At 51.6% G+C, this 69,278-nt stretch overlaps 2 protein-coding genes and 2 long non-coding RNA genes across 7 annotated transcripts; 2 read left to right on the forward strand and 2 right to left on the reverse strand.

Moving 5' to 3' along the window:
- The first annotated feature begins 25,049 nt into the window (after window positions 1–25,049).
- LOC116454345 lies at window positions 25,050–27,623 on the forward strand. The gene is made up of 3 exons (XR_004244072.1): window positions 25,050–25,197; window positions 25,473–25,574; window positions 26,902–27,623. It is a non-coding gene; the product is annotated as an uncharacterized LOC116454345 (long non-coding RNA).
- Window positions 27,624–27,931: 308 nt separating this feature from the next.
- Window positions 27,932–32,388, forward strand: LOC116454346. The gene is made up of 3 exons (XR_004244073.1): window positions 27,932–28,022; window positions 28,296–30,555; window positions 31,293–32,388. It is a non-coding gene; the product is annotated as an uncharacterized LOC116454346 (long non-coding RNA).
- On the reverse strand, window positions 28,222–42,791 carry TMEM268 (transmembrane protein 268). 4 transcript variants are annotated; one of them, XM_032130842.1, is made up of 9 exons: window positions 40,407–42,791; window positions 37,888–38,202; window positions 36,107–36,216; window positions 34,761–34,970; window positions 33,626–33,775; window positions 32,307–32,417; window positions 30,336–30,413; window positions 29,219–29,404; window positions 28,222–28,485 (listed from the first exon to the last, which is right to left on the reverse strand). In XM_032130842.1, exons 2-9 carry the CDS (start codon window positions 37,985–37,987, stop codon window positions 28,306–28,308), a joined length of 1,125 nt encoding a protein of 374 aa, XP_031986733.1. In that variant the 5' UTR covers window positions 37,988–38,202; window positions 40,407–42,791; the 3' UTR covers window positions 28,222–28,305. The 4 variants fall into 4 exon arrangements, with proteins under 4 accessions (XP_031986733.1, XP_031986735.1, XP_031986736.1 ...); XM_032130844.1 differs by having other exon boundaries at window positions 34,857–34,970; window positions 40,407–42,782; XM_032130845.1 differs by having other exon boundaries at window positions 34,863–34,970; window positions 40,407–42,778.
- Window positions 42,792–46,371: 3,580 nt separating this feature from the next.
- Window positions 46,372–49,953, reverse strand: ATP6V1G1 (ATPase H+ transporting V1 subunit G1). Its single transcript, XM_032131021.1, has 3 exons — window positions 49,798–49,953; window positions 47,960–48,060; window positions 46,372–47,110 (listed from the first exon to the last, which is right to left on the reverse strand). Exons 1-3 carry the CDS (start codon window positions 49,877–49,879, stop codon window positions 46,937–46,939), a joined length of 357 nt encoding a protein of 118 aa, XP_031986912.1. The 5' UTR covers window positions 49,880–49,953; the 3' UTR covers window positions 46,372–46,936.
- Between the last annotated feature and the right edge of the window lie 19,325 nt (window positions 49,954–69,278).

Here is a 69,278-nt window from a genome sequence, read left to right on the forward strand (position 1 = left end):
GAGGAGGTGAAGCTGAGCCACAGCCACCCTCACTGTGAGTGTCCTGGTCCTGGGGGAGGAAGAACAGCACAGCTGGAAGGGTGTGCAGCCAAGGAGGGGGTTAGTCCAGGACTGAGCTGGGTTTTACTGATCCGGTCCAACACGTGACGGAAATGTGGAAAATGTGGTGCCCTCACAGCCAGCACAGCAAAGGGGTCACTGCAGAGGTTCAGCAGGAGATGCAATCAGCCACCGGTCAGCTCGAGGGCTCAGGAAGCTGATGGAGGTGGACGTTCTGCAGACTAAGGAGAGCTAAATTAAGTCATCTTTTTGACATGTGGAATGACTTCCTGAGTTAGCAGGACAGGCTGGAGGTTCCAGCAGTGTAGATCTGGCCCAGGAGGAGTTGCTAGGAAGAGGAATCTGCCAGGAAAAGGCTGAGTAAAACCATCCCCAGGTCAGGCATTTTCAGGCAGTGGCTTCCCAGCTGGGCTATGGAATGTTGGAAATGCCAAGGGCAAGGGTGTTGCTCTCTCTATTAGTCACACCTCCAGGCAGGTGACAGAGCACAGGCACCCTCTTGGAAGGACCTCCATGGTTTCAAGGCAAAAACTGCCGGGAGAGCCACAGTGAAGTACTCTGGACCATATAAACCCTGGAGCCATTTATCTCCTTCCTCCCTGGATCGATCCTATAAATGCTGGAGCCTTTATACCCCTTTTCCTCTGGACCATATAAATCCTGGAGCCTTTTATATCCTTCCCTCTCTGGATCACATAAATCCTGGAATCTTTTATATCCTTCCCTCTCTGGATCATATAAATCCTGAAGCCTTTTATCTACTTCCTCCCTGGATCAATCCTATAAACCCTGGAGCCTTTTATATCCTTCCCTCTCTGGACCATATAAATCCTGGAGCCCTTTATTTACTCCCTCTCTGGATCATGTAAATCTTGGAACCTTTTATATCCCTTCCTCTCTGGATCCTATAAATCCTGGAACCTTTTATCTATCTCTATTTCTCTGGATCATATAAATCCTGGCAACCTTTCATATCCCTTTTTTTCTGGACCATATAAATCCTGGAGCCCTTTATCCCTCCCTCGCTCTTCCCAGACATTTGTGATGCTCCAGCCAAGCTCCCGGCTCATCGTGGGGCACATCCCTCACAGTTGGTGCAACACTTTATTTCATCTCCTCCCTGATTTAACACCAGCACAAACCTCTGAAACAACTCAGGTGGCCAGAGAAAAACAGAGGCTGCTGCAACTCCTTCTCCTACTCCTGATGCTCAGCTCATAAATTGGCTGCAATAATATTTTAGTTATAAAAAAGAAGTGAAAATAAAGCTTTGCCATCGATCCCAGCACTGTTTTTCTAAGCAGTGAACTGAGTTTTGCTCAAGCCTGCCACTGAGCAAAATGGGAAAAACAATCACAAGGCTGAAGCCTGGGCGAAGCTCCCGGTGTCAATATTTCTGATGAAGATAAATTCTGTTGGTAAAAAGCAAAGTTCCAGGCCTGAGAAAAAGGAGCCCCAAGCCATCAATATTGATAGAAATTGGGCCAGCAGCCCAATTCCTGCAAGGGAAGGGGGATTCAGGAGTGGGGAAGGATGGGAGGTGGAGAGGCTGGAAGTGAAGCTCCACAGGTCTGTAGGAGAAATGAAGAGAAAGGGGAGGAAAGGAGGGGGAAACAGTGTTCAAGGGAAGAATTTATGGGGATTCTGGGGGTCAGCCCCTCCTCAGGCACCTGAAAAAGGACTGAGAGAATTAAGGCAGTTGCCAAGGCTTGAAAATCAGCCCCTCTCTGGGTCAGTGAGGTGCAGGGGCTGAGCTTTTCCCCACGGGCTCCGAGGCCAGGTCACAGCCCAGCAGCAGGGAGAGACCGTGCTGAGAACCCGGACTCAGAGATGTTCCTGCCCTTTGGGAAAGAGCAAATCAAGCCAAGCTGTGCAATCCTGGTTCATCCCTACATTTGTGCACCCAGCACAGGAGATGATTTCAGCTCTCACTCCTGTGTGTCAGCCCACCACTCCTCCATGTGGTTCCCCTGCTCTGCCTCCTCACTGGATGGTTTTTGCTGCTGTTCCTGGGATTTCACCAATTAACACCAAGTGAAAACCTGTCCCGTGGCAGCCAGGCCTTGTTCATCCCATCTGCCTGGGGTGAGCCAGAGGATAACAGGGTTAAACTCCAGCAAGGAGATGCGAGCTGGGCATCGGAAAATGTGCTGGTGGTAAGCACAGGATGTCCCCAGAACTGGTTGATCGGGCAGGATGAATTCTCCTGCAGGCTGGCCCTGAGGTTTCTCACACCAAGGAACAGAGGATCCATTTGCTCTTCACTATTTTCCTCCCTCGCAAAACCACTTTGGGCACCCACCCATTGCTCTGCTCCCTGCCCTGCAAGGTCGGGCACTGGATCTTCCTCCAGATGGGATCCACTCCACCTGCTCCAAAACCAGCTCCCATCCCTGATGGCAGCAGGAGCATGGGGTCACTCCTGTCCCTGCCAGGACTATGCCAGGGTCCCCTCCTTTCCCTGCCCCTCTGGTTTAGCCAGAATTATAAAAATCCATGAGAAACCTCTGGATTTGCACAATTATTTTTCAGCTTTAGATAGCGGCACTGGGAAACAACTGCATTTGTCACTCACTGAATAAATTTCTATTTTCCACCCGTTGTAAAAATCAAACCCATTATAAACTTTTTTTTCCATCCTCAACACAGAGTAAAAAATTGGCAGGGGAAGGTTGTGGTGTCAAATTAAATCTTCTCATGGAGATTAAACTTTTTTTTTTTTTTTTTCCTTTTTTAATCAAAAGGTATCTAAATTTAACTTTAACTGGAGCCTCATTTTGAATTGTAACATTGAAACAGTCCACACTGGAAAAATGTTGACATGCAGCACTCCGGGCTTCAAAAAAGAAAAATGAGAAAAACAATGAAGAATTTGACAGATTGCTTTGGTTGTCCTATATTTGAAATTTCAATGGATAAGCTGTTGATAAAAATATCTTGTCCAGTTCTAATTAGCACTATCACCATGAGCCAGGGGCCATCACTACAGTCTTGGGTTCTGAATAAAATGTAAGAGTGAAATAACTGCTAATGCAAAGAACTTTACAGTCTCCTTGCCAGGATGTCACAGTTTCCATAATTCTCCATCGTTTTTTGCCTTCCCAGAGTAAGAGAAAAGGCTGCAGCAGCAAAGAGCAACCCAATTTTCCAGACTCGATGAAGACACAAGGAAGGACCCATGTGCTGAGGCTTTTCCCGTTTTACCCACGGAGGGAGGGAGCAGGATGAGAGCAGAGCCTCTGGAAAGGGGGCACTGGTTGTCAGCTGGAAAGTGCTCACAACACCCAGTGTGATGCTCACTCGTTGAATGTAATCAGTCTTGTGTCACTTAATTCAAGGAAATTTAGTTAAACCTCAACTAAATCGGTGAAAGCCAAGCAAGCCCTAGAAACAGGGTGGGGAGCTGACTCTGCTGAAAAATTGCTGATGTCTGGAACCACTCAGAGTTCATAAACTCATACATTTACACCTGTGAGGCTGCCTGTGGGGGCTGCTTAATGAACTTGACTAATTAAAACCAATTCACGTTCAGGAGGGATGTGCCAAGGGGGGCATCGTGGGAAGGCAGCACCAGCTCCTGAGAGAAACCCCTGTGGATTGGCAGGACAACAACGGGATCATCCCAACGAGGAGATTTTCCTTCCCAAAGCAAAGCTCTCCAGTTCCATCCTCTCTCTGAACTAATTAATCTGGACACAAATTAACAAATGGGGCTCTTATTGCCCAGATCCTTCTCACTGGTACTTGCTCTGGCTTCATGGGAGGTGAGGTGATTCAGCTCAGCCATGTGCCAGTCCCAAAAGTCCCTCCCTGGTTCTCCCCAGCTGCTCCCCACCTCCTGCAGCAACAGGAGCCCTCCAACCTCTGCATCTGCTCAGCCTCCTGAGAGAGGGTGAGCTCAGATCAAAGGCTCGTCCTCATCCCCAGGACATCTGGGAACAGATGGGCCATGAACCAGCTTGGATTTCCACCAGGAAAAAGTGCTGGAGATCCCAGGGAATGAAAGAGGAGAACCACACGCAGTCCTGGAAATATTTCCTTTCATTCCTCAAATGTCGGGAAATGCAGGGACCCGTCCCATCCACACTGCAGGCTGCTGAGGAGATGTGTGCAGACATGAGGGAGTGGTTCAGGTGAAGCATTCCTGAATTTTCACTCTCTGCAGATATTCCAGGCATGATCCCGTGCACGGATGTGCCAAGGGAAGGAAACCCCCAGCGCTCCTTGCCAACCATTCATGGCAAAGTGTTTCCCTGAATGACCTTTGGGCAATTTAGCTTTTGATTTCATATTTATTTATAATATAAATGAAAGAGGAAATGTCATAAAGGAGAATAACCTCAGCTAATTGGTATGTACTGCTGTGGGAGTAAATCCTTGTTCTCCATTATTGAAACTTCCATATCTTACTAGAAATTGAATATTTAATCTTGCCAATCCTAACAATATCTTCTCAGAGAGGTGGGCACACATCTCTCACACACCCACCTCAAAAATGTTTTGTTAAAAAAGAGTAAATCCATTATTTGCTCAGCTGTCCCATTCCCTGGTGGGAAAAACCCTTTTTTCTTAAACAATCAAACCAGTGTGGTTTGCAGTGCATTTTAAACAGTAAAAGTGTAAAAGGAAACCAGAATTTGGGGTGTAAAGTCCAGCCTGCAGACAAGGAACACCTGAAGTGCTGACTCAGGTGAGTCTCTCCCTGGGAAAACCTGCTTCACACCTGGGTTTTGTTCAAGCTGACAAAGCCAGACACTTAAAAATGAAAGAATTGCCTCTCACACTCGCTTTTGTGGGTGAGAAGGGAAAGCAGAGCTGGTCCTGTTCTCTGCAGTGGCTTTGGGAGTTTGTGCTCCAGCAGCTGCTGTCGTGTGAACGCTCCCACAGCTGCTCCCTCCTCACCACAGAGCAAAAATCCTCCGTGCAAGGAGCTCCCGAGCCGGCTGAGCCTGGCTGGATTTCCTGCTTCCTTCATCCCGATGGAGTGAGGAGCTGCTGGGGCACCCCGGGGGAAAACAGCTCTGCTCGAGCAGCAGCCTGGAGGGAGAAGCGGAGAAACCTCTGCGGAAACAGCTCCAGAAAGGGAGGCAAGATGCCAAAGGGGCGATGACAGAACAGAGACCCTGTCCTGAAGGGTTCCCTGTGCCTGCACAGCACCAGGGGACAGCGGGAGGACACTGCAGTGGCATCCCTGTCCCCATTTCACAGGTGGGTTTGTGGAAGTTAAACTTCTCCCTGTCACTCACTGAGGCTGAAAACACCTTGGGAAGACAGGCACCTGTGCAAAAGCAGTGTGAAACCCAAGCAGTGGAGCATTTCTGCTGCTGGGAGAGTTCTGCACTCGCTGCCTGCCAGAATCAGCCAGGGCAGATGGGCAAAGTGCTGAAATCAGGTTTAATTTTCCCTGTGGGGTTAAAAACTCACCTGCAAATATGTCTAGGGCTTGTGCTTTGTGTGGTGTGGACAGCTGTGTGAGCAAGAGCTTTTTCTCCCTGAAGAAAAGCCTGAAGCACATAAGAAAGCTGCTCTGAAACAGCTCCTTGTGCTAATATTTGTAAAGCATTTCCAGCCCGCAGGAGCTCCCAGAATCCATGTATCCCACCACAGGAAGAGGCTGTTTCCCTCTGGGACAGGGCAGGTAGAGTTTGTGCAGCTCAGGATTATTCCATGCTGTTTCTAGGCATGGAGAGGAGGCTGGTGTCCCCCCCCCAAAAAAACCACTTGGTGTTATTCTGTGTGGAAAAGTGCATTTTAAACAAATTTCCCTCCACCCTCCTGTTCTGCAGCTTGGGCATAGCCAAGTGTGAGCTCTCCAGTGCTGTTTGAGGGGTTCTCCTTCCTTCAGGAGAAAACTGGAAGCTGTATTTGCTTATATTCTAAAGAGGCAGAGCGCCCAGCAAGCGGAAACAATGAGACAGAACTAATTAAGTTTTAAGATTTATCAGGATGGGCTTTTTTCCTTGCATCCTGCTCTGCAGTACCACCTGCCCCAGCACAGCAAAAGCAGCAGTGGGATGTTCACCGAGGCAGCAAACCCCCCCTCCCAGACTGCAAAACCCCACAGCAGCCTTGCTGCTGTCCCCAGTGACATTTCACCACCCACAGCCTCAGGACAACCCTGCTCCCAAACAAAACCTTCCCTCAGGGATATCTGCACGGCCACTCGGATGAGACGAGTTCAGAGTCAAGTGAACAGTGGGTGCCTCTTGTAATGGAAAGGACATTTCTCTCACTGAGAGAGTTTCCTGGCTCTGACGTAACTGGGAGATGATTTCTCTGTGTGTCAGCTTTACTGTCAAGCCACAGCCCTGTGCTCACCATGAGGGCTCCCGTTTGCTGTGTCCACACCAGGTTTTTCCAGCTGGCATTTCACACCCGAGTGTGAAACCACTCCCTGAGTGCCCAGCACCTTCCCAATCCCAGGCTGTTCCTGCATCTCCATCACAGATGATGTAGCCAAAGGATGCAGGGACTGCAGGAAATGGGTTCTTTTCACTCCAGCCACCTCCATCCCAAATCCTCGGCCTTCCATCTCTGTTTGTTGGGGCTAAAGGTCAGCAGAGGTGATGGGAAGTGAGGAAGAGGTGCAAAGCACTCTGCGTGTTTACCTGAGCACCAGAATCTTCTGGAGTTTGCAAAACCAGGCCGGAAATTGCTCAATCACAAAATTTCTATTCTTTCTCCTTCCAGTCAGGCTAAAAATAAAATAAAACTCTTGTGCCAGGCTCATTTCTGCTGCAACCACACTCTCTCAGCTGAGTTAATGGGTGAGGATGGGCCTTTACCATGTTGTTTTTCAGTGGTGCAACTTCCAGTCACAGCCAGAGCAGGGAAACGGAAACCAGCGGTGAGTGAGCCAGCCCAGCACTGCTCCCCTGGGCTCCTCACCACCAGCAGCTCCCCAAAATCCACCTCACCTTCTCCTGCTCAGCACCAACACCGAGGTGTCTGCAAGGCAGCTTTTAGCTGGAGGGAATTAGGGCAAGATCCAGCTCAGTCTGATGCCTTCGGTTTTAACTTTTATATTTTTCAAATCCTGCACTGCCTGGTGTGTCACTCTGAAGTTTCTAGGAGCCTGTTCACGTCTGCTCTCTCGTGCTGGGCAGACATAACAAAGCCTCTCCAGGCCTGCTCTCCAAGGACACCCAGACCATCCCAGGCCCAAAAGTATAAACCAAAGAGCCTCTAAGGGGGGCAAGCTGAGGGGAAATTACGTCATTAAACTGAAGCTTTAATTGGAGAATTAACCCTGCTATGCCAATGAACCAAACCTATAAAAGAGTGAAGAACTCGTGACCTGGGGTCCATCCTGGCAGTGGCCTCTGGCTCCCCAGGGGTACCTTTGAAGGCCTTTCAGATAAATACCTGCCTTTATTCCCTTACTCCTGTCTAGTCTCTGTTTTTGGGTGGTCTCTCAAGGCATCAAATCCCACTCCTGTGAAGTCCAGGCTTTGTGTTTAGGCTGGATGCAGCTTAAGGAGGTTTGAGGCTCCTACAGCCTTTCCCTTCCCGATCTTTTACAAAATTGGCATCTAATTTTGGGTTTGTTTGCCTGGAGATGATGTATTTGTCCTGGAAGTCCCATGAAGAGCAGAGAAGACAATTTGTTATTTCACCAAGAGTGAGAAGGAGCATTCATCAACCTGATGGACAAATAGCCTGTGCTTCCACCCCAGCAGGGTTACAGCTGCAGGTGCTGTCCATGGTATTCCTGCCCATCCCAATGAGGTGTAGGAGACAGGAATATGGGATACAGCCAAGACATCAGGCTTCTGCCTGGACACTTTTTCCAGTCATTTCCCCATTCCAGTGCAGTGAGCTCCCACACAAGGGTATTTTTTTGCACCTGAATGCCCATCCCAGCATCACCCCCCAGCTGAGCTCAGGGGCAGGGCAAAGCCCACAGCATGGGGACGTTTTGCTGTAGCAGGTCACAGAATCACAGAATATCCTGGGTTGGAAGGGAGCCACAGGGATCGTCCAGCCCAACCCCTGGCTCTGCACAGACCCCCCAACAGCCCCACCCTGGGCATCCCTGGCAGCGCTGTCCAAACGCTCCTGGAGCTCTGGCAGCCTCGGGGCCGTGCCCATTCCCTGGGCAGCCTGGGCAGTGCCCAGCACCCTCTGGGGGAAGAACCTTTCCCTGCTCTCAGCCTGAGCCTCCCTGGCCCAGCTCCAGCCATCCCTCACATCCTGACACTTGTCAGTGTCACAGATCAGCATCTCCCCCTCCTCTTCTCCTCACAAGGAAGTTGTAGGTCCACAGACAGCGACATCAGCTCTGGCAGTCCTGAGCTCTGCTGGGAAGAGCACCTGAGCAGCCCAGGGCAGGGCTGGCTGTCCCCCACAGCAGCTGAGGATGCTGCAGAAGCCACAGGATGACCTGAGATACCTCTTGAGAGAGCCTGGGTTGTGCTGAGAGGTGGCTGTGTCACTGGTGGTGTGAGGGGAGAAGGGAATAGGGTCCAGCTCGGGGGTTTAGAAACTAGCAAGTCCCGAGTGCCTTTGAGGAACTTTGTGCATGGCCCTGAGCCCGGATGTGGCTCTTCCTTTGGAGCACCCTGTGAACTTCCCACCTCCCCCCACGCTGCCTCCCATCCTTCAAGGATGTGTCTGCACATCTAAGGGATGCCAGAGGGCTACACTCAAACACCAAACCTGGCAGAGTCACTTCCAAACAGACCTTTCAGAGCCCCCGTGCTCTTGCCACACACGGGAGAAGCTGCTCCCATGGAAAAGTCCCACTCCAGCATCGTCTGACATCCACAGCTCCCTCCACAGCCACAGCCGTGCTCACAGAGACATCTCTGAGCACAGCAAAACAGAAACCTGTCCCTGCACAGCACCACTCCAGCCTGTTTTAACACAAACCTCTCCAGCTCCTGCCAGGTGAGGGATGGGTTCAGCCAAGTGGAGAAGGTTTGGGTCTCCCTTTTCAGCCTGCTGCAGAGCAGCGTGGATCAGCCCAGGGCCAGCTGAGGGGGTGGCTCAGGCAATCACGGAAGGATCTGGCTGCATTCCTGCAGGTTCCATGCTGAGCCTTTCCCAGGGCCATGGAAACGTCTAATGTGAGCAAAAGGAATCAGCTGCAGATGGTTTCTAACGCAGTGGAACCTGTTGCTGTTAATAACTGCAGGCTAAATCTTACCTGGCTTGGAGCAGGCACCTGCCTTCCTTCTGCTTTTAAAATAGGGTGAAACCACCAACATTCTGGCATTGCAGCTCAGAGCTTCAGCCAAGAGGTTTAATGGTTATTCTGGTCCCAAAGCCACAGCCAAGCTCAGAAATCAGAGCAGCACCAGAAGCCTGAGCTTCCCCCGGTGTCTGTTTTGGGTGTGGACTTGCTGCTGTAGGTTTAGCTCAAACAAGAGGGACGTGCCTAAGCAGGGCTGGATTTTCACTCTCTAATGAGCATTTCAGTGAGAGGTTACTGCTCTGCCCTGTGTGACGGGAGGGTGAGAACTGAGGCAATGAGGTGACAGGCGAATTCCTTCTGATAAACGGGAACAAGGCTCCGTGGGCTGTGCTGTCACAGGCTGGAAGGAGATAAGGCTCAGCTCCCACTGCAGAGATTTCATGAGAGTTGATAATTTAAAACCCTTGCAATGTCTAGCAACAGTAATTACATTTCATATCTCGGATGAGTAAAAAAGATTCTCCAATATCTTATGGTGTCTGTGACGGGGAGAATGTGGAGCTGAGCATTCCCTTGGGACAGGATGTGCAGATCACTGGGGAAGAAAAGAGTGGATAAGGTTAGATTGATGTGCAGATCCTGAAGTTTCTCCAACTTTTGCCTGTTTTTCTAAACAGTTCTGAGCTGGGGAAGAAAAAAAAATAAAGTTCAAGGACACTTCATTAATGCATCCAAAACAACAGAGCTGTGACCTTGAGTTTCTGACCTCTTATTCAGTTACCGCAAATGACTTCAGCAGCCACCTCTTAAATCATCTCAGAAAATGCGTGGAAATATTAAGCAACAACAACAAAAAAAAACCCCACTCCATCTTTCCATTCAGTCAGAATTCACACATTTACAAACATCTTTTGGGCTGAACCAAAAGCGAATAACAATGGCTCCGAGCGTCATCCGCAGCTTTGCGGTCCCGGCAAAAGTCCCCCGGCTCTCGCTCTCCTCTCTCGGTTACAAGTTCACAGAGAGCAGGTACAGGGGACAAAGCTTGATCAGGAAACAAAATATTGGGTGGAAGGGAAATTTCAACAGCCGAGGGCCCATGGTTGTGCTGAGGTCGGGACCACTTCCCAGCACCCCGCACCGCTGTGACCTTCACCCCAACCACACGAGAAAGGGCTTTTCACACCCTTGGGCCTGAAATGACTGACTGCTGACTCAGGCAGCAGCCGCTGGCACAATTACTCACTCTGTCCCTCCTGCTGGTTTCTCTGCTCTCGTTCTCTCTCCCAGGCACCGGGAGGTTCCTCTGGCTCTGTACCTTCACCACCAGCTCCTGCCAAAGGGCACAGCAGTCAGAGGGGACACAGGGGATTGAGCCCAAAACTCTGCGGGACGATCAAACTGGTCTGTGTTGGCTCACGTGGGGGGTTTTTTGTGAAGATGTTTTGTTTTCTTGGCTGTCCTTAACAACTCTTAGCATTCATCCTTCCCCAAAAATCCACCTGGTCAGAGAAATACCCACGGGCCCTGCAATAAATGCCAATAAATTTGTCTCTTCAGCATCTCTGTGAAGTGTGAGTCCCTCTAGCATGGAAAAGGAAGGCCAGAGCTTGGGGGATGGGGAATGGGGTGGAAGAGTAGAAATGAGCCTTTTGTCAGACATCCCACCCCATCCTTGGCACTGACCCCAGACCACTTCATGGACCTCGCCTGGGACCCACCAGGGCACTGTGGGGAGATTCCCCTGCCACAGTCTGGGTGAGCTGCCAGCTCTCGAGCACATCTGGGATTTTGATGGATGTTCCTCTCACACCACTGCGACCCCAGAGCTTCTCCTGCTTGACAGAGACACAGGAGCCTCCTGACACTGAGGTCCCTCTCCTTGGGACCCCCAGTGCTGTCCTTGCTCTGGGATCCTCCGTGCTCTGCTGGCCCTGACACCTCCCTTTCCCTTCCCACTGCTCAATTTCCAGCAGGCTCCTTTTTTCCAGGAAGGTGGGCAGTGGTTTCCAATCAACCAGAGCCCCAATGGCTTCATTAAATTAATTATCCCTTCAAGACCATCAGGCCTGAACCTTCTCTCTGGGTTCTTGTTTTCCCTCCTGTCACTGCTGTGCCGTGCCTGACCCTCCTGCTGGAAGGGTTTCAAAAAGGCTGAAAAGGGTTTTTGGAGATGCATCCAAAGGGTTGTGCTCCCACAGGTGCCCCAGGGTAACCTCTTGGCAAGGCTGTGTACAAAGCCATAATTAATTTATGCTGCCCCTGAGCCAGCTCTGCAGTTCTGCAGCGCAGAATTTTCCTCTCACTCAACTTTTAAGCTCTTAAAGGAATTGCCTGAATTCAGTGCTGAGCCCAGCAGAGACATCCTGTCCCCAAAGCAGCATCTCTGGGGGATCACACCCCCTGAGGAGCTCTGCAGACCCCTCCCCACCGGCCCTCCACCCTCCCCTGCCTGCACAGGGATGTCTGGAGGAGTTTCCTGCCCCATCCCTGGGCAGGGAGGGGAATTCAGCCCCCCACGGGGGCAAATTCCTATTTCCCAGTGTGTATTTCAGCTCCATCCCTGGTCCCTCTCACCCCCCTCTGGCACCGATATCCCATCACATCCCACAGCCTGCCCCAAACAGATCAAACCTGCCTTGAATCTTGACTTCCTCCAAGCATCTTGGGACCTGCACCAAATCCATCCCCTCAAACCCCACAGCAGCCCCAGAAACCTTGTGTCTCTTCCCTCTTTTCCACACAGCCAGACAGTTTTGCAAGCAGGAAGGGCTGATCAGGACGATCCTGCCAGTTCATCTCATCACCCACACGATTTTCCTGATTTTGCTGAGATTTGGAACCACCCCAAGAGCCTTGAGAGGCTTCTTTGTTTGACTGTGAGTGCTGGCTCAGCTTCTCTACTCCCCCACCTGCTTTGACACGAGCCAGAGGTGCGTGGATGTTTGCACAGGAGACACCTGAAAGGTGGATACACCAACAATCCGTGACCTCAGATATAAATCACACCTGGGTGCTCTGGTGCCTGACAGTGGCAGCTCTATCCATCAGCGGATCAATTATGCTAATGACCTTCATAAATAACTCTCCTGTTGGTATAATTAGGTCCAGCTGTGAGTGTGACTTGTCTAACACGCTGAGGGGCAGGATCGTTCATCCAGCATGAACTTGGGTAGAGTTCTTAACCCTGATTTTTAACCTGATAATTTCACCCAGGAAAACTTGTTCACCCATTTGCCTCTATTGTTCTGCATCCACTATACATTTTGAGAAACTTCATGCCTGCCCTTCCCATTCTGAGCTTTTCCCCATCCCCAAATGCTGCCTTATCAAGCAGGACCCACTCAAACACCCAGAAACCACTGGAAAGCTGCTGTTGAAAAGCGGAGATGCTCGAAAATCCTGCAGCTCACTGTGGGCCAGGCCTGAGCTCCTGCTTTCATCACCAGCTTCCTCTGTGAGCACAAACTGCGTCTGGCTCCCGGTGCCCTGGCTTTGCCCACAGCTGGGAGAAGGAGGTGACATGGTTTTGTCACTTGGGTGACTCACATGTGGTGAGTACTGTCGGGGCAGGGACCTCTGTTTGCTGACAGGGCACTGGGACGCATCCAGCCCTGCCTGGGATGGGAGCAGGGCTGCCCACAGTCCCCACAGCTCCCTGGGATTGTCACCAGCAGCGGGGGGACGACGTTGCAGTCATGTCTCCTGTCAGTGCTAAGAGCTCGGGGCAGAGGAAATAGGAAGGTGAACAGCCCAAGCAGGACCAGGGCCCCCATCAGGGTCATCTCCTGAAGGCCTGGAGATGTGGCAGACCCTCCAGGCCAAAAGCTTTTCCATGCTTGGAGTCCAGCCCAGCAGTTGTACCTAAGAAAAAGACATCCTCCTTTTGTACTTAAACTTTTTTGGGGATTGGAAGGGTCCTTAAAAACCATCTTGTCCTATCCCTTGCCATGGGCAGGGACACTTCCCCTATGTCAGGTTGCTCAGACCTGGCCTTGGACACTTCCAGGGATGGGGCACTCTATAATTTTAGGATGATCCCATGATTTTCTGCAGACCCAGCTCCCCCAGACAAGCCCTAGAGCTCCGTGCAGGGAAGGGCTTAGGCTGGAGCAGCTTTATCAGCACGTCCTGATCCGTGTAACACCGCAGGGCGAGGTTGTGTCAGCGCTGCTCCCTGCACGGTGATAAGGCTGTCACAGATCCCTCACGGGCTGCACACACCCAGGGATGCCTTTATCACCCATTTCCTACTGATAAGGAGCTGCGACACAGATAAACCCGGCCTGCACTGGAGCCCCACGTGCATCACTGAGTGTGGTGCTGCTCTGTTCGAGCGGTGACTGCGCAGCAGCTCCTTTACAGCACGAGCCTGAGTCACTGAGAGCACGCAGCCAAGTGTCACCCATCCCCGGGGACACACGGCTTTTCCAGCCAGCCATCCCTCAGAGCCAAGGCCTGAGGAAAAAAAATGTTCACAAGGATGCCTTTGCCCTTGGTGTATGGAACGATCGGTGCTGCTGACACAGAGCTGAGCACTGGAAATCCTGAGCTGGAAGGGACCCACCAGGATCATCCAGTCCAACCCCTGGCCCTGCACAGACCCCCCAACAGCCCCACCCTGGGCATCCCTGGCAGCGCTGTCCAAACGCTCCTGGAGCTCTGGCAGCCTCGGGGCCGTGCCCATTCCCTGGGCAGCCTGGGCAGTGCCCAGCACCCTCTGGGGGAAGAACCTTTCCCTGCTCTCAGCCTGAGCCTGCCCTGGCCCAGCTCCAGCTGCTCCCTGGGTGCTGTCCCTGGCCCAGGAGCAGAGATCGGAGCTGCCCCTCGGGAGGAGCTGCAGCCCCCGGGGAGCTCTGCCCTCAGTCTGCTCCAGCTGAACAATCCCAGTGCCCTCAGCTGCTCCTCACGGGCCCCTCCAGACCCTTCCCCATCCTCCTCTGGGCACTCCCTCACAGCTTTAGATCTTTTTCTGATATTGAGACACCCAAAACTCCCCCAGCACTCGGGGTGAGGCCACCCCAGCCCAGAGCAGAGCGGGACAATCCCTCCCTGGCCTGGCCAGTGCTGCTGTCCCTGATGCCCCCAGGACAGGGATGTCCCTCCTGGCTCCAGGGCACTGCTGACTCAGCTCCAGTCAGGGCAATGCCCAGGACCCCCGGGCCCCTTTCCAAGCTGTTGCTCGATGTTTTGCCTTCAGCCTTTTCCCCTGGCTCAGTTGTTAAACTGGGAATTCCCACTAAAGCTCAAGAGCTGTAGGAAACCGGGCTGGTTTGCTTTTCCAGCCCGTAAATAACCCTCATTTCCCAGACTGCCAGGTGGAAGCAGCTGTTTGAGCAGTAAGGTGCTTATCTGGAAACGTAAAGCTCTTGAATGAGCTGTTCCAGAGCGGGCAGCTCAGATCCGGTAACCCGGGCTATTTTTAGGTCATTTGTTTTATTCAACGCAGCTGAATTTCCACGCTAGCCCAGTGCTGGATGTGGGATAAAAATAGAAATTAATCCAGGCCTGGTCACAGTTATCTGCCTGCAGCCCTCGCTCCTGGCACGTGGACAAGGGAGGAAGGACCCGGACGTCACTGGGAACGTGACCCCCTCCTTGGCCCTGCTCACAAAACAACTGGGATGAGGTCACCTCTTTCTAAGGAAAAAATGTCCTACCCAGGGCAAAGAGAGGCCTGGAAACTCATCCCACACACAGCATGTGGGGAGAGAAGGATGGTGCTGACAGCCAAGTCTGCTCTGTTGCTGCTCCAAGCTTCTTTGGGCATCTCTGGGTGCTAAAATGGGGTGACTTCCCTGGCCAGGGATACTCTGGGAAAAGGATGGTGGGAGGAAATAAAATCCAAAAGCTAGTGCCAGGCATAGGGAAAGAAAAGATATGATAATTTATATATTACATGTGAAATATAATATTCTATACAAATAATCTATACAAATACAAGTAATTCTGTATGAATATAACCCTAGAATCTTGTTCCAAGGAGTGTTGTGGAGCTAAATCATAGACTCACAGGTTTAGGCTGGAAGGGACCTTAAAGGCTCATCTCACTCCATCCCTGCCACTCTACACCTTCCACTGTCCCAGGCTGCTCCCAGCCCCAATGTCCAGCCTGGCCTTGGGCACTGCCAGGGATCCAGGGGCAGCCCCAGCTGCTCTGGGCACCCTGTGCCAGGGCCTGCCCACCCTCCCAGGGAACAATTCCTTCCCAATCTCCCATCCAGCTCTGCCCTCTGGCACTGGGAAGCCATTCCCTGTGTCCTGTCCCTCCATGCCTTGTCCCCAGTCCCTCTGCAGCTCTCCTGGAGCCCCTTTAGGCCCTGCAAGGGGCTCTGAGGTCTCTCTGGAACCTTCTCCTCTCGAGGTGAACACCCCCAGCTCTCCCAGCCTTTCCTCACGATATCTGTTATATAACAGATATATAAATGTCAGGCTACAAGAGAATCACCAAATTCCAGCATTTTCCCCAAAGCCCTGGCTATTCCCACAGCAGGGGCTGCTCAGAGGATTTGTTTCCCTTTTCCCAGCCAGAGTAAACAAAGGTGCTGCTGGCTGGCAGGCGAGGAAAAATCTCCCCAGGGATCCATCCAGCAGCACCCTCCGAGCCAGCTGCTCTGCAGGGCACATCTGGGGGACCTCCACACCTCACACTCCTCCCTGCCAGCTGCCAGCACATCTGTACCAGCCCTCCACAGCACCAGACCTTCCCCCTGCCCCAGAAAGGGCCTCTGGGGTGGCTTTCCTGGCTCGCCTCCTCTTGCTCTGCCAGGTTTCAGAGGTCTGGCCCATGGAAGTGGCTCTGATCCCTGCAGGAGGCACGAAGTGTCCACAGCTGGACTGGTTTAACTCCTTCTGGACAAATTATTTGAGCAGCCTCTCCCTGATCCTTCTTTGAACTGGCAGCTCCCAGCCCAGCACAATCAGCTTTAGGGAAGGGGTTGCAAAGCAAATTTTGGTTAAAATAATTAAGGATTAATATTTCATAGCTAATAATTAATCAGTAATAGTTAATAACCGATCATAATAAAGTTAATAGTTACAAATCGTTTAAAAAGGGGGATTTCTGCCCTTGTGAGGGGGTACAGAACCCTAAAACATGGGAAGGGCTTTGAGAAGGGCTGGCTCCAGTCAAGGGAAAGCCTGGGATAATGCCCAGCTCATCCCCACCTCTGTAGCCACACGAGTCTGAGTTCCCTGGCAGCAGCAGCAGCTTCCTTGCCACAGTAATTTGTAACACGGATTTTCCATGTTCTCCAGGAGCCAGTGGATGTGACACCACAGAGCTGCTGGAATGGATTAGGGACAGAGCTTTTGCCAACAGAAATACAGATGAATTCTAATTTATAAACCCCCTCTATCTCCCAGCTTATCAGAGGAAATGAATTCCAAACTGTTCTCCAGGAAAATACAGCGCTGGCAAAATTCATCAGGACAACGTTTCATCTCCCTGGTGCTTTGTCTTTTTTTTTTTTTTTCCCCGCATTTCTCAATTATTTTTTGGTAGGGTTCCTACAAAAGAAGAATAAGAACAACAGTGTGCAGTGGCCAAGGGGAAATAGGAGCTGGCTGGGGTTATTTCTAAGAGGCACTTATAGAAATGGGTTTGAACATCCAGGGTGATCAGAGGAGACCGTAATTCTTAACACGTGAATATTCAATAATCCAGAGTCAGGAAGGAGGTGATGAATTGTCTTTTTAGGGGATTTTTAAATTTAGATTTATACCAAGGAGGAAATAACATTTTCCTGGAATCAATGCACCTTTGCTTCTAAGCTAGAAAACTGAAATTAACAATTTTTGAGATCTTTCTTTAGAAAAAAACTCCGAACAGCCCAAGCCCCTCAGCTATTTAACTCCCAGCTGAGGCCTCTTCCCATCTCCCACCCAAATCCTGCTCTATTCATTGTTCCTGGCAATATCCAGGGCATGAAGAGAGTGGCAGGGCTGCACAGGGAGCAGCAGCAGCAGCCCAGAACCCCCAAAATCCCGGTGTTTGGGGTCCCACTGCAGGCTGGGTGTCACAGGGCAGTGCCACATGCCCTGGAGTGAGCTGAGGGATCCGTGATGTGCTGTGGGATTCATCCCATCCCATCCAGCCTCTCTCCCAAGGCTACTTTGCCCAAACAGCACCAAGGGCAGTCCCTGAAATGGGAGGAAAATGCCTTGGCTGAGCAGGAGGTGGGAAAATGAGAAATGAGGAGCACGGGGAGAGCAGAGCCTGGAGCAGAGCTGGTGCCTCCTGCCCTGCTCTGGGCACCTGACTTGTTCCTGCTGAGGAAATGTCCCAGAGAATTCCTGACATCCTTCCCACCTGGCCTGGCTCCCAGGGAAAAGCGAGGACTGACAAGGAGGGATGGATCCTCAGGAGGCTCCCTGGCTCCACAGGGAGGGCAGGATGGCCCCAGTGGGGCCCGTGCCCAGGGATGAGGAGGCATCACCTGTCCCTTCCAGGGGGGACTCCTGGAGAGCTCTTACGCCTGCATTCCCTGCTTCTGGAGACCCCTTCCACTTCAGAATATTCTGGGATTCTGTGACCTTCCCCTGCCTGTGCCAAGGCTGATGAAATCAGTTTGCCTTGCAGGGGTGGCTCAGGCCTTTGTTTGGGATTTTCCAGGCTTCACAACCCACACCACAAGTCCCACTGCAAATCTGTCGTGCGGTTCTCAAAGCCCACGCTGAGATTTCAGCATTGCAGAAGTTTTGGCTGGCTGGGCTCTTTGCAAAGACATCAATTTCACCCTCTAATAGGCACAGCAAACTTGATTTCAGCCCCACTTACAATGCTGTAAATCCAGGCTAACCACATTAAACTCAGGGCAGCTGATGCCAGAGACTTAAAATCACCACGAGTAAAAGTCACCTCAGGTGCGTGCAGCCAAGAGCCTGCCCTGAGGCCACCCTGGGCTGCTTTGTAAAGCAGCCCAGAGAAATTCCTCTATAAATGTTCCATTAATATTAACAGCTAAATCCCTGGCCTGCCTTAAAACCCTCAGCCCCACCTAAGTTAGCAGCAGAGTTCTGATTTAATTTGCTCCCAAGACCGACAGAGCACAGCAGCAGTGGCTGTGGAGTTAATCACATTTATTTCTGTCTCTAACAGGGGTATAAACACTGCCCTGGCTGAGGACCAACCTTTTGCTCCATCCCTTTTCAAGGCACAGGAGAAAATCTCAATGGAAACCACCAAGTCCTACAACTTCTCCTTCAATTTTTCACCTAAACTTCGCCTAGTGAAAAAATTCCCCAGGAGTATGAAATCCACTGGGTTATTTTCTCCTTCAAGAAACGATTTTTGAGGCTTTGTAGAAATCTCCCACCACGAGGAAGAGCTTTAAGTAAAACACACCCTGGAGCTGATGCATCGATCCTTGAGCTGTGCCCAAAATCCAGGATACACCAGGCAATATTCACTTTTTAATAGGAAGGGAAGGCAGGAAGAGTAAGGAGAAAGGAGAGTAAGGAATTTTTTTCCTGAATTAAAGGTAGCAACAGCCAAGCACGGCCCTGGTCCAGCCTGCCCCTAATAAATCCTTTGGCACAGATTTCCCCATGGCTCCAGACAAGCTGGGCTCAGCAAGGCGCAGCTCAAATCTTAAACTTTCCCCAATCCCTGATTAACCACGCCCCAAACCAATCCCAAAGCAATGGTTTCACTGAGGGGAGGAGAAGGAATTAAACACAGTTTTATTAATTAACAACTATTTAAGCAGAACAGCCTGAGCCAGAGGCAATTTCTTGCCAGCTGCTTCGCTGTCCCATGTCCCACTAAACCCAGCCTGGGCACTGGTTTGTACTGGTGTGGTTGTACTGGTGCCCACGCCGAGTGAAAAACACAACCACAGCTTTTAGAGAGAAGGCAAATTTGGGCTTTTAAATTGTTTCAGATCATGTGAACAGTCGGTTTTAGTTTCTGTTCATAACCTGAAGGGACTGAAACCTGAAACCAGAAAGAAATCAGAGAGAAGCAAAGAGTGGGCAGCTTGTAAGAGAAAAGAAAGGCTCAGTAGCAAAGCTCCCCATTCAGAAAAAACAGAAAGTGTCAGGAACAACCAGCAGAGCAGCAAAAGAAGACTTTCAGAAAATCAGAATGAGAAATACAACACCTAGAGATGAAGATATCAGGGTAAAAACCATCTGAGGATTTAGTGATAAATGTTAAGATGTAACCTGAGATGTAGATAAAAAGGGTTAAGAGAGATGCCCCAAAAAAGGGGTTCTGCATTCATCTGAGCTAAGAGAGGAAAAGGAAACACGGGGAAAGCTACAGTTCCAAACACCCTCCTTGTTTCAGTTTGCTGAGAAAAAACAACGTGCTTCATTCTCCCCAGCTGCCCAACAAGGAGGAAGGAATAAACTAGAAAATAAAGGCTGTGTGTAATACATTTATTTATTTACTTACTTATTTACTTATTTATTTATTCTTTATTTTAAAAGGCATCAAATACTCTGGTGTTGAATACTCTGGGATTTAAAGGGTGAAAGATTCCAAGATCTACCAGCCACCCCAAAACCTCCTTGCAGACAGTGGAAGGGGGGATAGAGGAAGGGGAGTGACGAGCTGGTCACCCAGAGGGAAGTGCAGCAGGGATGGTGAGGAACATCCAAAGAACACTCTGTACATGAGCCCTCTGATGATGCAATGACAAGGGACACCCAAAGGGCCTTTTTCAAGTGCAAATTGTGCCACATAAAATTCTTTCTGACGCACATCTGGCTGTGGGGATAAGAAGGAAGGTGAACTATCCCAATCCATCAGGGTTTTGATGCCTTGAGAGACCACCCAAAAACAGAGACTAGACAGGAGTAAGGGAATAAAGGCAGGTATTTATCTGAAAGGCCTTCAAAGGTACCCCTGGGGAGCCAGAGGCCACTGCCAGGATGGACCCCAAGGTGGACCCCAGGTCATGAGTTCTTCACACTTTTATAGGTTTGGTTCATTGGCATAGCAGGGTTAATTCTCCAATTAAAGCTTCAGTTAATGATGTAATTCCCCTCAGCTTGCCCCCCTTTCAGAAGCTTTTGGTTTACAGTTTTTGGGCCTAGGGCAGTCTGGGTGTCCTTGGAGAGCAAGCCTGGAGAGGCTTTGTTATGTCTGCCCAGCACGAGAGAGCAGAAGTGAACAGGCTCCAAGAAACTCCAGAGTGACACACCAGGCAGTGCAGGATTTGAAAAATATGAAAGTTAAAACCGAAGGCATCAGTTTTGAGCACTGTTTTCCATGTAGGCCTGGTTTGCCTGGGGTTTTATGGCCACCCTACATGGCACAGCTGCTGAAGAAGACCCACAGAAGTCCTTGAAGCTCTGAGCCATTTGTTCCCTCGTTTCCGTCCCTCCAGAGGAGCTGCAGGGCTCTGGGATCTTTATCCGGTGTTCTGCAGGGAAACATCCCAAAATACTCTTCCTTCCGAGGGTGCCAGTAATTGCTAGAGGTGCCCTGCCAAGGCTGACAGCAGCAGGGAGGCCGGGCCAGGCTTTGGAATGACTGGCAAGCAGCAGGGATGGAACACGCCCCGAGGGAGCTCCAGTGCCTGGGGACGTGCCAAACCCGGCTGGCATCGCTGCCAACGCCTGCCCGTGCCCCACAGGGGACAAACCAATCTGCTGGCTCAGCCTGGGGCTCTGACACAGCCCCAGACCTCCCTGGGTTGGGCATTTTCCGTGGCGTGGCTGTCTGTTCTGAGCTGTGTTGGTGTCTCTCTTCCCTCCCAGCAAGGACGTCACCAGCCAAGGGCTGGCAAAGGCACAGGGGAATTATTTGGGGGGTTTTGCCATAAAAATCTTGGAATCACCTTCATCTCTCCCCTCGGATTTGTGAGTGTGGGGATGGATTACTCAGAAATACCCTGCTTCCAATGACGGGAGAGGAAGAGCTGGGCTGGGCCGGTGGCACCAAGAGGCCACCAAGGTGACAAGAGCCACAACCAGCTGAAGAATGTTTAATTCAACAGAAATTCCCCACCATCCACGCCAAGAAGGAAGCATCCAGAAAAAACAGTGCCAGCTTTGGCTCCAAAAAAATCCTTTTCTGTGTCTTGTCATCCACAGTCATGGATTGCCATCGCAAGGGTCTCCTGGGCACGGAGACCCCTCTGTCCCCTCGTGCCAGGCCTCTGCAGGAAGCCCTGTGGGGACACTTGGCTTCCTTCTGAACTGGAGCAGATCCCTGAATCCACTTCCCCTGGTTTGTTCCCTCCTAAGCGAGCTGGTGTGCCATGAAAGGTGTCACCGTGGAGCTAACCTGGAGTTCTGGGAGAAGGGCAGCTGTGGCAGTGCTGAGGGTAAAATCCACCAACAAACTAGGAAAATTTGGGGCATTTCTCTAAAATGGGAAAAGCACTGGGAAAACTGCTCCAGGGGAGCTGGAGAGGGGCTTCGGACAGGGGTCTGGAGTGATGGAACAAGGGAAAATGGTTTTAAAATGATGGAGAGCAGGACTAGGTTGGATTTTAGGAAGAAATTCTTCCCTGTGAGGGTGGGGAGGCCCTGGCACAGGGTGCCCAGAGCAGCTGTGGCTGCCCCTGGATCCCTGGAAGTGTCCGAGGCCAGGCTGGACATTGGGGCTTGGAGCAGCCTGGGACAGTGGAAGGTGTCCCTGCCCATGGCAGGGGTGGCACTGGATGAGATTTAAGGCCCCTTCCAACCCAAACCTGTAAATCCATAATTTAGCTCCACAACACTCCTTGGAACAGCTCTGAATGAATTCTCTACAGAACTCACAGGTCACAGAGAGGGTCTGAAATGGCACCAGGCTGGTTGGTGGCTGGAGATGAAGTCCCTCAGGAGCTTCAGGTGATGTTCTGTGCTCATGGGCAGTAGGGACTGGAATGGATGACAGAAAGTTTGCAGCCCATGCATCAATGTGACAACCGATTTTTTTGAGATTTTTTTTGCACATCTGGAGTAGAATCAAGAGGCTGGGGAGTCTCTTTGTCAGTAAACTCTGGTTTCACATCAGCATTGGGAAAACTGGCCTGCTTTTCCCAAAATGTGGAGTTCTGGGTGATGCTCCACAGAAAACGTGGCCTCGAGTAGGCCGACACAAACCACAGAGTGCTGAGCACTCCTGGCTGTAATTTGCTGCTTACAAGGGGACTGAGCTGTTTGGAAAACCCAGCCCAGATAATGGGTTTCAAATGCTAGAAAATCTGTCCCTGAGCTCTTAATCCAGTTTATGGGTTCATCAGAAGTGGAGCCAAGGCATTCTTGGAAACAAAACTTGGCAAAAGGAATCTTTCTCCACTGTATCAGTAGAAACCACAGACAAAGCTCAGGCCAACCTATCTAGATGGGGGAGATTTAATTAAAACATGTCACAGCCTCTGTCTGTGATTAAGGGAAGTGGCGACAGCAGGGCAGCTGCCAGGGCTGAGGGCACAGCACAGGACTGACACCAAAACCCACCTGGACATTGGGCTGTGGTCACACACAACCAGAGACTCCTCAGTTCCAATCCTGCTGGTGCCAAGGAGATCCCTGCTGCAGCCATTCCCACAACTGCAGGGTGTAGGAAATCATCACCCTCTGCAGAAGGCACCGGGAGAGGAGCTCAGTTCTCCTGCTTCAGAGCTTCACAGAGTTGTTCTCGCCCTTTTTATACTTAATGGGAAAAAAGCCAGACCTGAATGCTGCTATTCCTTTTTTAAAAGTCTCTCCTAACAGCAGCTCTCTTTCAACAGCTGATTTACTGCTCGTGTGGGACTCCAGAGTGAAATGTGCTCAGCCGTGGATCTAAAAGACTTCCCCTACCACTAATCCTCAATGATCCTTGCTGTTCTCTGGCAGCCAGGCTGGATTCTCTCTTGATTGCCCACATCAATAAATCACACATTATCTATGCTTGAATTTGGTTAAGATTCTGGTTAATGATGCATGAGATAGAGGAGGACTCAGCTGATGAGTTGCGCTGCTCTGTAAAAACTGGTTGAAGTGGAAAAAACCGGCCAAGATGGATTTTTGCCATTAAAAACGCACTTGTCTGGTCTCGTGCATGGATAGGAGCAGATGCGCTGATTAAAGTCACGATGGATTTGTGGAGTCTCATGCACCAGCAAGGGGAATTGGGAGCAGAAAAAGAATCTAGGATGTGTTTGCTGCAACAAGCAGCACAGGGGAGCACCTGCAGGAGTGGGAGAACACGGAGAGGAGATGATCTCGCCCAGGAGACCTCGGGCAGTGCCCAGCGGGGCAGCCTCTCCTCCCAGGCCTCTCACCACCCATCTTTTCTCTTTATCTTAGCACCATCTAGAGGGATGTGCCTGCACACCCGGGGCAGCCGCTCCACGGTGAGGAGAACACCCACACACGGGGTGTGGAGTCGGGGGGAAGCCAAACCTCAGAGGAACAGTTCGTTCCTCCAGCCACCTTCACTGTTTGCTTCAGCACAAGCTGCAGTCATCCCCCTGGACCTCTGGGAACTGGAACGGTGGGGTCCTCCAGAGGGATTGGAGGTTGGGAGGGCCAGGGGGGAAGCCTGAAGGGTCTTGCTCAGGGTTTGGGGGTTTTTCTTTATTTCTTTTTTTTTTTTTAACACCTACAGATCTTGCATCACCTACAGATCTCGCATCACCTACAGATCTTGCAGGCTTCAACAGAGGTGCAGTTCTGTGTCCAGTTCTGGTCTCCCTGGAGTGGAACCAGTGGAGGTTTTGGAGAGGAGGAAGGGCCTGGGGCATCTCCGTGCCCAGGAAAGGCTGAGGGAGCTGGGGCTGCCCAGCCTCGAGGGGAGCCCCAGCTGAGAGGGGCCCTCAGCCCTGGGTGTCCCTGGGTGTCCCTGGCTGCAGGGAGGGCTCAGGGCAGGGCCCAGGCTCTGCTCCGGGGCCCAGCAATGGCACCAGAGGAACGGGCAGGGACTGATCCCAGGAATTCCCCTGCACAAGAAGCAGAACTTCCACCCTGGGCAGTGCCCGAGGCCTGGGCAGAGACCAGAGAGGCTGTGGAGTCTCCCTGACTGGAGATATTCCACTGTCAGGGGCAATTCCTGCACTCCATTGACCCCATCTCTGACCAGCCTCACAATCCCAAAGCAAGGCCATGGAAAGCAAAGTCCAACCTGCCTGGAGCAGAGCCTGGTGCAGAGATAGGAAGGGAAGCACCTTGCCCTGGCCAAAGAGCACAGCAGGAGCTTCCAGAATTCACCTGACTGGGATTAAGGAGCACAGAGGAGCACAAATGGCAGCAAGGTCTGTCAAAGGATGCACTAAACTTCCATTTCTTCAGTAACTGGCTTTAGTGAGGACTAAATCAGTGCTCTGGAGGTGGAATGGGGTGAAGACCCTGGAAAAATCAAGGACAATCTTCTGCCTACATTTTGTCTGTTAGGGATGTCACCCTTACCTCCCCCCTCATACAGTGGGTATAAAAGGGTTTGAAGGTCTGACCGGGGGACAAATAGTGGAAGGTGTCCTTGCCCACGGCAGAGGGGTTGGAACTGGATGATCTTTAAAGTCCCTTCCAACCCAAACCATCCTGTGATTCTAAAACTGTCTCTGCAGCATTGAGAGAGCAGCAGCAAAGGAGAGGAAAGAGCACCAGCACAAGCTCAGTGCCCACTGCAGGGACCCTCTCCAGCCCAGTTCAGGATCACAGCACAAGGTTCGCCTCCCACATCCCAAATCCAGCTCCTCCAGCGCCCACAAAGCAACATCAGCAACCCCTCCAGCCAAGGCCAGGTCACCTTTTATTTTTCCCTCGCTCAAACCTCGGAGCAGCTGCCCTGAGCCATCACTGTGAGCGCTTTCTCCTTTCCGGGCGGAGCAGGGATCCCATTCCCGGGCAGGGATCCCGGGGGCAGCGCCGGGCTGAGCCGCGTTCCCGCATGTGACCGGGCGTTCCGGGAGCAGCATCCCCGTGGGAGGGAGGCAGGGAGGGACGGAAGGAGGAAGCCGGGCTGTTGAGTCAACACTGCAGAGCTGCCTGCGAGAGGAGAGAGAGGGAGAGCCGGGCTGGTTGCGAAGGACAGATTTGCTGAGCCCACGAGAAAATGGTTTGAGTAATAATCAACGGTAAGGAAACCTCTGGTTTGAGGAGAGAGCTTGGAGGGTAAATACTCTGCATATTTCATGGCCTTGGCTCGTGGGGGGAGCCAGGCTGGTGCTGGAGGGGTTTGGAGCACAGCCAGGACGGCAGGCACAGAAACCAGTGGCGTTTATCCTGGTAAATCCAGTCCCCTCCACTCGCTCTGCTGCGGGTCCCGCTCCGGGCTGGCTGGGGAGGCTGGTTTGGGGTAGCTGCTGTTTCCCAGTGCCGCAAGGGTCTCCCGTGTCCCCTTCCCCCCCAGCCTGCCGCTATGTGGCCAGGAAGATGAGGACCCTGTGCAGCCGGGAGCCCCGGGAGCCACCGCCCTGCCCGGAGCAGGCTGCGCCCCAAAGCCACCACCGGAGTAAGTGTGGGCTCGTGGGGACAGGGACATCCACGCCCCTCATCCCAAACCTGCTGGGATGGGGGGCCCAGGACCCACCCGGGCTCAGTCAGGGGTGGGGGGCACCTCCCCATTCCCCTCTGGGCACCCAGGACCGGGTAGAAGTTGCAGAAGTTTCTGCTCTCCCCGCGCTGGGTTTTGTTGTTAAATGTCATTACAGCCCCTGGCAAAGGGGAGGAGCGAAGAGCAGCCTTTGGGAGGGGGGACAGACGTGCTTTGGGGTGGGATTAGAGGAACAAGAGGATGTCACCTGCTCCCACAGAGCTCTGTGTCCCTGGGACACTCTTTGTCGTTCAGGCCCCTGCTAAACACCAAAATACAGCACCCCACACCCAGCTGGCAACGAGAGAGCCCTGTCTTTGCTTCCCAGTCTTCCCTCCCTGGCCCATTTAAACCACACATTTAAACCAGGATGACTCTGCAGATACAGCAGAGCCCAAATTTGGCACGGTGGGTACAGCAAGGATCATCCTGGCTCCTCTCCCTGCCTCAGCCGAGACATGGAAATTTCTCCAGCATCACCTGACTGCACTGCTCAGGGTGTCAAAGCTCCGTGTCAAAGTGAACTCAGCTTTGAGCAGCAGGCAGAGCAATCTCAGCATAGCAGGAATCTGCCCCGCCGGTACTGGTTGCACTGGTTCGGCTGAGTCACTCCCGGTGGCTCCTGAGCAAACATTCCCAGAGCTGCAGCCAGGCGGGAGCACAACCCCGGCAGCTGCCACGGCGGTCAGGGTGTGCCCGTCACCTCCTGCCTCTGCCAGCAGCTTGGAGCTGGCCCTGGAGACTCCAGGGAAGGTGTAGGGCTGAGCCATTCCCTTCCTGCTGCTCCCATGAGCTGTGTGGGACGGGAGGAAAGGGAATTGTGTGCTCAGGGGGTCCTATGAAATATCCAGAATTTCACCTGTCCCCTAAAGTAAGAGCTGGATCCATCATGGGGAAGGGAAAGGGGATGTCTCCCCTCACTAATGCCTTCATTAGGTGCAGGAGAGGAGAGGAGGAGAGGGGGAGGAAGGAGAGGCAAGAGGAAGGAGCAGCTCCCGCCTCTCTGTGGGAGCCAGGATTTAGCAGAGGCTCCAGGAGGATCAGGGCAAGCACTCGGATGTAGCAGCGAGAGGAATCAAACTTCTCCTTTGAGCAAAGTTCAGCTCCTTTCTACAGTTAATTGCTGGGTGTTTAATTGCAATCAGGGTAGCTGAGGTTTTCAGAGGACCTTCCTGTACCTCCCAGAACCTTTCCCCTTGGTTAACCCCAAATCCCTCCCTTTTCTCCCATCCTTGTGCATTTGCAGATGTAAAGGCAGAGCTTCCAGCACCCCCTGAAGCAACAACCTCACTCTCCAGCAACACCAAACCCATCCAATGCAGGTCCTGACAATAAAAGCCTTCGTGGTCCTCCCATGAAGGCCACAAGATTTCTTCCCACTGATTTTTGCTAGAAACCCTGTATCCCAGGGATTGGAAAACATCAGCAAATCCCTGCTGTATCTGCTCTCGGCACAGAAGCCCATTGATAGAAAATGTCCTCGTCAGTCTCTCGTGACCAGAATTTTCTAGCTGGCAGGAAAAAAAAAAAAGAAGATTCCCAAAGTGTATCAGATGCTCCTGGCACCTGTGGGAATGTGGGAACACCATGGAATATCAGGGGAGGAGCAGGAGCCATTGCATCCCAGCAGCAAATCGCATTTTTTTACTGTGAGCCCAAACTGTGCTCCCAGTGACATTGGTACAACTTCAGGCAATTTCCATGAAGGCAAAATCAGTTCCTGAGCTGGAATAAGGAGTCTCGGAGCTCTGGTGTGTGGGAATCCCTATCCCTGTGCCCAGCCAGCACCCAGGGGATGTGCAGCACCCCCAGAGCGGAGGCCGCAGGGACCACAGCAGGATGTGCCCCCAAGCCCTGCACTGTCACAGAGCAATGACAGCAGAACCCCAAACCCCACACATGTGGGGGGGACTCTGCCCGACCCCCTCCTGTGACAGCTCAACCACAAGTAAAGGTGGATGGAAAGCAGCTGGTTGGGAGTGTGGTGGTTTTTCTCCTGGAATGGGTTTGGTGTCACTGCAGTGCTTGGGATCGTGTGTTGGCAGCGTGGGGGGATAAGGGGATCATATGGGGGGCTCATAAGGGGATCATGTTTTGGGGGGTCACTGATAAGGGGATCATGTGTTGGGGGATCACTGATAGGGGATTATGTGTGTTGGGGGGGTCACTGATAAGGGGATCATGTGTTGGGAGGCCACTGCTGAGGGGATGGTGTTGGGGGCTCAGGTAGGAAGAGATGGATCTTTCTCACCATTCCTGGTGACAGAAACAACGGGAGAGGGAGCAGAGTCATCCTGCCCCCCTGGGAAGAGCCAAATGCAAGTTCCTGCTGCTCCAGGGCTCGGCCTCTTGCTGCCACCTTTGCTGGTACGAGGTTGTGTGAGGGATGATGGTTGGTGGCAGGAGGGTTTGGACACAAACGAGTCCCAGGCTGTCCCTGGGTTCTGTCTGACCCCTGGGGCAGCTCCTCCACGCCGAGCTGGAGGGCAGGAGGTCTCCAAGGTGAGCAGCTCTCTGGCATGTTTTATGAGAGCCCTGTGTCCACTCATTCATCCAGGACAGGGAATTAGAGCTCTCTCCTCCGCCCCACAGCTTCTCCACCCTGGTGTGTGGGGACAGCTTTATTTTGGTGTTTTCCAGCCCCCTCTGGTCACCTGCCCCTGACCCAGCTGTGGTGGCTGTGGAGCACCGTGGTCTGGATGAACTGGCAGAGACAGGGAACGCTGCTGTGCTCCACGTGTCCCCCTGCCCCGGCCCGAGGGAGCCGGCCCGTGACCAGGAGCCGGACGTAGCATCCACTGAAGATCACCAGGAGCTGCTGGGCCATCGCCTGGAAGGAGCAAGAGAGAGGTCAGAGCAGGGCATCCCTGTGGGCAGGGCAGAGGAGACATCAAACACCATTTTCTCCCTGCTTCAAGGACTGTCCAGCTCTGCCAGGAGCAGGACAGCAGCCAATGGCACGGATAACTGTCCCAGATCCCCTTCTGGCCAGCAGTGCTGTCCCCACAGGGGGGTGACACCGAGTGACCGCTGGCCCGCGGGTGGCCCTGGGGACCTGCCCGCTCTGTCCCTGCCTGTAGACAGCCAGAGAGCCTCAATCTGCAGGGATGTCACCTGCACTGAATTCACTCAGCAACAGTGACAGGAAAGCTGCAAAATAAATCAAAATCATCCCTTTGGTAGCTCCATGCTGAGCGGGAATCAGGACACATTTGTTGCTCAGCGTGGCACAAGTCTTTGAAGGCACTTTCCATGGAGGAGACAAAGGCTGGGCACATCCAGGGCTCAGCCCCAGCCTGGGCAGGGGCATCAGGGCCCTGGGTAGAGGTTTTCTACCAAACAGGACCTTGGGACCAGCAAGGAAAAGCCCAATCCATTAATTCCTCAAGGATGAAGCCCCAGCTGCTCAGACTGCTCGGCAGTGCCAGGGCTGGAGAAGTGTGTGTGGACTTCCAGGTACTTCTGCCAGAGAAAAAGGTGTCCCCTGTGGCTGGGATGAGTTTTGGAGCTGAGATACCTCGGGGGGGTGATTTGGTGCCTCTGTCGGGGATATTTGCCCTCACCTCGGGTGGGCCCTCGGGGATGAGGCGCAGGAGCTCATTGCAGGTCACAGGATCTTTGTTCAGGGTCCCCCCGCTGGATAAAAGAGGGGACTCTTCACATGGAGCCTCCACCTCCCTCTCCAGCTCAGGCTGAACCACCACATCCATGACCACACAGAGCTGGTCCAGGCTGTGCCTCAGGCCTGCCTGGAAGAGAAGGAGATTTTGGGGCTCTCCAAAGGCAGGCAGCACTGGTGTGCTGAGGAGAGCCTTTACAGGGCACCAATTCCTCCTGCATGGATTTAACTCCCGGGATTTCCCATCCCAGGCAGCAGTGGTGCCCTGAGCACTGAGTTTAAAAGGCACAATTTCCTCCTGCACATTTTTCACTCCTGGGATTTCCCATCCCACGAATCGTGCCTGGCACTTGGAGCTGGGTGTCCATCCCATGGCCTGGCTGCCCTCAGCTGCCTCTTGTGCCAGTGACTGCTCCCAGCACCACGGTCACAGCCTGGCATGGAGAATCTTGTCTTTAAAAACGGAGCTCTCTCACCCCCTGTGTGAATCAGGGCATTGCAGTCCATCCCTGAGCTGCAGCTTTCAGGGAGATGAGCAGCCTGGAGATTTTTGGAGGGCTCTCACCTCTCATCCCACAAAGGCAGTTCACTGGGTATTTATATGCCCACAGTATATTTTCTGAATATATATTCTGAGTATATAACATTTTCTGAAGGCCAAGAGGACAGAATTTTTATAGAATTAACTCAATCCAGCACTTCCTGCCCCTCCAGGCTATCCCACTTATTCCAGGAGGACAGCTCAAGGTGTCAGCTGTTCCAAGGTGTGCCACGTGCTTCTAAAATTTGCCTTTCATTCCTGATGACTTTCCATCATTAAAGCTGTGCAGTTAATTATCCAGACACCCACATTCCACGGGGTCTGGATGAATTCCTGCTGGGCTGGGCATGGACAGGTGCACTTTATTCACCTCCCAGTCTGCCCAGCTCCCAGGGCACAGTGGGAGAACCTCACCAGGGCACCCAAACACTCATTTATCCTTTCCCACCTCCATCCCAGCAAATCCAGGGCTTAGGGAAGGCCCTGCCTGTGTCCCCAGGCTGTCCCCACTGTCCTTTACCTGTGTTCCCTGCAGCTGAGTGATGTGGGCTGCCAGGGCCTGGAGGCAGCGCTCGGGGCTGAAGTGCACGAACCACAGCTGGAAGGGGCAGGTCAAGGAAGGAATCTCTCCATGCTTCCCTCTCCCAGCCCTGGGGACGGTGGGATGGGCCTTGCAGGGAGCAGAGCTGAGGCAGGTGGTGCCCATGGGGTGCTCAGGGCAGCCAGGACCCAAATTACAGGTTTGGAGCCAGGAGGGTCTGGGGGAAGGGAAGGGAAGGGAAGGGAAGGGAAGGGAAGGGAAGGGAAGGGAAGGGAAGGGAAGGGAAGGGACGGGAAGGGAAGGGAAGGGAAGGGAAGGGAAGGGAAGGGAAGGGAAGGGAAGGGAAGGGAAGGGAAGGGAAGGGAAGGGAAGGGAAGGGAAGGGAAGGGAAGGGAAGGGAAGGGAAGGGAAGGGAAGGGAAGGGAAGGGAAGGGAAGGGAAGGGAAGGGAAGGGAAGGGAAGGGAAGGGAAGGGAAGGGAAGGGAAGGGAAGGGAAGGGAAGGGAAGGGAAGGGAAGGGAAGGGAAGGGAAGGGAAGGGAAGGGAAGGGAAGGGAAGGGAAGGGAAGGGAAGGGAAGGGAAGGGAAGGGAAGGGAAGGGAAGGGAAGGGAAGGGAAGGGAAGGGAAGGGAAGGGAAGGGAAGGGAAGGGAAGGGAAGGGAAGGGAAGGGAAGGGAAGGGAAGGGAAGGGAAGGGAAGGGAAGGGAAGGGAAGGGAAGGGAAGGGAAGGGAAGGGAAGGGAAGGGAAGGGAAGGGAAGGGAAGGGAAGGGAAGGGAAGGCCCAGAGAGCAGCCAGTCCCTCTCCCTCACCCCCTGCAGCCTGGGATAACCCTGGCTCACTGCCCATCACTCATCTCAGTGGCCCTCCACCTAAATAAACTGTGGGGCACAGTGACTTAGCTGCCCTAAACCCCTTCCTGCTTTCCCTTTATTTCTAGGGATTCACTCCATTTATTTTTTACAAAATTGCTCATGCTTGGTGCTGCTCTGAGGACAGAGAGTTTTCCAAGAGCAACGTTTGTTGGGGATGTGAGTCCTGCCAGCTGCAAGGTGGCCAGAGCTCTGTCCTTGTGCACCTGCTGCACCTGCCAGCAGCACAGGGATCAGGGAAATGTGAAATCCAGAGGGTTAGAACGGATCTGACATCGGAGCAGACAGAGCAATTGTAAATCCCTGGCTTATTTGCTGCTCTCAGGCAGTTTTGGGACAGGTAGGCAAAGGTGAAGGTTCCTTGGATTAGTCCTCTAATGGACTCTGCTGGCCTGAATAAATGTGGAATTCAGGTTTATAAACGTGGAATTCAGGTTTATAAACATGGAATTCAGGTTTATAGGGGTTTCCTCCTCATCCTGAATGACTTTGCCCTCCTGCAGTGCTCCCTGTCCCTTTCCCTGCTTCACCCTGGCTTCCCTCTCCATTTGAATTTCAAGCCCCTCTCTGTGTTTCTCTCACCTTCCTTTAACACCTTCACGGAGTCTTAAAACTCTCTTCATTCCCTTAAATCCCTGTCTAGTCCAGAAAAATCATCTCTGAAAAGCAGCAGACGAGCCCAGGGATGGGGATTTTGGTTTTCTCCACATTCGAGTTTTTGGGGGACTGTTTGCTTTTTCTCCCTCTTGGTTCTTTTGGGGTTTGGTTTTTTTTTTTTGCCATAGGAACTTTGCCATCACTCTGCCTGTAGGCAGAATCACCAGCGTCACAGGAGTATAACATATTTTTAGGAATAATTGTCTGCCCTAAGGAATCCCATTTCAATCCTTTAGACTCATTATTTCCAGTCACCTCTGGGCATATCTCAATGCCCACTTGCAGGAGAAATAAAAACTTCCCAGTTCCTTGTGCCATCCCATAGGAGACAAACCAGATCCTAGGAATCCCAGCCTCTGGATCACAACAGCAAGAAATACCTGCAGAGCAGGAGGGATCTGACCAATTCCCAGCAGAAAGGATACTTGTAGGATGTTGTGTGGCCCATCCAGGACACCTGTAATGCCCAGGATTACGCTGTGCTTGATAAAGATTTCATTGACAGCTGCCAGCCTCACGTCTGTGTTCACGTTCAGCTGTTAAGAGAATGCGAGGGAAAATAACCCAATCCACAGCAAAAGTCTACAAACTGCAGCTGGATAATCCCAAATACTGCAGCTCTGAGAGGAAAAGGCTGGAATTGATTTCCAGGGTCCTGTTCTCCCTTCCATACCCCGGCAATCTCCTTTCCCAAACCTCTGCAAACCCCCACATTTGCCTGGTTTCCCTCTTGGAAGAATCATTTGCTCCAAATCCCCCTCTGGATTTTGAATCGAGATTTTCCAATATTATTCTTCAGCCAAATAAATGGTGCCAGTAATGCCAGGAGCAGCAGGGAATGCAAGGAGGAATCATCAGGAGCAGGGCAGGAGCCAGAGCTGCTGTGGGAGCACAAACCCCACTCTGCAAGGGTTGGTCTGTGGAGTGACCTCATTGTGGCCTCTCAGGGCTTAAAGGGGCTCCAGGAGAGCTGGAGAGGGACTTGGGATGAGGGGTGGCGGGACAGGACACAGGGAATGGCTTCCCACTGCCAGAGGGCAGGGATGGATGGGATATTGGGAAGGAATTGTTCCCTGGGAGGGTGGGGAGGGGCTGGGGTGGAATTCCCAGAGCAGCTGTGGCTGCCCCTGGATCCCTGGCAGTGCCCAAGGCCAGGCTGAACATTGGGGCTTGGAGCAGCCTGGGACAATGGGAGGTGTCCCTGCCCGTGGCAGGGGGTGGGATGATATAAACTTTGAGGTCCCTTCCAACCCAAACCATTCCATGATTCTGTGATTCCATAAATCCTGCAACTGCACACTCCATCCTGCTGGAGAATCTAAAATAAATTGGCTTTTCCTGTTCATATCTGCATGTAGCCAGTGGGGTTTCCTTAACGAGGAAAATTCAGTGCACAGTAAATGAAATTCACTCCAGAAGGCTCCAACACCCACCCCAGGACGGAGCAGGCACAGAATGGGATGAGCTTTAAGGTCCCTTCCACCCCAAACCAGTCTGGGATTCTCTGATTCCCTGATTTCCAGCAGCAGGAGGTCTGAGCCAGCCTGAGCAGCTCCAACACTTCCATGTCAAGCATTCCATCCCCTCCCTTGGCTGCAGAACATCCCTTGCCTTCCCTGAGTGCTCTAAAAATGTTGCTTCCTCTCTGGATCATGTCATTGTTTGCCTGCAACTAGGGAATGACCCAGCAGGAGGAATCCTGCTCCCCTCTCTCCACGTCCCCACACCAGCAGCCTCCCCTCACCTTCCTCTGGTGGTGATCAATGACCAGGATCACCAGTACAGTGACAGCCAGGGCCACCAGGGTCACCAGCACGCTGGCCCCCCAGTAGCGTCCCAGGGGACTCAGCTGGAGCGTGGAGTAAAGGTTTGTCCAGAGACAGATGTAGAAAACCTGGGAAAAAATAGAGAGGCTGGTGAGAGTCACAAAGCCATGAAAGTGAGAAAAGTCATGGGAAGAAGAAAACAACAGTCCCTTCTCCCTCATAAATTAAGTCCCACGAGATTTTTCAGAGGGTGAGAAAGGACAGAAGCTCTTTCCAATAATAAATAGAGGAAAGAAAGGACTGGAAGGACTGAGGGAGCCCTAGTTTATTTTAAAAAAATCACCACTCACCAAAGACAAAGAGTGAATTATTAATGATGATTCAGCCCTAGGAAGGATTTCAGCGGAGTTCTTCCACTGAGATAAGAAATGCACTCACTGAGGCATATTGATAATAATTCTCAGAGTCCCTGGATTTAGAAGTTCCTATTTAAAGGTGGTGCAGAGACCACTCCTTTGCAAGACTGACACAGGGCTCAAGGGCTGTGTTAAAGTCAGGGAAAACTGGATTCCCTCCCTTCCCAGAGCATGGATTTGGGCAGGAGATTGCCTAGGAGCAGGTGGGGGACATGTAGGGCACAGCATCATCTCATAAGGACACAACTCAGGTGCACCAAACAGGCACCAAACCCCTCACAGCACTGAGCACCAATTCCCACAGTATCAGTGAAAGGAGATTTTTATAATGGCTATCCAAAACTAAAAAAGGAATTAAAACAGGGATTTGGGTTGGATCACACCCTCAGCACACTGCAAAGCACCAGCCTCACAGCAGATGCTCATGGTTGGGTCTCTGGGGGAGTTTCTTTCACCAGAAGAAGACAAACAAGACCAAAAGTTGACTGATTTGCTGGTCTAAATGAGCATCAGGACTAGAACACCTTCAGATCTTTAAAATCAAGTTACAAACCAGGTCTGGTTTAGGTAGTGCCAGCTCAGCATGTGCTGGTCACCGACAGCCTGCTCTGCTGGGACTGCCAGCAAGGGGGTGGAGAGAGGGCCTTGCCCTCCATCCACAGGAATTCTGTGAGCTGGGATTGCCAAGGGAACCCACCAGGAATGTGTCAGAACCAGGATTTGCTCCCCAGCCAAACCCCGCTCCCCCGGTGGGCACGAGAACCCCGGTGCCAGGCCGGGCAGCCCGCGGTGCCCTCACCACAGCCATGGCAATCTGGAAGGCCCTGGAGCTGTAGAACAGGTACCGCCTCACTTCGGGCCTCAGGACACCCTCCTGGAGCAGCCTTCTCCACGGATCCGCCGGCACCTGCCCGGGAGCAAACACAAAACCAGAGCCACCCTCCAGTTTGGGCTCCAGTTCCCAGCAGAACCAGACCGGGCAAACCTCGTGGGGCACTGCAACCCGAATCTGTGTCCCAGAGCTCCCTCCCACAGGGAGCACCTCCAATCCCACCCACAGAGCTGCCACAGAGCCAAAACTTGTGTTCCTGTCTCAGGTGCAGGGAGTAAAATCTGCCTGGGAAAGTCACAAGGGGAAAAAAAAAAGCCTTTTTGTGACAAAGGACATGACAAGACATTGTCCCAGGGATGCTCCACCCTATCAGAGTGAATTTCAAGCAAAATTCACTCCAAACTATCTTCAAAGGGTTTCTTCACTGAGGTTTAAGCCGAGTTCATCCCAGCTGACTTCCAGCCCACTGGGAATAGACTTAAGTTGGACTGAAACAAGCGACAGCAATGTGCCTTGGTGGCCAAGAAGGCCAACAGCATCCTGGCCTGTATTAGGAATTGTGGGGCCAGCAGGAGCAGGGAGGTCATTCTTCCCCTGGTGAGGCCACATCTTGAGTGCTGTGTCCAGTTCTGGGCCCCTCAGTTCAGGAAGGACATTGAGATGCTTGAGTGTGTCCAGAGGAGGGCAACAAGGCTGGTGAGGGGCTTGGAACACAAGCCCTGTGAGGAACAACTGAGGGAGCTGGGGCTGTTTAGCCTGGAGAAAAGGAGACTCAGGGGTGACCTTATCACTCTCTACAACTTCCTGAAAGGAGGCTGCAGACAGGGTTGGTCTCTTCCACCAGGCAGCAACTGACAGAACAAGAGGACACTGTCTCAAACTGCATCAAGGAAGGTATAGGTTGGATATTAGGGAAAAGGTTTTCACGGGAAGAATAATAAAGCACTGGAATGGTCTGCCCAGGGAGGTGGTAGAGTCACCATCTCTGGATGTGTTTAAAAACAGACTGGATGTGGCACTTGGTGCCATAGCCTAGTTGAGCTGTTAGGGCATGGGTTGGACTCGATGATCTTGGAGGTCTCTTCCAACCTCGTTATTCTGTGATTCTGTGACTCTCAAACCAAAAAAAAACCCAAAGCCATTTGCTGCATTTGTGGGTGTAAATGCAAATGATGCAAATCCAGCTGGAATTACCTCGCAGGGGAGCTCACCTGGACGCCGAGGGACTGCAGCTTCTCGGCACAAAGGTCCATGTCGAAGGAGGAGCTGGGGCAGGTGTTGTCCATGCTGAGCACCAGCAGCACCCGGCCTTGGGGGGGTTCTGCAAGAGCCCAAAGGAGCTGTGAGCACAGGACTGGGGGGGTTTTATCCCACAGCCAAGGAGCACCTGGCAAAGGGGAGGCTGAGAGTACAAAGCACCCTGGTGTGTTTTAAACAGCTCCAGAATCCCTTCCTTGGACATTGCTAAGGAGCTCTGGAAGCAGCCTGAGACCCCACCTGTAAGGAAACAAACTGCAGAGAGGGAGGAAACTCCAAAAACATCCCAGGAGGGAGCAGCCAGAGATAACAGGAGATAACACCATGCTCTGTTCTGCAGCACAACCATGTCCTGCCCCAACAACCCCTGCCTGGGAGGACAACAGGCTCAGGCTGCTGGGTGATGCCAAGGCTCATTTCCCTCTTAGAGACCCCCCCCCATTGCCCACCCACCACAAAAACCAACTTCAGCGATTAATTAAAGAGCTTTCCAGAAATCCCATTGCTTGGGAATGTGGCAGGGCTGCCCTGGAGCACCCACAGATCCTCCAGCAGCATTCCTGGAGCGTAGCTCTGCTCAAGGCTCCTCCAGTGTCAGCTTGGGCCAGGATCAAAGATGCATCCTAGAGACTCACTCATGTTAGGAGCCTGAAAAGTGTGAGGACAGCCTGTCCTAGATTTGAGGAGCAGCACAGGAGAGCTGTGATCTCCAGGCAGCCCATCTGGCATCACCTAGAGCTTACACAAGCTGTGCTACAGCGAGAGGAAGAGTTTGGGTCGAAAGAAGTGGCTGGTTCAGCTGAGATCCTGCTTTGCTGAAAGGTTTCACCCAAATTTCCTTCCCCTTTGCAGCTCCAAGGTCAGCCAGGTGTCCCTGGGCTGCTCCTGGAGACACTTTGGGCAAAAAGGGGCCCTGCTGGAGAGTGCAGGGGGATGTGAGTGAACAGCCATCCATGGCTCTGCCTTCTGCCAGGCTGCTCCAAGCCCTGTCCAGCCTGGCCTTGGGCACTGCCAGGGATCCAGGGGCACCCACAGCTGCTCTGGGCACCCTGTGCCAGGGCCTGCCCACCCTCCCAGGGAACAATTCCTTCCCAATATCCCATCTATCCCTGCCCTCTGGCAGTTTGAAACTATTTTCCCTTGTGCTGTCACTCCAGACCCTTGGAAATTGTCTCTCTCCATCTTTCCTGCCAGCTCCTTCAGGCCCTGCAAGGCCACAGTGAGGTCACCCCAAAGCTTCTCCTCTCCAGGCTGAACAATCCCAGCTCTCCCAGCCTTTCCTCCCAGCAGAGCTGCTCCATCCCTCTGATCCCCCTGGAGCCTCCTCTGGCCTCTCTCCAGCAGCTCCAGGTCCTTCCTGTGCTGGGCCCCGGGGCTGGGGCAGCTCTGCAGGTGGGGTCTCACCTGAGCACAGGGGCACAATCCCCCTCCCCTGCTGCCTCAGCACAGGTCAAGTTTCCCGAAGATTTCCCGACTTCAAAGGCCAAGAGGAGAGGACTTGCAGGGGGCTGCATTTCAGTTGGTCAATTCACTCATTCCTGCACATCAGGCATTCCAAAAAAAACCCCAAAGCATCTCCATCCCCTTCCCAAATTGCTGAAACATCCACAATGTTTGGGTACTTTGGCAAGTGAGATGCTGTTAAAGAGCGTCTTTGATAAAATCTGTCAGTGGTTATTTTAGGGACACTGAGCTCAGATCTGCCTCTCCCCTTATCAACACGCTGCTCCCTTACCTGTCACCCACTGCAGGGCTCCTTCCTTGAAATCACTCTTGCAGTAGGGGAGGGAGGATCCATTTTTCTCAGTTCCACCAGTTTGGCTTTTCTGGGCCATGCTGGAGGTGCCTCTCCTTGAAGGATTCTGTGTTGTCTGGCCAGAAATTCAGCTTTGATGTCTCTAATTCAGCATTTCTCTCTCTTCCTGCTGGGAAGCAACAACCAGCCCCACAGCACCAGAGTGGGGAGCAGATTGTGAAACCCTCACTCGCACTCCCACTGCTGCCTTCCTTGGGATCCTGCTTTCCATGAGCCACGAGGCATTTTCAAGCCCTGAAAAGCGAAGAAGAAAATCCCAAATCTTGCAGAGATGAAGGATAACAGCAGTGACTGTGCTCCTTGGGGATGTCAGCACCTGGTGTTGGCCAGTGTGAGCTCAGTACACACAGACTCACTTTTTATATTTGGTTTTTGTTGAGAGCTGGAAAAGTCACCCCTAAATATTCCTTAAATTGTCCTGACATCCCTCAGCATTCCCATTTTGTAAGCAATTAGCAAGGAACAGGCAGGACTTCTCCTTGCCAAGCCTCTTTGCCATCACCTTCAGAAGAACCTGGAGCTGGTGTAAATGTCCCTCCCTGGAAGTGCCACTCCTGCTCAGTGACACAGGGACAAATCCTCACCACAGGAAGGGAGAAGTGCAGATAAGGAAGAAAAATGCATCTGCTGAAGGCAGAGTCAAGCAGGAGCTCCCACCCAGCAGCAGTGAAGCCCTTGAGGGTCTCTGCTTTCCTTTCCCCTCTCCTCTCTTTTCCTTTCCCCTCTCCTCTCTTTTCCTTTCCCCTCTCCTCAGGGAAGTTCTCACAGCAGGCACCCTGCCCAAGGTTTCCCAGGTGTTTCTTTCCCTGCTGACAAAGCTCTCTAACCTCCTGCCAGCACCTGTGGGCGGCTGTTAAATGCTTGGAGGACTCTGGAGTTTACTTTTCAATCACCTTCCACTCCAGCTCTCCAAAACCACCATTTACTTTTTAACCTCTGCTCAAACCAGGAGCCTCTCGCTGTCTCCTGGTGGGAGGATCCCTCACGGATCTCACCCACTCTCCCTCCAAAGAGGATTGGGGTTTTTTCTGACCTTTTTTTCTGTTTTTTTCTAACCTTTTTTCTGGTTTCTTTCTGACAGTTGCTGCAGTTTCCCCCTCACACAAAGCCAGGACAGTCCCTGGTTGAAGAATGTCCAAAAGGAAATGGAGGCAAGACAAACAACACAAGACAGTCTTCTGATCACAGAGAAAAAAAAACATAAAAGGGATAAAAGCTCCCACTTAAAGGATCAAAGCACAGAGGGTGAGCAGTGAGTGTGGGCACACAGGATGGGCACAGCACCTGCTCCTCACCTGCACAGCTGAGGAGAGATTCCCCTGGGCACAGCTCTGCCATGAGGATCATGGGCAGCCACGTGTCACAGGGCACATCCCAGCACCAAAAGGTGCATTCAGACTGAATTTTCTCCCTCTTTTCCATCAAACACAAGGGAGTGTAAAATCAAGACAGAAAAGCCCACAGAAGACAGAAGCAAAGAGTGAAAAACCAGAGGAGACTGAAGAAAAAACTAATTAGAAACTGAAGAAAAACCTGCTTAAAACCAACCACCCTGTTGCTGCTGCTGGCACATCCGTTTGGAGATGAATCAAGGCTCTCTGGCTCACAGGATGGGAATTTGGGGTCGCTGGAGGACAGTCCCCAGGAGGTGACAGCGAAGGTGCAGCAGGCCAGGGCAGCTCAGCCATCCCCAGGAGGGAAAGCCTTCCCCCAATGCTGGGAGCTCCTCAGCCGAAGCAGCTTTGCTTTTACCTCTTAGAGCAGCACAGTTTGGCTCTGTTGCCTTTTCCTGAAGTGCCCATTTTGGGGTTTGGATCCCCCCAAACCTTCCTCTGCTGCCTCCTGAGCTACCTCGAGGAGCAGCCTCTCCTCTCCTGCACTCCTGGGCTCCGTGTCTCTCCACATCTCTTATTCTTTATGCAATGCCAACATCCCTCTGGTGAATTCGCTTCCTTCTTTTTTGGACACCTCCAAGCCCTCACCAAACAGCAGAGAACACCCAGCAGGTCCTTCTGCCTCATTCCCAGAGCAGCCAGCAGAGCCTTACCTGGTCCAGCTCACTCCTGGCGCCGGGAATGCAGCTCAGCTCCCTCCTCCTGCTGCTGCCTGTCCTGTATGTGCCACTGTCCCACTCTGCACTGCACGGGTACCACACTGTGCCACCACCAAGCAGGAAGGTCCCAGCCTGTGCTGGAGAAGGTCCCTGTGTCCCCTGCGCCTCCTGGAACCAGGGATTAAGCGGGCCTGTGCCCCTGCCTCCCTCTCCTCACCCTCAGCTGCAAGCACCGACTTGCAAAATCTCCCCGGTGCATGTGACTCTTGCCCTGGGCTGGGTTCAGAAATGTGGTTTTAACCCTCTGTAGTTCCTCAAAAGTGTTCCCGCACCGAAGGCACAGCCACAAGGGGAGATTCTCCCCGCTCCCCAGGAGTTCCCTCACCTTCGGCAGGGCGGGGGTCCGGAGCGGGAGCCTGAGGAGTGCGAAGGGCTGAAGAGCGGCACAGACACGACGCTTCCCCCTCCTCCTCCTCCTCCTCCTCCTCTTCTTGGATCAGCCAGTCAGGATTCAGGAACTACAGATCCCACAGTTGCACCCCCTCTGTTCCTGGGAGTGTTTCCGTCAAAGCCAAACACCCAAGACAAGGCTGGGGACATCAGAGGAGGCGAAGGAAGATCTCAAGGCTGACAAGAGGTCGCTCTCTCTTTATCAGGTCATGGAAAGCACACAGGAACAGGGATAACAGGCAGGGCAGGAGTTGGAGCCCTCCTCACAACAGGAGGCTGTGCTGATGTGGAGCAAGTTTCCCCTCCAGCAGCTCCAGAAGAAAAGCAGGAGGCTCAGGCACAGATGGATCCTCCAGAGCGGCTGCACATGCTGGAGCTGTTTACCTGACAACGCTGAGAGACACCATGAAAACAGAACTCCTTAGCCTGGGAATGGTGGTGTCCGAGCTCCCCAAAAGCTGCAGGATCCGTGGAGGGTTGGAACAAAGCAAATCCAGTGGTGAATGGTTGAAAAAAAAAAAAAAAAAAAACAAAAAAGGAGCTCCTTGCAGTGCCCGTGTGCATTTCCTGGAGCAAAGGCCGCTCTCCTCCCGGAGGGCTGGGTTCTGCAGCCCTGCCTGCTCCAGGCATTGCAGAGCTGTGGGTTCATCCCCTCACGTGGCTCCACAGGCAACGGGAACAGCTCCAAAGCCACTCACCCTCATGGGATCTTGTTACACTGGGAACAGGCAACACCATCCAGGTACCAGGAAAAATGCCATAAATCTGTCACCAGCTCAGGGCCCAGCTCCAATCCCCACCCAAGACAGGGCCGTGGGAAGCTTTGGGTTCTTTTGCAAAGGCTGCTCATCAAAAGTTTTGGTTTTGTTTGCTCCTCACCCACACAGAGATGCTGACAGGGAACATGAGAAGCCAAGAGCACTGGCAGCTGTCCACGGGGAAACACCCCAGGCAAATCCGTGTGGGACAATACACTTCAAAGAATGTGGATAATGAGCTGCAGCACATCCCCTGCACTCCTCTTGTTTGGCAAGACATGCAAGGTCTTGGCATCAACACCCCCAGCAGAAAACTCCTGCTCATTTGAGAGAAGTGTTGGGATCACCAGAGGCTGGAATCCCAGGATGGTCTGGGTTGGAAGGGCCTTAAAGGCCAGCTCATTCCACCCTCCGGCAAGCAGGAAACATCCCACCAGCCCAGGCTGCTCCAAGCCCTGTCCAGCCTGGCCTCACCCTCCCCTTTACCGCATTTTCTGCCTCTGGGGGAGTTCCCCCCATCCCGTTTTCCCAAATTCCTGCAGTGCTGTGCAGCTGGTTATGGATTGCTTGGAGTTGATGTATTTGATTTCACCTTTCTCAGTTTCTCTTCCCTGCAGGGAGTCGCAGGCTATTGGTTTCAGATCATTTCTCCCACTTATCAAGATCATTTGGAATTGTGATTCAGTGCTCTGTACAGTTTGTATCTCTTCCCAGCTTGGTGCCCTGGACTTATATTGTACTCCCTGTTCCACCTGCTGCATTAATGAATATATTACAGGGAACCTGATTCCAGGGAAAAGAAAAAAGTCTGCTGTTTGAAGACAGAAGAAGTTTGAGGACTGTCCCAGGCTGACAGCGCCCACCAACTCCTCCTGGCCTCAGGAATAACCTCACCCTCCATCACGTCCTTAATGTCATTTCTGAGGTCACTCTTCAGTCCCTATTTGAAGTCTCACTGCTTTAAATAATCAGACATACACTTTTAGTCTGCTTTTGCCTATTCTGACCATGTTCTCTCTATATTTACTCCATGCTTTGATAAACTGAGCTCTTTTGCAGGATTTGGAATCCACAGCCCTGTGATTCCAGCTTTTTTGGCCACAGTCTGCATATGGTTGCAGTTTCTCCCCACGTCAGCCTTGTTTGGACTGTGCACACTGCAGCCAATGCCGACACATCTCATTTTCTTTTGATGAAACTGCATTTTCAGGGGAGAACTGTGCCATTTTCTCCTTTTTTTTTTCCCTAGTGAGCCTTAATTAGGAGAACAAAGTTGTTGAAAGCCTTATCTTGCCCTTCTCCTCCCTTCCTGCACACAAAGTCCTTTTGCTCTGCGTTGTTGGATTCTTTTGTCAGCAAAGCTGACAGATTGACAGTCATTAAATATAAAAATTTATTTCACACTACCCATAAATTACAAGTTTCAAATGAAGAATGACAGTTGCTTAAGGCACGAAGTGTGGCTCTTATCTTTTTTTTTCCTACTTCTGCCTTTTTCCTATGAAGACTTAAAGTATTATTCTTTTTACTATGGTAATGCAAAAAACTCTTTTCTTGAATCTCAAATTAAAAGAGGGAAAGCTCACTGTGTGCCTGGGATAATGATTCAGCTATTGATCCAGAAGATGCTTTATTAGATTATTTTGAGGCAGACGAATGTAATTTAATACCAATTTATTTTCTATTCCTATGCCGGCCCAAGATACAATCTCTTCTGCATGAAATTAGCACTTTCTCCTTTCAACCTCAAAGAAAGATTACACAGTGCTCCTTCCTTGGATTAGTTTGGGAAAACTTTTTCAGCAGAACATTGATCTGGAGGGTTCTTGATAGTATTTTCTGTTAAGACTTTAAAGCCAAAACCTCAGCTGGGATCAGCAGGTTCTTGGCTTGTCTCTCCCATTATGCATTAATGCAAGAACTAGTGAAGAGAGATAAAGGGGAAAGAGATTCCAGATGAGGAAAGCAGAGGGAAAGAGGGAAAACAGAGCAGGTTTAATGCAGGCAGAGAGAAAGGAGAGGAGCTGCACTATTTTTACACAGTCAGCTGTCACCTACAGGGGACACTGCAGGGTGGTCCTGCCCCACAACAGCAGGACAGCACCCGGGATACCCCATCCTGCTGCTCACACCTCCCAGGAGCTGCCCCAGGGGCCAGAAACTGCTGCATTTTCTGTAGGGTTACCAAATTCTGTCTGCTCCGGGGTCAGCTGGGCTCCAGGGTGGGAGAAAACAGCAGGAACCCAAAGCTGGGGATGGTAGGAAAGGGATAGAGAGACTGCCAGCAGCTCACTGGGCTGTATCTGGCATTAAAATAGCTCCAGATTTAATAAAGATCATCAGGAAATGTGTAGTGAACTCACAAAAGCAGAAGAATGAGGAATTTAAGGTTGCCAAATGGGGACTTGCCCCCTGGAAGACCCTGAACAACTCCCTGATGCTGCCATCCAGCACAACCAGCCTGGCAGCTCGAGGCAGAGACGGGAAGGAGCAGGAAAATGTAGGGTCCTCTCCCTGTTTCTGAAACTGCCCAAATCCAGCTGTCAGAGGAGTTCCTGCTAAAGCACGGCCAGCCAGAATTGCTGCCCTCCTCATGAGAGCTCTCTGGACTCCAGATCTGGCCTTAGAGGTGATTTCCCTCCCTTATTTCACAGGATCGCAAGATCACAGAATATCCGGAGCTGGAAGGGACCACCAGGATCATCCAGTGCAGCCCCTGTCCCTGCACAGACCCCCCAACAGCCCCACCCTGGGCATCCCTGGCAGCGCTGTCCAAACGCTCCTGGAGCTCTGGCAGCCTCGGGGCCGTGCCCATTCCCTGGGGAGCCTGGGCAGTGCCCAGCACCCTCTGGGGGAAGAACCTTTCCCTGCTCTCAGCCTGAGCCTGCCCTGGCCCAGCTCCAGCCGCTCCCTGGGTGCTGTCCCTGGCCCAGGAGCAGAGATCGGAGCTGCCCCTCGGGAGGAGCTGCAGCCCCCGGGGAGCTCTGCCCTCAGTCTGCTCCAGCTGAACAATCCCAGTGCCCTCAGCTGCTCCTCACGGGCCCCTCCAGACCCTTCCCCATCCCCGTGTCCCTCCTTTGGACACTTTCTCCCATTGTAGTGTCCAAACTGCCCCCAGGAGCAGGAGCCAGGTGGAATTTCCAGGGATGGGAGCCCAAATCAAGGGAATCACAGTGGTGTGTGTGCCCAAAGCAGCTTCTGCTCTTTCTGTGGTACACGAGCAGGCTGTAGCTCAGTCCTGAGGGATTGTCACAGACTCCCAGACTTGCTTAGGTTGGAAGAGACCTTAAAGTTCACCCAGTTCCACCCCCTGTCATGGGCAGGGACACCTCCCACTATCCCAGGCTGCTCCAGCCTGGCCTTGGACGCTGCCAGGGATCCAGGGGCAGCCACAGCTGCTCTGGACAGAGGAGCAGCAGGAAGAATTCAGATACAGATTTGTTCTAACAGCTGGTGTGGGCTTCACTCCTACTCCTCAAACTTGCTGCAAAATGCCCCAAAAATCAGATTTCAGGGGCAGGAAGCAGCATGTCCCACTCCATCCCCATGTCAGGACTGTTCCCTGGCACAGCCTGGCTTAGGCACACAGGGCTCCCTTTCCCAGACCATCACAGGGCAAGATGAAAGAATCTCAACTGGAAATAAAATCTCTGCACTGCACTGCACAAAGCCAGCCTTCCTGGAGAGCAGTAAATGGAAGTCCTTCAGTGCAAAGTTGGAGTCATTCTCAACAGTTAAGTTTCGGGGAAGTATTAACAGAAAATTATTATTCTTGCAAGACATTGCCACTTCTGCATGTTCTAAAGGGAGCTTCTTCACAGCACATTTGCCAAGGAGAAATAATCAGAAAGGATTTTTTCTTCCCCTTTTTCTCCTGCCTGTTCTAAAGAAGGATAAAAGTCCTCATTAACCACGGGAAACTTATGAACCAATATGAGTAAGTGGAGCACACACTTCATTTTTTTCTGGACAGAGGCTCAGTCTGTCACTGATAAGAGAGGGAATGAAATTGCTAATTACAGCCTGCAGCAAGGAGGGCTTTGAGGAGTGTCCTGCTGGAGCCTGAGCACCTGCTCTCAACAGGGAGAGATGTCTCATCTCCAAAGGACAGAGAGGAATTAGCATGGCTGCAACCTTTTATGAGGCCATAACACCTCTCCACATTACAGCACACGGATTAAAACTGCCTTGATCCTGTTCTGCTTGTACCCACCTGGCTTCTCCCCCAGCCTGGCACATTTGACTTTGCAAGCAGCTTTTGTTTCAATTTTATAACCCGTTTAATAGCTTGAATTCCTGAAGAGATCTTTTCAGGAGTACAGTGATAAAATATGGCAAGAGGAGACCCCGCAGCTGTCTGCTCCTGCCTGCAGGATTCACATCCACCTCCATCCTGCTTTTTCCCCTCCCCATCACAACTCCAGAGGCCCAAGAGGCTTTGCAGTGCCTCACTGAGGGGCTGGGGAAGTCAAGATGTTCTGAGGAACAGCATCCATGAGACTCCTTGCGAAGATGCCAAACTGCACAACTCCTGGGCCAGATCAGGGACACGCTGAGGTCCCTTTTCCACAAAAAGCCTGGAACTGAACTCAACAAAAAAGCAAAGCTGCATTTAATGTTCTGCTGGTGAGAGGAAGAAACCACTGAAACATGAAACCCCATGATGTATTTGTGTGTATTTTCGATTAAAGAGCTAGAAAGATTGATGCAGACAACTCCAAAACTCTTCTTTCCCACTGTTCCCAGGCAGGGGATGCTGCAGGATTCAGGATGACCTTGGTATAAACACACAGTGACCAGCACTGGACCCAAGGAAGGGTAATTACTGTGCAGCACCTGGCTATCAAACTATTCCAATGAACTGGCACCATTTTATTTCCCCTAATGGTCACAAGAACATTTGTTCCTGAAGGTTTTCAGAATGATCTGGCAGGTGAAGCATCAGACTGGAGCCAAGAGGAGGAGCTCTGTAATGGGTTTTAACTTACCTGCTGTGACCTTCAGATATTGGCTGTCTCTCTTAAACTTTCTTTTATCAATACTTGATGGTCACTCTGCAGAGTCCGGACTCCCAAGGTGCCCAGTGAGACCTGCCAGCACTCCCAGAACAGGTCAGCAGGAAGAACCAGACTGAGCAGAGGCTTTGGAGTGAAGTGTTTTTACTTTCAGGTGTCATAGTGCCAGGCTTGTACCTCAAGCTAACAGCAGAATATACAGAGGATTCAATACAGAGAAACTCAAGCACCTGAAAATGATCAGCCAGGACTTGCACAGCCAGGGAATTCTTCTTACAGGGTTTAAACCCTGTGCAGAGGTTTAACAACACACTGGAAAATGCAGTTTGGTCAACAAGAATACAGGTACACAGGTTTAACAATTACTGACACAGGCCAGCAGCTCTCTCCCTTCTCTATTTCACAGAGGGAAGCCTCTCACTGAAAACTATCACCATAAAAAGGGAGCATTCCTGTGCCAGCTGGACTATCTATTTAATAACTTAGCACAGATCTGAGACATGGCCACTTCATGTTTGAATAAGCTCTGAATCCATGTCAAAAGAGAAACTAAGAGAACTCCAAGAGCTCACTGAAATAATTTAACACATGTACAAGGAGGACAGGTAAGGTATGGCTAAGGGCTGTACATTCCACCTGAAGCTCAGACTTTACTCCCAGCACTCCCAGGACATTCCTCCCTCCTCCCAGCACTACCCATTGATGCGGTAATTCACATGGATCTCGGGTTTGATGTCACACACCAGTGACAGCAGCTGGGACATCACCACCTCCCGGTTCTTCTGGAAGTTCTGCTGGATTACGCTCATCTTTTCCTGAGTCTCCTTCTCAACTTCAGTGGTGCAGCTGCCATGGGAGCCAAGGGCCTACAAACAGCAAAGGAAAGAGGAATTACCATGCCAAGCTCTGTATTTTGTTATTTTGGACCATCTCAGCCATTAATCTTTGTTGAGGGAAGATTAATGTTAATGTTTATGTCAAAGAGACAAAAGTACTGCTGGATTTTTTCCTCAGATTTCACCCTAAACTTGTCCAAGTATTTCATCCTCAGCCCCTGCCTTTTATCCTCTTTTATAGAATCATCAAATGCTTTGGGTTGGAAGGGACCTTAAAGATCATCTTGTTCCAACTCCCTGCCATTTATTCATGATCCACCAGTTTAGACCATGAGTTTCTAAGGAGTGCCCAAAACAAAGGTGCTGCTGTACAGACAACTGGAACCCCATGGCACAACTGTACTAGAGAGTGCAAGAAAAGTAACACCCAGGAGTCAGTTTAAGCGCAATTCCCATCATCCCATTCCTTCTACCCTTGGAGAATCTTTCTAAAAATCTTCCTTCAGCCCTCCCTTTTGGTGCGCAGGGACAAGGCAAGTGGCCTCTGCCACGTCAGCACCATGGAAACGAGCCTGTGACAGGATGAATGAGCCTGGTCTCTTTTGGACACTGCTACACACAGCACAGTTTGGGGAGGCTGTCACCCCTCAGGGCACCCAGGAGCTTATTAAGCTGTTTCCCTGCTTGTTGAGATGCAGCACACCGTGTCCTGAGCCACTTCCACGGGTTTTTCTGGGACACGTGGCTGTGCCTCACAGGAAGGCACTTGGGGAAGTGCTCCTGCTGTAACTCACTCCACCCTGAGGGTGCTGCCAGAGCAAGGAACCCCCAGCACAAGGCAAAGGGGCTGGAAATAAGTGAACGATGGAGGAAACCAACCGCTGCCTCCTTGGCCTTGAACTCCTTCTCCCGCTGCAGGCGGTACTGCTCGATCTCTGCCTGGGCTTCCTCCTTGGCCTGCTTCAGCCTCCGGTTCTTCCCTGCTCCCCAAGGACAAACCAAGGGAAAGAAAGAAGAGAAAGCACTGAGAGCTTGTTTTTCTGATGCCCAGCCATCACCACAGTGTTTGCTCCTTCTGCAGGAGGGATCGGCCAAGCCCCCTCCCAGAGTTCGCTGATCTCTGGAGGACCCCAGCAAACCACGGCCAAGGCCACCAAGCCTTGAGCTTCCAGCACTGAGCAGTGGAGAGCATCTCGGAGCATGTGGATGCATCAGGCAGCATTCAAGTCTGGCTTTAGTCACAGAATGAATCCCAGACTGATTTGGGTTGAAGGAACCTTAAAGATCATCCAGTGCTACCCCTGCCATGGGCAGGGACACCTCCCACTGTCCCAGGCTGCTCCAAGCCCCAATGTCCAGCCTGGCCTTGGGCACTGCCAGGGATCCAGGGGCAGCCCCAGCTGCTCTGGGCACCCTGTGCCAGGGCCTGCCCACCCTCCCAGGGAACAATTCCTTCCCAATATCCCATCTAACCCTGCCCTCTGGCAGTTTCCATATAAGAAGTCCCTCTCCCTCCTTTTCAAAAGCCTCTTTAAGTCACTGGAAGGGGCTCTGAGATCTCCCTGGAACCTGTTCTTCTCCAGGTGAACACCCCCAGCTCTCCCAGCCTGGTTCCACAGCAGAGGGGCTCCAGCCCTCAGAGCATCTCCATGGCCTCCTCTGGACTCTCTCCAGGTCCTTCCTGTGCTGAGCCCCAGGGCTGGGGCAGCTCTGCAGGTGGGGTCTCACCTGAGCAGGGCAGAGGAGCAGAATCCCTCTCCCCTGCTGCCCACGCTGGGGCTCAGCCCAGGATGTGTTTGGCCCTCAGGGCTGCAAATGCACTGCAGGCTCATGTCCAGCCCCTCGTCCACCAGAACCCCCAAGTTCTTCTCTGCAGGGCTTCTCACAGCAAGTTCTTTTCCCAGTCTGTACCCACTTTTGGGATTGTCCCAACCCACGTGAGTGTGCAGCTTCTGAGAGATCCCAAAAAGAGCCCACAAGAAAGAGCATTAAATCTTAATGTTGCCAGACCAACTGTGAAACCAAATGCAGAGCTGGCCACTGCCTCAACTTCCTCTCCTGGACTTCCCTCCACATTCTCCCCTCCAAGATTATCATCACTGCTCCAAAACTCTGCGTCTTGCAACATTGTCAGGGGGTTGAACCGCAAGCCAAAGCAAATATAAAAATACAAATATAGATATATGTATTTGTTTGAAGCAGAAAAGGTTTGCAAAGCTGGGGGTCTTTGCAACCAGAATTTCTCTTGCTTAACAGGAAAAGCTACCTTAGATCCATAAGGAACAGCTCTGTAATCACCGATGTGGAAACACGCTGTTTTCATCAGGAAAAAAGCGGCAGAAGGTAGGAAGGGCAGAGAGAAGTACAGCCGTGGCCCAAGCGAAGGCCGGGTTCTGGCGGTGGTGTCCTACAGAGAGCCCGGAGCTCCTGAGCCCTGCGCTGGGCTCTGGCAGGAGGCTCCCGGTGCGGCTGCGACCCCTCACACCGCACTCAGCCTTCGGGGGGAGCCTCCAGCGCTGCTCTCCCGAAGGCCCCACCGAGCCCCGAGCACCCCCGGGGCAGGGCTGGGGGATCCCCGCTGCCCCACCGCCCTCAGCGCCGGGCCGCAAGGCCTGAGGCGGCCGCGCCGGGATAGGCCAGACCGGGCTGGGCCGGGCTCCCCCGCCACCACACCCCCCGCGGCGGGGCCTGGCGGAGCCGGGCCGTGCCCTACTCACTCTTGCGGGCTTCGGCCACCTTCTCCGCGGCGCGTTTCTCGGCCTGCAGCAGCTGCTGGATGCCCTGCGACTGGCTCGCCATGACGCCCGCTCCGTCGGGCCGGGCCGCGGCAGCGTCACTGCGTCAGGCGGGCCACGCCCACACCGCGCAGGCCACGCCCCGGGCCCGCCCCTCGCGCTGATAGCCCCGCCCACACAGGCTTAGCCCCGCCCACATCCCCGCCCCCGCGCTGATAGCCCCGCCCACACGGGCTTAGCCCCGCCCACAGCCCCACCCACGCGTGCTAAGCCCCGCCCCTGCCCCGCCCCCTCGCCTGGGAAGGCCCCGCCCCCACCGCCCCTGGCCCCGCCCCCGCGGTTTGTGAGGGGAGCCCCCCCCCCAGTCCCGCTCCCACCGCCCCGTCCCCCCTGCCCGAGCCCTTTCTGTACCCCCTGCCACAAAACCCACTTAAAAACCCTGAGGAAGGCGCTGATGGGGTTTATTTTTGTTTCTTTCGTGGTTTGTAATCGCTGGAACGGCGGCAGCCCCCGGCTGAACAGTGACATGAGCGCCCGGGATGCTTCGGTCCCTCCCGGGCTGTGGCGTCTCCTCCCCACTGCCGGCATGCGGGGTGGCACCCCCAGCACGGAGCCACCGATGCTCGGAGGACTTTACAGTCATCCTGGACCACCTTTTCCAGGGGCTCCCAGGAGAGCCCAGTGTCCCCCGAACGCCCCCACGCTTCACCCCATCCCACCCCACGCTCACCCATCACATCCCAGGGCCCATTTAAAGCCCTGAGCGCAGCTCCCCCAGCACTTTTGGAGCATAAATTACAATTATTGTCAAATAATATCACTCTGATGAAGCCTCAGAGCCAGGACAGTGACTCATCGCTGCCGGGAGAGGCGGGGGGCGGCTGCCGGTCCTCCTCCTCCTCCTCCATCCCCCGTGATGGAAGGGACAGGAGACAATGAATCAAATGTGTATTTATAGTGCTGAATAGGAATTATGAGTGTTTTCAGGGTGACCTTCAGCTGGGCCCAGCGATTAAGTAAATGGCCTTAGTGTGCCCATCCATTCAGGGGGATATTTTCTTCAGTGAGAGATAAAAGGAAAGATGGGGAGAAGAGCTTGGACCATAATTCCGGGGTTTGAAGCAAGGCTGGGATGCTGGGATGGGGCACTGGGAGCCACTGGGAGAAAAAGGATGAGCTGTGGCATCACATCCAGGCTGTGCTGGCAGAAGGGAAACCTAGGAAATCTGGTCCTACATCATCTGTCATGGATGGGGCAGCTCCAGCCAAGGGGACACGGCTCAGGTGCTGTGCTGGTTATCAGGGAGCCAAGAAATCATAAAATGGTTTTGGTTGGAAGGGGCCTTGTTTAGTTTAGTTCCAACCCACCCTGACATGCTGTCTCTATTCCAAAATATGTCACAGCCAAAAAAACTGGTGGGGTCAGCTGGGGTAGATCCAGGCTCCTTTACAGCAGGAACAACCCAGAAATGAGGTTCTTCTCATCTCATCCCAAACCCCGGGAGCCTCTGCCCTCCTCCCACCTCAGACCAAAGGCACAAAATCATTAAACTCTCCCTCTGACTCCCACGACCCTCAGATGATGCCCCTCAGCCTCATTCCCACCTAGAAACCCACCATGCTCATTAGCTGCTCCCGTGGTTTCAGGAATGTTCCCTGTATAATTAAATCGAGCTGAACCCAGAGATGACCCCAGAGTAGGATGCTCAGAAGGGGATACCAGGGATCAAACAGGGTTTGGAGCAAAGGGCTCCGAAGGGGTCTGGCACTGCCCTGAAGTCACAGGCAGCACTGGGGTGTTGGTGATTTTCAGACTCACAGCTTCTGTCTGTAAGGTGATAATGATAGCACTGCCCTGTTCTGCCCCAGAAATACTTTGGCTCTAATCACACTACATTTTCAGACAAAAATCCCTCTGAATTTCAATTCTGGGTCACTTAAAAAAACACGTGATGAGTTTGTAGCAATTTCATTTTGACAGTTAACAAATGAGACAGTAACAGTTTGTTTTTAAAACAATCTTTTGCTTGGTTGTGTTGCTTTCTAGTTTACAACTGCCCAAAAGCTAATTGAAACCTCACGGTATGTGTCACATGAAAGACATGTGAATCCAAAAGCTGTTGGAACAACTTCCCCATTCACTTAACGTTTGAAAAAATCGCTTCTTGCTGGTTGCAAAAAACAAAAACAAACCAAAACCCATCATTTCCCATCCTCGGACTTGCACAGGTATAAATAAAAGCTGCTGGAACCACTTGAATTCTACGAGCAATGGGTTGATAATTAATTAACATCAGGAGTACTTGGCTTTTATTCCCCCAGATTCACGGAACATGAGCTTGTCACTCGCTGTTAGAGGAGGCAGCTCTTGCTCACACTGACATTGGCATCCCTTTCTTTGTCCAGCACTGGGCAAAAGATATCTGAGAGTGACAAACTTGACCAATCCTAAATTTTATGCCTCTCACATTCAACGGAGGCTGAGGGAAGGATATTTATAGGAGACTGAGGCTGGTCCTGCTCACTAGGATGGGAAAACAAATTATTAAAATAAAGAAATGAAAGCATGTTCTTTCTTTTTTTAGCCGCTTCCACAGATCACGAGAATGAAAATTAAATTAAACAAATCTCTTAATTAATTTTCATTCTTTTTCCAAAACCTTTTTTACTTTCTTGCAAGCATTAAATACTTATTTTCATTTTGGAGCTGCATCTTTCCTCGCTCTGCTTTTGTTCTATGCTGGGTCACAACTCCAAGCATATGTCACACAGGTTCCTGAAATACCAGCAGATACTTCTAGAATCAAGGAAAAAAAAATACAGCTTGTTTTTGCTTTTCTTTTAGTTCCCAAGCCCACGCAACACACTCCGTGTCTCATGATCCTGCTGTCATTACAGATTCCCAGACATATTTGGGAAGAATGAGATTTTAAACAGTGTCTGGCCCCTTTCCAGAGCAGGTAATTACATTTTTCCTCTCTAAATTCCCTTGCACTTTCAATTGGATCCGTTATTATTCTCCATTCCCCAAGTTAAACTGTTATGCTGTGCAATTGTCTGTTCTTTCAAAGCGGTTTTGTGTTCACCCCTGGGAACTGAGCTGATCTCTCTCTTCTGAGGTTTAATTCATTAACAGGAATGCATTGAGGTGATGCAGCTGTTGGATGTTGATAAAAGATCATTGGTTGATTATTACAGGATGATCAATGAATGATTATTAATGAGCATTCATATTTTGGAGGGATTTTTAAATTTATAGACAGAGGATTAAAAATCAAAGTACAGCATAGCAGTAGAATTTACATAGAAAAACCAATTAAACCCTGAAGTTCACAAGTTGGTGCCACTTGTCTGTACCTGACCTGCGCCAAGAATTTGGCCCAAATATCCCAAAAAAGAGAAAGAAAGCTCCATTTATCATTTGGAGTTGCTCTGTGATCAAGGACAATTTAAAGCCTGGAGTAACCCGATTGCAGTGATGGAATTACACCAGAATGGACTTACACTGATGTGGTAAGAATTGATTTTTGTAAAAGCAGTTTAAGAAGCCATATTTCTGTGTCAGCCCCTGTTATCCTCCTTCGGGATAAGAGAGCTGCTTTGGGGTGATGCTTGGCTGTGCCAGTGGCTCACATCACCCACCAGGCTCGGTTTCATATAAATCAGGAGCTTTTGTAAGAGCCAGCTTGGAAGTTCTGTTTGTTTATTCTTCTGTTGTGATGAAGTGTCAGCAGACCTTATTAATTCCTTGTCCATCAAAGGAAATCTCCATTCCTGTTTCCTTGACATCTCCTGGCGTCCATCCTTAATCAGAGGTCAAGTGTCCTTTGCAAAGGACGTGGCTGGGAGGCTGAATGGACACGAGACTGAATGTTCCCCATGGGGCATCCGTGTGTCCCATCCCTTGGGATCCCTCCATCTGGGAACGCCCTGTCAGGGCTGTCGTGGACTCAGCACAGACTGTCTGGACCAGGATTTTTGGATCTGACAGCCAAACAAAGCAGGTCCTGGAGCACAGTAATAAATAACATCTCCTGTAATGGGCTGCACCAAAGTTTTGGCTGCTGAAGGAAGCTTCCAGTTCTTCACAAGAGCGTTCCTCCCGCTCCACTGGCAACAAACACATAGAAAATCTTATTTTTACGCCACCATAAAAGATCTCTTGTCTTCTCAGTTCCGCTTTCTCTGCCCCAAACCACTGAGTAATGTCACTGTGCACCGTGGTACGGGCGCTGCTGACTTCCAGTGATGGATGAGACAATCCCTGTGCACGGAGATTGTTCGGTGCTCAGAGCTCTTTGAGTAAATGACACACGGCAGCACAAGCCTCATTATCAATATTGCCTGGAAATATCAGAAACATCAGAGGCCGCAGTTTAATTTGGATGCTTATCATAAGCTCGGGAGAAATGGAAATGTGTGACAATAACAAAACACTGCAGCAGTGATGCCAAGCAGCCCCGAGCAGCTGATGAATTTCTAGGCCACGGGGGAAGGAGCTGTGGGTGCTGGGGGATCCTTCTCCAACACTTGTTCAAACAAAAGTGATGCCAGGAAGTGACAATGTCTGGAACTCCAGCAAATATCCCTGCGGCCTCAGGGGCCTGAGGAGATGTAGAACAAGAGCTGCTGATGTGCAGCTTCCTCATGGGACTGCTCACATCACTCAGCTCCAGGGCTCCTGCCTGCTAAATGAAGCAGCTTTTTCTCCGTAAAGGCAGTGGAGCGATAGAGCCTTCACTGCACAAGTTCACCCAAATGCTCGGAATTACCCCAGGAAGGTGAAGTGAACTTCCCTCGTTCCCAGCTCAGAAAGTTTGGATCCTGAAGCCAGACAGCAAATAGCTCCTCCAGGAAGGTTTTGCAGAGGTACATAAGCACCTAGGCATGCAGATAGCTACCTAGTGGAACTAATTTGTTTACAACGTTCATGGAAAAATCTTAATAACCAATTTCTATATTTAGCCTAAATGCCTTTGAAAATCCGAGCTCTGCATCCCTGTGCTCACTGTCCCCATCCACTCCTGTGGGGCTGCGGGAAAAAGCCAAAAATAAACCCACAGCCAGCATGACCCTCTTAAAGTCCTGATTTTGTCAAAACCAACCCAAAAGCTGCTGCCCTGCTGTGGCCACACTGCACCCCCAGTTCAGACTCCTAATTACCCGGCTCAGTGCAGAACCAAGCCCACTCAGTTTACCTGAATTACCCCCTCGTTCTCTCACTGCTCTCCTCTCCCCAGATCAAACCCCTGCTTCATCCCGCTTGATTTCCATTGCCATTTGCCACACAGCTCTCAGCTGCAGGGAAAAATAAAATCAATCAATTTTTCCACTCCCTCATCCAGCAGCTTCATGCTCCACCCGGCATTGAGCTCCGTGCTGGCAGGATGAGCTCCCCAGCAGTTGGCCACCACCAAAGCAGCCCAGGGCCATTTGGTCACCGAGTTGCAGAGCTGCTGGAGCAGGGGCTGCAATGATCTGCCTGACTGTGCCACAGGCAGGGGCACAGGAGCAGAGTTTGGGCTCTGTGTAATGGGATTGCACATCAGTGGTTTCGGGATATTAATAGCAGAATTAACCTGAAACAGCTGCGGTAACAAATTGATTATCAAGAACAATAAATCATCTCACACATGCAGGTAGCCCGGGGGTTTTTTGCATTGTAAAGCCATGAGTTTGTCTACAGGACTGTAACAACCCCCAGCATGGAGCAATACCCAGGAAAAAGCCAACCAAAATATGATTAAACTCTTTTGGGAATGCAGAAGGCAAAGAGGGAGAAGGCTGCTGGATTTTACAGCTCTAAGATATGGACACAAGCAATGTGACTTCTTTTGCTGCCCCTCCCCACCTCCACCTGCTGACCAGTCCTTTCCAGAAGACTTTGGGAATGACTTTGCAGGGCCTGGAGCCAGGACAAGATGTGGCTGCTCTGGGCATGAAGGGCATGGGAAGGAGTGTGGCTACTTCAGCATCCAGCAGTTGAGTGATGGCCAGCTCCCCCTGCATCCCAGAGCCTTGAGCTCCCTGGATTTGCTCATGCAATTTTCCATACACAACCCTTGGAATGCAGAAGGGTTACTGCTAAAGGCTCAGCCCCGCTGGATCCAGCTGCCTTCCCCCTACAGGAACAGGGATCCAACAGAGCTGCAATGTCTGAAGGGCATCGAAGCACCAGATACCCAAATCCACCCCACAAAATCCACAGCTGGAATGTGAACTCTCATTTCCTTGGAGGCACGAGTGAATAACTCCTGCACGTGGACTGGAGTCATCTGCTCCTGATGCAGACAGGAAACATTGAGTGAGCCCCAGGAAGGGCCCTGCTCTCACCCAGGGAGGTGAATTATTCCCTGCATTGGGGCAGATTCCTTGACCATGTCAAATCCACATCCCCAGAGCTGGAGAGGAGCATGGCTGAGAGGGAAAAAGGATGTGCCTCTCAGCCTCTGAAGCACACTATTTATAACATCAAGGAACATTTCAGGGGGTAATTTTAAAATATTCCACAGGCACAGAAGCAGAAAAAGAGCCATTTGGTTTGGGATTGGAGTCTTCTTCTGCTAAAGCCAGTCCCTATCCACACAGCAGGACTTGGAGCTCACCAGTGCCAGGGCTCTTTTCACTTCCAGCTGTCTCCGGGGTGCTCTCAAGTGCAGTTCAGCTGTAGGAAGGTGCTCAGGTATTTCTACAGCTCAGAAGGTCCCCATCCCTTCCATCAACTCTCATCTGCACTGGGAATCAGACCCTTCCCAGCCCTCTGGCTCTCCAGTGCTTGAGGAATTACATCACAGCTGCTCCTTGTACCGAGGGTGAGAGCTGAGCAGGAGTCTTCACAGAGACAGATGGGACAAGAAGTGCCAACTGCTGCCATTAATAAGTCAAAGCAAGTCCATCCATCCAATTCAAACTGCTTTAGTTTGGGAATTATTTACAGCCAGTGACAGAAATTAGATCCAAGTCAAGGAGATCACTGAGACACCCAGGGATTGGGTCAGCTGGTACCATGGAATCTGCTGACCTGGATTAATATTGGCATCAGAGGAAGAACACCCACAGGGCTTGGAGATTTATTGGGAACTGCAGCAAGGCTCCCCTGAACCCCCAGAAGGAGCCTTGTAGAGAGCCATGTCTGGGCCAGGAGGAATCCAGAGAGGGAGTGGCAGAAGGGGTGTCCCAAAGCCTGGCACACATTGCAGTGGTGGTGGAGTCAGGGCTTGGGGAGTCAGGGCTTGGAAAGTCTGGGATGCAGGTGGGAGAACTGGTACCTCTTCCAGCAGAGCTCCCAGACTCCCCTTCCCATTGCTGCAGCACACGGAACACGGAGCTGATCCACGCACCCTCAGTCCCCACTTCTCCCGGGAGCAGCAAGTAACAGTGGACAAGCTGCTGCTTTCCCAGGTAACTCAGCCTGGGCTGTAAATCAGCTCCAGGCTGCCAGACCTTCCCTGCAGAGCCCCAGAGCAAGGTCAAAGTGAGCCCTGAGTGCTGCAGAATTCCCTCCCATAGGAAAAGTCCATCAATATCCCATCCTGTATCCCTATATCCAGCTCACACTGATCCCGTGACCCACCCCTTGGAGCAGCCCAAAGCAGTCCCTGTGGAACACTCTCAAGCCCACCTGGCACCAGCAGCACAGCTCCTGCCTCACTGCCTTGGTTGTTGTGCCCACCTCAAAAATCAAATACAGTGAATTTGCAATAAAAAGGGGAAAAAACATGTGGAGTTTCCCTTTGCCATCTCATTCTGCTGCTGGGTAGGACTCTGGCAGAGTCCAAACTCCAGCTCCATTCCAGCCAGCCTCGCCATGGGAATGGGACCAGTTTTGCTTGTTCCTACCACAGACACCTTGTCCATCACTCCAGGAAACCTGGTTTTACTGTTGTCCTACAGGAAAACACATTTGTGATGGGTAAAATGCCCTCTCCAATTCTGATCCTGGTTTATTGGTACAGGAGGCCTAAATCCTGGGATTTTGCTCGGGAGGAATTCATCTTGTCTATCTCCAATGCTCCAGCAGATAAGATCCAAAGCAGCACATCCACACATCCACAGCTGGAATTTTCTTCACCAGTGGCCAGCTCTAGCTCCCTGGTGTTCCTCACGTCAATGTGCTGAGGTTAACTCTCAGTTTTGTTTGTTTTCTGTGTGATTTCCACCACTTCAATAAAGCTGTTTGTCACCAAACCCAAACCTTTCATATCTATCAACTGGACATACACTCTGAACATCCCTTTCCTCCTCTCCCTCTTGTTTAGAGAGCACGTGGAATTCAGGGCTGGATTCTCTGGATGGATTGCACAGAGCTAAGAGAGACACCAGATGCACATTTCATTGCAAAAAACCCAAACTTCCCTGTTTAAATCCCTTTGCCATGAATAACCCTATCTTATCAATGATCCTAATTTATCAATGATCACTCCTCACCCTTTTTTTTGCTGCATCATGTCCCATACACAACCCTGCTCCTCAGGGCGTGACATTCCTGCTACGGCTCTGGTGGGAACAGCAAAAAGGAGTTGTTGTTCCAGGGAGGGTGAACAGGGAACAAAAGGCAGCACTAAGGAGAGCACAGCACCTTTGTGAGAAGGAGAGGAGCTCTAGGTTGAGTAGGAATCCTTTTATTTCCAGGCAGATTCCCAGGGAACCAGTCAGGAACCCAAGGAACAAACCCACACATGACAGCAGATACGCATTTCATTGCAAAAAGCCCAAACTTCCCTGTTTAAATCCCTTTGCCTGACTGACGGTATTTAAACAAGCACATCGCGTTTCGTGAAGCATTTTATCCACTTTAATTAAAAACTAGGATTCATAGAGCAGGACAGGTGTGCTGCACACCAGCAGGGAGTTACAGTCCCCACTTTGGCTTGCAGGTGGCTTTTTGCAGTACCCAGCACACAATCACTGCTGAACTGGAATAAGCACCATCGACTGCTGTCTCTAATAGAGGATATGATTTTAAAGAGCTCACAACACCAGGCTGTTCAAGCTTATTGTATTTATTGACTGAGGCTGTGAGGACCATAATCACGTGTGAAACACCAGGTTATTCATCAGCTGTTGGCTTTTCAAAAGGAGCACCCAAAACTGGCCAAACAGCATCAAACAAACGCAAGCGCTGCTGTGGGAGGGCTTTGTCACCATCCCATGAGCACAGAGGGAGTGGTGGGAGTGCTCCAGGCAGCAGCCACCAGGCAGAGCTGGCTCCTGACCTCTCCTGGGCAAACAGCAGAGCAGGAAAAGCTGAGCCCCACAGCTCCCACAAAGCATCTCACCGCTGGGAACAAGAGGGGAGGCAGCCCCTGGCCTCAGGTGCCTGCACAGCAAAGCAAAACCAGCAGCCAACAGGTTGGGCAGCTTCCCATCTAAATCAGAAGTCAGGAGTTTCCTCTTCAAACCTGAACGTGGCTGCTGGCAAACACTTCATTTTCATGCCCTTTTTAACTTGCCTCTTCTCATCCAGTGACTTCTGCTGTTATTTCCCAGGCTCCGGAACTGGAATGTGACAACACAACTTAGCAATGATCACTCCTCACCCTTTTTTTGCCATATCATGTCCCATACACAACCCTACAGCCCGGGCACGGCATCACAGCTCCTCAGGGTGTGACATTCCTGCTACGGCTCTGGTGGGAACAGCAAAAAGGAGTTGTTGTTCCAGGGAGGGTGAACAGGGAGCAAAGGGCAGCACCAAGGAGAGCACAGCACCTTTGTGAGAAGGAGAGGAGCTCTAGGTTGAGTAGGAATCCTTTTATTTCCAGGCAGATTCCCAGGGAACCAGTCAGGAACCCAAGGAACAAACCCACACATGACACAGCACAAAATTCATCTCCTGACACAGCTGAAATTCATCTCCTGAGCCCTCCAGTGACAGCCAGGGGTGAGACCCCCGAGTGGGGCTGCCAGAGCCAGGTGGAACGCATAGATGGAGTTCTTTTAAGGACTCATTTTGCTTAATAACTCCTAAATTAAGGGCAGGATGTGCAGATGAAGTGTCTTCCCTGGCTTTGGTACTGCCCTCCCTGTGTTCCTTGCACTCAGCAGTGTCAGTGGCTGCTGCCATCTCCCCTTGCACCAGATCATCTCTTTGTTCTCTTCGTCTCTGTTTGCCCCAACTTCACTCAAACTTTCCCACCACAGCCTCATTAGAGATGCTTTTCCCAAGGAACACCTACATGATTTAATGCCTTTCTGGTGCCTAATCAAGCATTCCACTTAAAGAAGTCCCAAATTAGCCTTGCGTGTTCCTTGTCAGATCATTAGCCACGTTGGCTTTCATGCTATTTTCCACTTAAATCTGGGCTTTAAGTGTTTTCTCTCTCCAAGTTGTTCTAAAGCATCATGTGCTATTTATCAAATAAAAGGTCTCAGTTGTTGTTCTGGTGCCACGACCCCCCAGTGCTGGGGATTTCTGCAGTGTCCTGAAGTGACACCTAGACTTGAGCTCCTGTTTACTGGGTGTTGCTGTTTATAGCAACAGCAAGCACTCAGCCTATTAAAATTTGTGTTTTTCTGCCTGTGCCTTCAGAAGAAAGAGGTGACCAGAGTCTGGTGCTTGGGGAGAGTGGATCTTTGGTGTAGCTGGTTAATAGTTAAATGTGCAACACTACAGACAGGCTTTGTTTTGGAGGATATGCTCCAAATCAGGGAAAGGACCTGGTTCTTAGAAAGCCAAAGGAAGTTCAGTGGTGTTTGCAAAAAAAAAAACCAAAGTCCTTTACAATTTGCTGCAGGCTGCATAGTCACCCATGTGAGAACAAGCCGTGCTTTTTCTAGCATTTCTTGTTAAAACCCCTGCCAAGTCTCCTGCCTAAAGTGTAATTCAGAATTTCCAAGCTTAACAATGCAGGCAGCCTCCTGGCCTATGGGTCTGCATTTTGATACATATCCCAAATGCATCGCATTTACCACTTAAATGCTCTTGTTTGTACCAGGAGGGGGAAAAGCTTCCAAGATCAAACACTAGGCAGTGTCTCCTAATAAACTCTGCTAGAATGCTGTGGAACAGGGCTCATCCTGCAGGGAGAGCAGCTCTGGGAGCTGCAGGAACAGCAGTTGTGTGTGGTGCAACCAAAGCTGCAGCCTCAGCCACACACTGACCCCTCACAGAGAGAAATGAATTTAAACAGCAATTACTTGTGCCAAAACTCAGCAAATGTCCTGTCACCAGAAACTTGTTTGCAACTAAAAATTTCCCTTTTCTTGGGGAGGAAAGGCACATCCTGAGCCAGCAAAGCTGTGGACAGTGCAAGGAGACAGCAGGAGGGGTGGGAAGCTGAGGTGGCACTGGGGACTCTGCCCTTTGGTGTCCCCAACAGCCCAGAAGGAGCTGCAGATGGACCCACTGAGCCTGAGAATCCTCTGCAGCTCTGAGAGCCTCTCTGAGCTAAGGGAGCAAAGGGAAAAAGGGAAAAAGGGAAAAAGGGAAAAAGAACCGTTTCCAGAAAAGCAACGGAGCAAGGTCCATCCAGCTGCATCTTCCCCCATAGAAATCCTGCAAGGAATGCAGAAGGAACTTGGAAGAGGAAGACTTGAAACCCTGGGAGTGTTTATTGGTGGCAGGAAAAAGGGGGCTGGAGGGTGTGACAGGGGAGGGCAGAGCTCAGGGAAGAGAATTTGGCTGCACCAGCCTGAGGCTGTGTGGATTGGAAGAGCTGGAGGTTTGTAGGAGGCAGTAATAAAGAGTAATAACTTACAAATCAGTGGGGAAACGCTGGGATCTGGGACAGGCACTGCTGGGAGAGCAGGAATCAAGGGTTAACACAGCCCCTTTGGGCTGGGGAGGCCTGAGGGGATGTGAACACAGACCCCAAGGGCTGCTGGAGCCCCAAAGCAGCAGCCTGGTCGCCTTCCCAGCCCCTCCTGTGTGTGTCCAAGGGGAGGGGGGGTGTCAGGAGGTGTCTGTCTCTCCTGCCTGGCAGCTGGCAGCTCTCCTCCTCCTTTATCATCCTGCCCAGCTCATCGCCAAGTTTTTATGCAAAGCAGAAAAGCCTCATTAAGCGATGCTGAAAGTGCTCCCCTCTTGGAGTTAAATGTGACACCCATCTAAGTGAGCAAAATGTTCTGGCTGGGTGAGTGCTTTGTGCAGGTACAAAATGACTCGGGAAGGTGCAGAGTGGGGAGAAATCGGGCCTGGGGAGGAAGGGGAACTGACTGAGCTTGCAAAGTGTGTCAGTCTCAAAGCTGGGAAACAAGCCCAGACAGCCTCATTGTAAGTCTGATATTCAGCTGCACATGCCAAATGCCTTCTGACTTCCCTGACAGAGCTCCAGGGAGCAAATCCAGAAGGACAGTGACTTCTCCTCTGGTTCATCAGTGTTTCCTGCAGTCCATGGACAGGCAGAGCTTGGTTTCATGCTCCATGCCCTGTCCATCCAGCCTTTGGAGTTGCCCTGTGGGATTCCTTGGGGTCTGGTCCTCAGGGGTTCAAGAAGTGTTTAGACAATGCCCTTGGGGCTGCCCTGTGCAGGGCCAGCAGTTGGACTTTGATGATCCTTGTGGGTCCCTTCCAGCTCAGGATGTCCTAAGATTTTAAATCAGGCAGCTCTGTTGCAGCCAAAGGAGCTGTTGTGATTTATACCCGGTGAGTTTGTCCTGCAATTCCTCATGGCTGGAAGTCCCTCTGTCCATCACTTTCAGGAGCTTCTGACCCAAAAAGCATCAGCTCAGACCAAATCCCTGTGGAAGGTGACTCAGTGTTGTGTTCACAGATAGGATGGGGACTGGAGCACCAACAGTCTTGAGCTGGGAGAGTCTGAAGTCATGACCCAGAGAGTCTGAAGAGAGCAGGGCACCTCTGGAAGGGATCCCAAGGACCAGGGCGCCACAGGGCTTTGGCTTTGATTGTTTTTCTCTGAAAAGTGCTGTGCTGATGGTGTGGTGGGAGCAGAGAGCTGGGACAGCACCTGTGCACCTCCAGGGAATCCTCCCTACCCGGGCAGGTACAGGGAGCACCAGCACCTGGAACTGCTGGCAGCCTCCATAGCAGGGGGAATGGCAAATTCTGACTCTTCAGCTCTGGATAACAGAAAAAGAAGCACTGAGATGGAGAATCCCAAATTAAAGCCACTCTGGGCATTGCCAGTGGGGGGCTGGGAGAGCAGGGGTGGTAACAGCACTGTGCACAAAGAGCTCCGAGTTCTGCTGCTGAAAGTCAGGAACTTGGAGCTGCTGGGGGAAGATTCTCCTGGACTGGTGCCTGAGTGAATCTCAAACACCTCAGAGCACCTGCTGCCTGTGAAATGGTGTCAGACAAGGATTATATATTCCCTCTTTTTGGTAATTCCTTAATTATGGAGGTCTCCAAAGGTTACAGAGGTGGCACCTGTGCAGCTGAGTCTTGCACTGGGAGCAAGAGTTCGATTGCTTCTCCTCTGCTTATGCCATGTAAAAATTGTTTTCATCTGTCTGCTGGAAAGCAGAGTAGAGGATGTGAAACTGCAGAATTTGTCAGATAAACCAGAGTTTAAAGTATCCCTCCTCCCTGCATCCCATTCCATCTCCTCTCGCTGTCGCTTGTCTCATTCAGGATATTATTAACTCGCTCTCTGGAGCCGTGGCTCTGCTCACAGCACAGCATTAAACCAGACAGAGCAACAGCTGCTTGAGGTGCAGCAAAATTCATCTCTCTGCTCTCTGAGCTGCAGGCCTTGGCCCACACCAGAGAGAAGGCAAAAAGCAATTCATACAAGAAAGCTGGAAAATTCAATCTGTTGTACCTGAGAGAGGGGTTTAGGCCACATGAGAATCCTGTTACTCCAGTATTCCCTGCTGGCATTCCTGCTTTCCAGGAAGGACACGGTGACAGGGAGATGTTGGCTTGGAGTCTTCATTCAGCTGCCCAGGTAAGCAGCGACTCAAAACCTACTATGAATGCAGTTATCTTAATATAGTTTAGGCTGAATGAAGATATTTTTATTCCAGGCTAAATGAGGTGTTTTTAATGTCAGCTACTAAATTATCTCGTGTAATCTGCTCGTCGCCTCCTGCTGAAGCAATGAGCGTCTGTGCTTGGGAGAGGCAGAGTAATTTCCCTGCAAATGTCTTCAGACCAGCACGACTGTGACCTTACTCTGGGACTTGTGACAGAGGGGCTGCTGAGCTGCCTTGAGCAGAAATCCCTCCCGAGCCCAGGGAGGCTCCAAGAGCAGGAAAAAACTCCAGGAGAGGGCTGAGACTTGTTGCTGGCTCTGTAGAGGAATCATTTCCTCACTCACCATTTAGATTTTTTTTATTTATTTACCAGCTTTTATTTAATGGTAGTCTCGTTGATGGTATTTAGGGGCAGAAAGTGGATGATGGGGTGGGCAGCTCTAGCTCAGGTTGTACAATCACAGACTGGTTTGGGTTGAAAGGGACCTTAAAAACCATCTTGTTCCACCCACTTGCGACACATTCCCCTAGACCAGGTTGCTCCAAGCCCGATACATCCAGCCTAGATCCAGGTCCAGGCTGGTAATTCAGGCATGGCCACTGTGCCCATGGACTGAGGTCAGCTTTCCCCTCCAGTGTGTTTGGCTCCTGATGGCAGCAGGAGGAAGGATGAGCAAGCCTGAGGCTCAGCCCCTCTTCTCCTCTTCCCAGCTGGCAGCATTTCCCTCTCTTGCCAAAGCGATTCCCTGAATCATTCCCTGTGTGTGTGGATGTGTGTGTGGAGCAGTGGTTCCTGCAAACCCTTCATCCTCTGCTGAAACCACGGCCACGTATTTTGTGTCTCCAGCACTCCCCGTGTCCTCGCAGGGAGCATCTGGGATCAGGGCCTGGAGCTCCGGTGTCTCTGTGCCACACCTGTGGCAGAGCTGGAGTGTCCCCACGTGCCCAAGTGGCTGCTGTGCCGTGCTGGGGTGGATCTCTGGATTATCCACGTCATGGCCCTGCAGCAGCTTTGCTGCCTCTTAGCTCCGAGTTAAATCCCTGAGGGACAGACCCCTTCTTATTCCCTTTTGCCTCCACGCAGTGAGGTTGTTCTTCCACTGAGAGAAACGTGGCTGGAAACACGCTGGGCATGTTTTAGCCTTTGGAAGTGGCTCTGGAAGCACCTTGGGCTGAGCAAAGCAGGGAACTCCAGCACCTGGAAAGAGATTCCAAGTGGGGTTACGCAAAGGGTGTTTAACATTCACGGCAGTGCTGGCTGCAGGGTGAGCTGCTCCTCCTGCATCGCTGGGAGCTCGGGGAGGGACACAAAGGCAGCTCCTGGAGAAGGAATAACATCATTCCCTACAATAATCCTGCTGGCTTTACCTTCTGCATCTAAAGCGATGAGATCAGGTGCCATCTAGTGTAAACCCTTCCTCTTAACGCACATCCGACTCCATCCAGCTATTTCTGTTATTTCTTCCTTTCCCGGCTTTCATGTGCAAGCTCTGAAACCCTCAGCTGCTGGAACAAAAGCAATTCAGCCCTTTCCCAGGAGATTCTGCTGCAAAAACCTCACCAAGCGCTCCTGGTACTGTCTGCAGTGCTGAAAGTCCCAGAGCTACACCAACACCTATTCCACAACCAAGCTGAGAAAACCAAGCAGCAATGGGATGGGATGGATGGGCTGTGGGGTTCAGTCTGTGCCTGTGGGATGGCACAGCTGCTCTGGGCTGTCCCACGTGCCCCTGGACAGGTCTCCTCCCTCTGAGGAATCTGCAAAATCACTGTGGAAATGGTTTGTTTCAAGGGAGAGTGAACGGGCCTGATGCAGCCTGTGCTGAACGCAGGAGGAGACGTTCCCTCCCCTTGGTCAGGGTGTGTTTGTGACCATTTCCATGTGCCCTGCCCCCTGCCAGGGCATGAGGGCTGATTTCACAGCCCTCCCACACCTGCTGCTCTCTCTGCTGAGTGTTCCTGGCTATTCCCTGGTCAGAGTTGGAAGGAGTTCCAGCCCTTCCAACCCACCCATCACCAGCAGGTCACTGGGCAGTGAGGGCAGAAGGCTGAAACCCACCTCTGAGAGCTGATACAAATCCAGTTGGCACAGATCAGTGCAGGATGTGGCTGTAAATATTTATTCTTTTCCCTCCTGCCAGCTGACTCACAAGAACCATTGACTCCTCCTGCTGCAAAGGTGTTTTGTGCTTGTTGGAGTGTTCTTCCTCACACACAGCCCCAAACTCCCTCCTCGTGCAAAGGTGACTGGAAAATACTCAGTTTAACTCTAGGTGTAAAGTCATATGGAAAATTAGGGGAGCACGAGCTGATGCCTTGAATGTTTCCAACACGGGATTCCTCTTCCCTGAGGATGCGGGGAAGGGCTGGGGCTCAGTCCTTGGAGCGAATCTCGGATCTGGAGCTGCCAGGGCAAGGCAGCCCTTCCTCGGGGGAGGAGAATGAATATTTCAAAATGCGATCAGAGTCACTGGGGAAATGCGACAGGATTTAAACGATGACATAACACGCTTGTCTTGTCTTTGCTGCCGGTGCTAATGAGCATGAATTGAGAGCATTAGCGATCTATCCACGGGCATTAGCGCGTGTGAGGCAGGGGATCGCAGCCCTAATTAGTCTCATCCTCTGCTGCCAGCGCAGCCACTTTGCCTGCCCGCTGCTCCGGAGTTACTCAGCCTTTACCACAGCACTGCCCATCACCAACACCTGGTTGTAGCTGGGTTTTAGCACCTTTCTCTCCCTCAGAGAAGCTCGAGCGCTTTTTCCTGTCTTCTGGCAAGTTTCAGAACTGTGATGACATCTCGGAGAGGGTTTTTTGATCTGTTTTCTCTTGGCCATTTGTCACTTTAGGAGAACTTTAAGCATTCAGAACAGATTTTCTTCTTTTTACTTTTTTCTCCTAAAACTAATATTTGTTTTCCCAAAAGCCTCATTTCTGCAAGAAAACAGGAGGGGTTGGGCTGGAAGCAAACAAATAAAAACCTGCAGAGAAAGGACCCAGGATTCAAGCTCGTCCTGCCTATTTTTCCTATCTCTCCAAGTTCCCAATTCCTCACTGTGGGATTTTCAGTGGAACCTCACAGAGCCTCATCAGAACGTCTGGGCTGGCCACAGTGTGATGGGTGCTGGGAAGGAATGGAGCCAGCTGAGCTCCTTGGGCAGGAGATTGGGCCTCTGGCATCTCCCAGCCTCTCCCTGATGGCAGGAACTTAATTTTGGAAAATCAAATGGCCAATGTGATGGATGAGATGTCTTTGCCTCGCTACATTTAATCAATGGCAGTGGGTATTTATTGCATTATATACCACAAATCTATAACGATTAGTACCTCATTTACCTTTTCTTTTCTTTTGATTGTCTTCCTGCAGTGTTGGAATAAGGGAGCCCAGAGCTCTGCATCCCTCTCCAGCCTGGCAGGGATGGGTTTGCAGGTTAGAGTGATGCTTTGGATGAAGAGTGTGACACTGCAGCCCCATCATCCTTGGAGTGAGTGGAGGAATCTCGGTGTAAATCATCCTCACCAGCAGAGATGCTCATGGGGAGGTTCCACCACCTCCAGGCTGGCAAAGATCTCAGTCCTGTATTCCTGTGGCAATGGTTGAACAGGGAGCAAAACTCCCAGCAGTGCAAAGCTGGGGTGAGGAATTGAGGGTGAGAGAATTTCCCGGTGCTCTGGCAGCATTGCAGGGCTGTCACAGCAGGCATGAGCTGCTCCCTGGGGAATTTTTGGTGCTGCATTTCCCCCTGGGACACGGACAGTCTCTAGATAGGTGCACAGGGAAAGGACCAGCCTCAGTGAGGAGCTGTAAGTGATGCCTTGATGGGGCTGCCTAGAAACAGAGGCCAGACAGAATTAAGAGAATAAAAGCAGGTATTTATTGAAGGGCCTTCAGGTACATTTAGGGCAGACAGAGCCCCCAGGGGCTACACCCAAAATGGATGACGGGGTCACAGGTTTTCATACTTGTATAAGTTTGGTCCATTTGCATATCGGGGGTTAATCCTCCAATTACAGCTTCAGGTAATGAAGTCATTTACCCCAAGTTTGCTTCCCCCCAACCCACTTCTGTTTACATCTCTCGGGGTCTGAGACAGGAAGGTGTCCTTGAGTTTCAGGCCTAGAGAGGATTTGTTTTGTCTGCCCAAAATGGGAGAACAGCAGCTAACAGGCTGTGTGGAGTTCAGAGTTACACACTAAAGAATTGCAGGATTACAAATATATTAAAAATATAAAAGCTAAAATCCTAAGACACCATAAGGAGCAACCCCCTTCCTGCCCTGGAGTTTGTCCCCCCAAATCTGTGCAGTCAGACCTTGGAGCTGAGTTCTCCTGCTGGCAGGGCTCACTCGTGCTCCTGATGCAAACCTGCAGGGATAGTTCGTACCACTGCAGAAATGCTTGGGAACCTGGCCCGTAAATCCTGCCAGACTGACAGGCTTTCACAGCCAGCAGACTGATAAATGTATTTGAATTAGATAAATGTTTTCAAATGAGATAAATACCTTCCAATTAGATTAGCTCTGTGTGTGTTTGTCAATTCCCAGTGTGAGTGAAGCCCCTGATTTTCCCACCTGCTGGGAGGTTGAACTTGTGCAAATGAGCTCTGCAGTGCTCAGGTCTGATGTGAAATTGTTGGATATATTAACAGAGCTCTTCAGGAAGGGACTGTGCTTCCCCCAGATTCATTTGGTTCTCCCCAGTCAGCCCCTGACATAAGAAGGACATGGAGCTGCTGAAGTGAATCCAGAGGAGACTGTGAAGGTGCTCTGGGGGCCAGAGCCCCTCTGTTCTGGAGATGGAGAGAGCTGGACTTGCTCAACCTGGAGAAGGCTTCAGGGGGACCTCAGAGCCCCTTCCAGTGTCTAAAGGGGCTCCAAGAGAGCTGGAGAGGGATTTGGGACAAGGGATGGAGTGCCGGGACAAGGGATGGGGTGCCAGGACAAGGGGAAATGGCTTCCCACTGCCAGAGGGCAGGGATGGATGGGATATGGGGAAGGAATTGTTCCCTGGGAGGGTGGGCAGGCCCTGGCACAGGGTGCCCAGAGCAGCTGTGGCTGCCCCTGGATCCCTGGCAGGCCAGGCTGGACAGGGCTTGGAGCAGCCTGGGACAGTGGAAGGTGTCCCTGCCCATGGCAGGGGGTGGGATGAGATGGGCTTTAAGGTCCCTTCCAACCCAAACCGTTCCATGGTTCTATCAGTAAAGCATCACAGCCTGTGTGTGAGGTGCTGCACTCCAAGAGAAGCCAAGGCTCTGGTGTGCCAACCTCCAGCAGGGTGAAGTCCCTGCCTAAGGAGAATTCAGGGTTGGAGGCATCAATCTGCACTGTGCAGAAGGCCAACCCCAAATCCTGCATAAAGGCGACACTGAGCACAAAGAGTCTGTGCTCCCCCTTCCACCTGCAACTTCCCAGCCCATCCTCTGCCATCCAGCTCATCTGGGTGGGAATACTGGACTTACTTGACAATTTCTACAATGGAAATAAACCCAGCCCTGTGGAGTAAGTTACTTACAGCCCTAAGGCTGCCTCCTTCAGGTGCTCCCTATGGCATGGCCCCACAATCATAAAATCATAGAATGGCCTTAGAA

Source organism: Corvus moneduloides, chromosome 21, assembly GCF_009650955.1.
Source record: "Corvus moneduloides isolate bCorMon1 chromosome 21, bCorMon1.pri, whole genome shotgun sequence".
NCBI classification, from domain to species: domain Eukaryota; kingdom Metazoa; phylum Chordata; class Aves; order Passeriformes; family Corvidae; genus Corvus; species Corvus moneduloides.

Coding starts and splice junctions, on each gene's coding strand:
- ATP6V1G1 (XM_032131021.1), bottom strand. CDS start 49,879: ATGGCGAGCCAGTCGCAGGGCATCCAGCAGCTGCTGCAGGCCGAGAAA. Junction 48,061..49,797: donor GGTGGCCGAAGCCCGCAAGA/GTGAGTAGGGCA, acceptor CTTGGGGAGCAG/GGAAGAACCGGAGGCTGAAG. Junction 47,111..47,959: donor TCAAGGCCAAGGAGGCAGCG/GTTGGTTTCCTC, acceptor TGCTGTTTGTAG/GCCCTTGGCTCCCATGGCAG.
- TMEM268 (XM_032130842.1), bottom strand. CDS start 37,987: ATGGCCCAGAAAAGCCAAACTGGTGGAACTGAGAAAAATGGATCCTCC. Junction 36,217..37,887: donor AGCCCTGCAGTGGGTGACAG/GTAAGGGAGCAG, acceptor GGGCTCTTGCAG/AACCCCCCCAAGGCCGGGTG. Junction 28,486..29,218: donor TCCCCGAGGGCCCACCCGAG/GTGAGGGCAAAT, acceptor TGCTCCTTCCAG/GCGATGGCCCAGCAGCTCCT.